General features: G+C 41.3%; 3 protein-coding genes and 1 long non-coding RNA gene across 5 annotated transcripts in view; 2 read left to right on the top strand and 2 right to left on the bottom strand.

Annotated features, from left to right (window-relative positions):
* Window positions 1-6,937: 6,937 nt before the first annotated feature.
* Window positions 6,938-10,385, top strand: LOC307019225 (uncharacterized protein; the record flags this gene model as incomplete). Its single annotated transcript, XM_079649928.1, has 9 exons — window positions 6,938-7,089; window positions 7,740-7,779; window positions 8,007-8,074; window positions 8,158-8,250; window positions 8,361-8,671; window positions 8,780-8,951; window positions 9,101-9,274; window positions 9,407-9,621; window positions 9,733-10,385. The coding sequence occupies 6 exons, from the start codon at window positions 6,938-6,940 to the stop codon at window positions 8,932-8,934; spliced, it is 819 nt and encodes a 272-aa protein (XP_079506054.1). The 3' UTR covers window positions 8,935-8,951; window positions 9,101-9,274; window positions 9,407-9,621; window positions 9,733-10,385.
* A 105-nt stretch (window positions 10,386-10,490) lies between these two features.
* On the bottom strand, window positions 10,491-13,648 carry LOC307024554 (uncharacterized protein). 2 transcript variants are annotated; one of them, XM_079658794.1, is made up of 3 exons: window positions 13,560-13,648; window positions 11,686-11,904; window positions 10,491-11,229 (listed from the first exon to the last, which is right to left on the bottom strand). In XM_079658794.1, exons 1-3 carry the CDS (start codon window positions 13,583-13,585, stop codon window positions 11,013-11,015), a joined length of 462 nt encoding a protein of 153 aa, XP_079514920.1. In that variant the 5' UTR covers window positions 13,586-13,648; the 3' UTR covers window positions 10,491-11,012. The 2 variants fall into 2 exon arrangements, with proteins under 2 accessions (XP_079514920.1, XP_079514919.1); XM_079658793.1 differs by lacking the exon at window positions 13,560-13,648 and adding an exon at window positions 12,272-13,014.
* Window positions 13,649-47,306: 33,658 nt separating this feature from the next.
* LOC307034949 overlaps window positions 47,307-60,948 on the bottom strand; it is a 26,691-nt gene continuing 13,049 nt past the window's right edge. Inside the window, exons 2-4 of the long non-coding RNA XR_013806999.1 lie at window positions 48,321-48,459; window positions 48,132-48,214; window positions 47,307-48,045 (exon numbers count right to left, since the gene is read on the bottom strand). This is a non-coding gene — a long non-coding RNA (uncharacterized lncRNA). The remainder of the gene's footprint in view (window positions 48,046-48,131; window positions 48,215-48,320; window positions 48,460-60,948) is intronic.
* The window catches only part of amotl2a (angiomotin like 2a), a 9,030-nt gene continuing 541 nt past the window's right edge, over window positions 52,460-60,948 (top strand). Inside the window, exons 1-11 of the mRNA XM_079683150.1 lie at window positions 52,460-52,630; window positions 53,315-54,086; window positions 54,603-54,750; window positions 55,229-55,373; window positions 55,790-55,882; window positions 57,431-57,726; window positions 58,135-58,325; window positions 58,431-58,532; window positions 58,613-58,773; window positions 59,086-59,244; window positions 59,645-60,948. The exon at window positions 59,645-60,948 is cut by the window's right edge and continues 541 nt beyond it. Coding sequence (XP_079539276.1) covers window positions 53,380-54,086; window positions 54,603-54,750; window positions 55,229-55,373; window positions 55,790-55,882; window positions 57,431-57,726; window positions 58,135-58,325; window positions 58,431-58,532; window positions 58,613-58,773; window positions 59,086-59,244; window positions 59,645-59,724 — 2,082 coding nt within the window. The 5' untranslated portion in view covers window positions 52,460-52,630; window positions 53,315-53,379 and the 3' untranslated portion in view covers window positions 59,725-60,948. The remainder of the gene's footprint in view (window positions 52,631-53,314; window positions 54,087-54,602; window positions 54,751-55,228; window positions 55,374-55,789; window positions 55,883-57,430; window positions 57,727-58,134; window positions 58,326-58,430; window positions 58,533-58,612; window positions 58,774-59,085; window positions 59,245-59,644) is intronic.

Raw genomic sequence — 60,948 nt, 5'->3', positions numbered from 1 at the left:
TTTACCACTTTGGTCCAAAGTAAAAAACCTCAATGATTCTCGAATGTTTTTCATGAATTAAAAAATGTAGGATCCCCAGAGAATGAATGTTTGAATGAAAAAATGAACTGATGTGTAAACTGATCTTATTTGGGAATCAGTCATCCAGATCAGTAATTTAGTTACCTTAGATTTGGCTCTTAAAATGTCATATAATTAATATTGATATCAAGAAATATTGCTAATAGTGAGATAACAACAGTTATCAAGATTATTCACACTCAGAAATGGATTGTCTTTAGCTGTCAAATTTCTAAAAGTAAAATGGAAAATTTCCGACACATGAAACGTGTGCTTTTCATATTATAGTGCTTAAATACATAAGCAAACCGATATTACACGGGAGTATTTATAAGCCCACTTTTCTTTTGTTTTTTTTGAAAAATATATATATTTGATTGACATTTGGCAGCAAGCAATTTCAGTGTTTTTTCAAGACATATAAGCCCACTTTTCAAATAAATTCAGTCAATTCAACGGCTGCGCCGTAAATGATGGCTGCACCTTCAGCAAATCTGAAAGACGCTGTTAATGAAATATGCTGGGTTTTAAACACACATTTGCAGTATAACATGAAATCAGAATTTGACTTATTTGGAAGACGTGACAGCACTCAGCACAGGATCTGAGTTGAGCTGTGTGATTGTTTTGAGTGTTTCAAATATTTTTAACTGTGCGCCATGTTAACATGCATTATGTTACGTGTGTGCAGATCTCTATCATCATGATACACTCTAAAATAAGCTATATCAAAAGTCTTTGTCATCCAGCTGTAAAACAAAACCTTCTTTAACCCAAACCATGATATTTGACTTAACCTAACCAAGTAGTTTTATTTTATCTCTTAATGTTAACATTGTGCATAAAGCTTTCATGGAATCTAGAAGAAAAAGAGTTTCCTCTTAAATAGTCATACATTTGTTGCATGGGAAGACCTTTTTTCGATCAGATAGGGTTGATTAACGGTTCCTCTTTATCTGCCGCATAGAGCCTGTGGATATGATCAGGCACGTAGGGGCCACCTCACAGGGCCCTATCAGGGGTCTGCAGGTCCCCCCTCCTCTGACGCACCCCCTCTGCACAGCCTGTGGTACTGAGGGAGAGTTTGTATGCAAATGGCTGAGCTTCCTGTCCTATATCTGCTGGGGCCAGGGTGGGATTTCCTCATTCCTGACGTCTGACCCCCCCTCTCTGTCTCTGCTCTCTGTAACTGCAGTCTACCATCTGGAGACAGAGGTTATCACAGCCAGCATGTGGCCCCTCATGTTTGTTCAGTTAGACCTGAATATTTGCCAAGCTCTCTGCTGACATACTGCCATTCCACTGGAATATGAACAGGTTCCATTCTTTTTTAGGATTCTACATCAAGATGCCCAGAAATAACAGATTAAAAAAAGATATATACTCAAATATGAAATATCATTTTTAATTCATTCTGTGGACACTCTGTTTTCTCAATTAATTAATGTTATCGTCACACTTTATATTAAGGTACACTTATTCACCATCACTAATTAATTAACATAATAATAATAACAATAACAATAATAATAATAATACATCTTATTTATATAGCGCTTTTCCTGGTGCTCAAAGCGCTTTAAAAGCAAGTAAAGAAGATAAATAACAACATGCATATTAGAGTCAAACTACTAGTTTATTTGTTATGAACAAGACTTCACTTGAACTCTTAAGCCCCACGGACCCGGTTCCGGGGCCGAAATTGCGTCATTTGCAGGAAACAACGTCTAAGGAACCTTAATATTTAATAAACTATGAATATGTTATATCCCTATAACAGGAAAAAACTCATTTAACTGATCTTTCTCATTTAAAAAAAAAAAAAAACACAATGCTAACAGTGAGCCTCTGAATTAGCCCAGAGCAAAACATGCTAACCTATTACTGCACCGAAAATCACTCCTAGCTCCCTTATTACTTATCCTAGCTGCACATCCAACACATCGTTTATGATCGTAAAGACACAGAATTTAACGGTGCCCACCTCAACACTGAAAGATACAAACTTGCGACGTTATCAACAAAAACGTACATCAAAACATTTGGCGCTAGGCAGCCTACAACGCTAACATGTCTTACCTTGGTTTTGTCTGGTCTAAACTGGTCTTCAATGGCATTACAACGATAAAAACGATGCTGTAGTTAATCCATAGGTTAATATCCAATGTGACTGTGTCCCCTTTGAAATGTTCTGATAATCTATAAGCATACATGCCAACCTTTCCAAATCCAAAAGAGGTAGGTTTGCGCGAGGCAAATGTGCTCGCCCAAATTAGGTAATCAGAAGAAATGGAACCAGTAATTACAAACCATGTATTTAACATATATTGCATACTTTTATGCATTTTTCAGAAAAAGTGGTAGTTTGGTACAGTGACATCAACAACATGCCTGGTCTGTAAAATGCCCGAAAAGTAAAAGAATGGGAGATAAATATCCCAAAGTCTCCACATTTTATTATATTTTAATGTGTTTCTGGTCCTCTTTCAGTTGAGACAGTGTAGATGAAGGATGTGCCAGGATGTAGAACTCTTGTGTGAACATTGGATAAAGCCAGATTCATATTCTTGTTTCATGTTTCATGATTTCGTGTTCACCAACACGATTTTTAATCTATTGATTCGTGTTCACAACACGATTTTCCCCTTTTTTTCGTGTTGCACAGCACGATTGTAAAAGTAATGTATTTCTACTGGTAATGTGTTTCGTGCCTGCAGCACGTCTTTTTCTCCGGTCGGGTCGTGGAAGACCGGAAGCTGTGTGGTTCATAAAAACATGTTCTTACCCAATATCAAGCCACAATTATTGCTTTTATTTTAAATCGTATAATTTCGGACTTTTGTTTCCGTCTGGAGGAAAATAAATGGGGCTCAGAGCCTCAGAACACTGAAATCTGTATTTTTAAAAATCTTTTTTTCCTTCTAATTTGTTATTCTTTTCAAATTAACACACTGTTATTTACTCACCAATAACACACAATTATCCTTGCTTTTATTTATTGGTTTAATTCCATAATCTCGGGCTTTGTTGGCGTCCTTCAGTAACTGAATTTCAAAATAAAAATAACCGGAAACAGACGTAGGCATTTCGAGCGATTACCCAAGATCCTCAGCTATGGTTTAAGCTCGTTGATTGGATGTTTTAGCCGCAATGCATGCTGTGATTTGGTGTTTATATGATATGAAATCTGGAAAACATTTTAAAAGAATAAAATAATACTTAATTCCGAGTGTTCTTGCTTTTCTCTTTGAAAGTCATCACATAACGGCATTGTAATACACGGTTCGGCTGCATTACATATTACAGATCTGCCGTAGTTCTTTATTTATAGAGCCCTGATGAGAAGACCTTTGGAAAAACTGGAAGAAATACCGCCGAAACTGAATACTTAACGTGAATCATAAATATATCAACAATTAAACAACATCTTCAATTTCTCTTCACACAATACGTCTCCTCGCAGTATCAACCTTAATTCGGCTCACTTTTATATTTGATCTAATTCGTAGATAGGTTATATTTACACCATAACGGTGCACAGCTGATATAAAAGGACTTTGATTTTCTTTGAATATAAGAATGTAAATACTGAGTCTGAAATAGTATAGCAATATGCTATAAAATTATGTGAAAACATGAATAAAACTACACATCTTCAGATGTTGTACATACATAAGTGTCCTACACTAATAATACAAAGTTATTATAGCTGTGTGTACCTTGTGTGCACCGCCTAGTGGTTAAAGCAAGTTATTGAATTATTGTTTTTATGTGTTGTATTTGATCAAAAAAATATTAAGAGTAGGCTACATACTTTCATAGGGGGAAAGTAGAAGGTCTGTGATAGAAATATAGAATATAAAAAATCAAGAAGATACTGCAAGTGATCTCGACAATAAAACAGTTTAGAGCAGGATGTACAAAGATATTAATAGGAGGAGGTGCAAAACAGAAAAACGAATTAACCTTTATTTAAACATTAAATAATACTTTAGATTAAGGTCCTCTTTTAAATAAGAAAAAAACTTTGGGGGTATCTACAGATAAATATTAAGCCTGACAAAGTACTTAACGTATAATATATTGCTTTCCTGCAATGTTAACTATGTTGAAGCACTTATTTTAACTAATATTATACATATGAATTATACTCTTATGTATGTAGATAGTATAAGAAATGTACAGAATATGACAGTTTAATGGTTGAGGTACAAACACATATTGATAGATGTCTTGTAATGTGCTGTTGAGGAACCTGTGACCCAAGATTTTCATTCATTGCATACACCGTAGTTGTGTATATGATATGTCAATAACCTTTGAAAATCTTGAAATCTTGAAAGGGATGTGCAAAATAGCCATTATACAGTCTTTAATTAACTATTAGTAGAGAATAACGAGTAATGAATACACCTTATTACTCGTTTCCATTCATGTCAATTGCAGATAAATGTTTAGTCTTCTCAAGCACCAACTATCAAATATCTCTCCTGATTGTTGGCACTTGGCAATCAGGTTAACCTCTGAATTGTGGAGTAGAATTACAAAGTAACAACGAGCTGTCACGTGGGTATATATTAATGCTGCGCATTATGGACACGACGCGATTTTCACCCATTTATTAATTATATCTTTTACATTTGATAACACCAATGTACGGTGGCCCTGAGAGGCCAGGGTGCTGCAAATAAAAGAACGCTGCAAATAAAAAGAAACAGAAACGCCGCGCAAATAAAAACGCCACGATGCAAATAAAAAACCCACAACGGAAGTGAATTACCGGGGACTATTATTGCTGATGCACATACGAAGGAAGTGAATTACCAGGGACTATTATTGCTGATGCACATGCGTTTTTTTATGCGAGAGAAGAAGAAGGCTGGGGGATCATATTCGATCACGTGCGCGGCTCCCTGTGGAAGTCCGACAAGCTTAGCGGTCAAATTCATTGCGAAAATGGTGAAGCGTTGTGTTTATGGTCTTTGGAAATCGGAGGGGGGGGGTGATATTTTACCCGTTTCCTAAACCCAAAACCCGAGAGGAGAGATGCCGCCAGTGGATAAAGAAATGCGGCAGGCCCCATGCAAAGCTGAATATGGCGAATATCAACAAACACAAATACGTTTGCTCCAAGGTAAATACGTGCTAACGTAGCTAGCTAGCTAGCTAGCAAAGATTACATACACAAATTAACTAACTCATTTAATTAACTAATTTCACTAACTAACGTTAGCTAAAGTCACACGACTACAGCTGTAAGCTGTGTGCTTCTCGGTCGTTTTGATTATGTATATCACTTGATGCATAATAATGTCTGAACAGCTGAGCTCCGTTATTAGTCTACCTGTGGTCAAAGTACAAACAAGAAAGCCAACAGGCAATCATTCATTTATATTTAGCTTTAATCTTTGTAGCATTTTGTTAATGGAAAGCCTACTGCCGACTTCCCTAATCCTGCTGCACAAGTGGGCACCCCGACCCCCACAAAGGAACAACAAGGTGGATGCAGAAAGCCACCAAGGAAACGGTAGTTAACTTTAGACAAACTACAACATTTAATGCCTCTTGTGATTGTATTGTTTTATTCCAAAATAATAATAATAATTCCGTCGAATTTGACATACAGCTCATGTGGTTTTTCACTCTTGCACTGCGACCTGTATGCAAGTGCCTCTATTGATGTTGTGCCTCCCTCTTTTCTAATGTTTATACTGTGGATATAACCCTCCATAGCGTATTGTAGCCCCTTTTGTCGGGACCTGGAGGATATTGCTGCGTTATTGCTCCAAAATGAGTCTGTTAAGGCGACTCCGACGTTACGGAGACCCTCCATTATGGCTTTGTTTAACGCATCTGGCTCTCAGCTTGTCGGACTAGCAACAGTAACCAAGGGGGGGCGTGGCTTTGCGAAAGGTCGAGCTGCTTGCAATGTTGTCCGGGGGGCGTACCCGATCGGAGCGCGTAGATTCGTCAAAAATAAAGGTTTAGAAAAATGAATCCCAAAAAATTCTAAATGAAGGATGCACATCATCATGCAATCCGCAAGCCATATCCGAAAGCTTAGGTCGATCTGACAAACAGTAAGAGAGATATGCGAGCCACAGACACACACACACACAGACACACCCACACACACGGACATTTCTTGCTTTATATATAGATAGATAGATAGATAGATAGATAGATAGATAGATAGATAGATAGATAGATAGATGTTCATGCAATTGAAGCGCAAAGCAACCTAATGATACTTTATTTGTTTTCTTGCAGGTCATAATGTATTGTCCTTTTTGTGGACAGCAGCAGGACTCTAAATCAGCCTTTTGCTGTTCATGTGGCAAGGACATCAAATTCCTGTGTGATGTTGATAAAACAGGCACAAGTGGAGGTAATTTTAATTTTTTTATTTTTTGAATTAGGCTTAGGCAATGTACACTCTATATCTTATGAGTATGGGTGAGAACACTGTATGTCTCTCTGTTCTTTGTCATTGACGATTGATTGGACTCTTATTTCAAGCAGAGGCTACAGGGAAAAGCACACTGGAGTTATTTCGGACTTTCCGGAGTGTAAAAGAGAAGGAGAGACGAGCAGGTTGGAAGAAAAAAAAACACCATCAAAAGACAACCTGAAGGTTGTGAAGGTAAACATTTTTGCTGAGATATACTAATAATTTGCCGACAGTCCATTCTGTCCTGTATTTATAGTGTCACTGAACTAGTTAACAGTCGCCTATTTCATTGTTTCTCTGTAGATTTCAGTAGGCCTTATGAGGCTGAAAGATGGTGTACTGAAGACTGTAAGAGGAACAGTACTTCCCCTTTTGATGCGACCAGAGTCGGATGCGGAAGAATTGCAGAGAGCTGCTGAGCAAAAAATGAAGACATTCGACAGAAATGTACATGGTGGTCCCTACGTACTGCTCTACCCTGACGGTACAAAGATAACTAATATACCAGGAACAGAAGTACCCTTCACTCTAAACGAGTACAAAGAGGTAGTGGGGAAGGCCTACCAACGTATCACACTGTACATTTGTACAGCTGAAGATTTCTTTACATCTTGTAAGTAATTGTGAAATTAATTACCAACCAAGAAGAGCTTTTTAAATTGATTTGTTTGTCAAGGAAAGCACTCTGTGTTCTGAGTAGTCTAAAATCCTCTTATACCTGTTCTTGTATTTCACAGCTCAGGAAATCAGCTCTGAATCCAACTCATCGGATTCAGAGGTGATCATCATGAGTCCAACTTCTGCAGAATTCAATGCAGCTGATACATTAGTGAGTACTACATTTGTTGTATCTTAGATCGCTTATATTGTAAATTCTATCTGGAAGTGAAAATGTTTCTAGATTTCACATAGACGGCATATTTTTACGATGAAACATGTCCCAAAATAGCATTTTAAATTGCGTTAAATGTTGCAGCGTCCTGGCCTACACATATTATACAAACTTAAGAAAACAACTTTATTTGGTGCAGATCCCTGCAAAATCACACAATAATAATTTGTATGTTTTTTACTGAAAGTAATAATGTAAGAAGGATCATTCCCCCTGTCGCAAATCACATACACTATCAATCAGAATAATAGAATTCAATATTTATGTTCAAATGTGTTAAGCTCTAGTTCTGTCAAATTTCAAGTGTCACACTGATATATTGTTTTTTACTTCCAGGTATGGGAACCTGCAGTCAGGCAGTGATTCAGCAGCTCCGGTAATTGTGGCTCCTAAACATTGTCTATTGTTCACATTTAGCCTTGTCTGGAAATATTGTCACACAATTAATGTCTTAAACTACATGAAATAATGTGTCACACTGACCCAGAGATCCACGTTTGTGTACATTAGAATAGTCTTTTCTTTCTAAATCAGCCCTCTGATAGCCATGATTTAAAATACTTCAACTTACCTGTCCTATCCCTGTTATGGTTTGTGATTCAGGTCTTATTTTCTGACTCACAAGAGGGCCCAGGAACATCAGGAGGTGTGCTGGAAACTGCGTGCTATAGGTATTATACTTTCCTTTCTACAATTCAAGTATGTTTTATATGAAAACATCAACAATGTAAACTTGTGTATGTCAATTTCTCAGCAAATATACTCAGCTGTATGCGCCCATTGTAATAGAGGATAAGGATGACTCAGACAGTGTTGAGTGCAGTCATGACATTCCAGAGGATACAAAGTAAGAGAAAAGTTACCCTTACTTCAACTGTGGTTGTTATCTTTCCTGATCAAAAATGTATGCTATGGTGTACCATTTAACATGGTCATAATTTATTTATCTGATGACAGGGTGGACCAGCAATCACTTTCTGAGATAACTGCAAACCTGGCCCTAGAGATTGACCATCGAGCTGTCAGCAGATTTAACATCTCTCTCTCAAACATCTGGGATGGAGCAGTCAGAGGATTCAAAAGGGCAACATTCTCAGAAAAGAAAGACATCCTGGTGAAATTCTCTGACGATGAAGGGAGGTTTGAGGAAGGTCTCGATACAGGTGGCCCCAAGAGAGAATTCCTCTCCCTTCTCATGAAAGAGCTGAACAAACGGCCCATATTTGATGGACCTGTGGAGAGCCGCTACCTGGTCTACAATTCAACAGGTTCTGTTTTGTGTATAATGTTTTAAAAGAACCCATATTTCAACCTTGCAGTGTTTTCAAATATGGAAACTGATTTAATATTTCTTTATTCTGCATTATCTTGGACAGCTATCAGAGAGGATGAGTATTATTTAGCAGGGAAGATGATTGCTGTGTGCATGGTGGACCTGGTCCTAATTTTCTGTCAGAGGATCTGGTCAGCTACATCTCAGGGCAGAGCAGTTTCAAGGCATCTGTCGGAGACATTACAGATGAGGAGATAGGGAAACTCCTACAAGAGGTATGAGAAGGGTGTGAAATTCTAGAATAGGTAAAGAGAGAGTTTTGTCCACTTAAACCATTCTTTCAAGATATACTTCTGGCATTACCATTTTTTATAATTACGTGTCATATTTGAAATGTGTGGGACTCTGTTATCTCTTCTTTTAGATTCAGAATTCACCCTCATTGGAGATCCTTTAGGACTTGATGATACGGAACAGTGCCATGTTGCAGACTGCTGGGTGCTTCAGACATGTCAGGTCATGTGAAGAAAAAAAAAATGATAGTAGAGGATTACCTGAAGTGGTACATAATCCACAGGAACAACACTACAATCGAAAGGTAGGTTTTTGTATTTCATTGTTATTGCTAAAATAATTATGAAAAACGTGTTGCTATTGTCCTATTTTCTTGCTTACTTACTTCTACATGATGCACATGTATCTTTGCATGCATCTTTTAATTGTATTTTAGATTCAAGGCTGGACTTGAAAGTTTGCAGTTTCTGACAGCTCTGCAGCAGCATCCGACGGTCCTGACCCCTGCTCTCTGTCATGCCGATGTGAAGCTGTCTGCTGCAGAGATGGAAAATCTGTTCCAGCCTGAATTTAGTCAACAGGGAAGCAACAGAAGGGCTCAGGAAGAGAAAGCTATGAGTTACTGGGCAGATTATCTTCTCGATTGTGAAGGTTAGTCAATTTGCTCTTGTCTGATTTTTATACACACAGATTGTAAAAAGTTCCGGTGTTGATGTAGATAGTATTTACTGTCAATTGATTCCAATGTTCTCTACTTTTTAGAAAATGACAGCTCAGTGACCTTGGAGGAGGTGTTAATGTTCGCTACAGGTGTGCCATGTGTGCCTCCTGCTGGTATGAGTCCTCTGCCACGCCTTCAGTTCCTATGTTCTACAACGTCAACATTCCCAATGGCAAATATCTGTGCCAACATTTTAAAGCTTCCTCTTTTGGACACTTATAGTGCCTTCAAAGCCAACATGAACTTTGGCATTAATAATTCCCCCGGCTTTGGGTGCCTTTAAACAATTAAATAACTTGTGGTAAAAGTTAATGTTGCCACACACAGTACACAGTCCGTTGTTTTAATGTTGCGGTCTGTCAGACCAAAATGTTGTGACGTAAGAGAGATGTGAGTATTTTTCATGGCAGATTTGTCCTATTTCATATCTAACATGTGAACAACACCATACATTTGTATTGTATTGTTATTATATTCTCGTTAGGTAGGTAAGGTAGACCGTGGTTAAATCAAGAGTTCAGAACATGTGTTAAGATGTTTTACAAATATTTACATAAACAGTAAATAAAGACTGCAAAAGGCACCTTGTCGTGCAAATGTGCCAATTTTGTTTTGCCCATTTTATCAACATGTTTTACATGGACTTTGTGAAAGAGTAAAGCTGAATGACTCTTCATTAAATGGTTTGAAAGTGTTTCATTTTAACGTAAGGACTTGTTTTTCTACATATAGCATATATGTTACACACTCGCTACAAAGATGACACAGCTGTAGCTGGTTCACAAGATTTTATTCTCAGATCCACTGTGAAAACAGAAATAACAGTAGCATATGTGACTGATGCAATGAATGAATGTTATTGTTGATTCATCAATTTGTTATAGGCTGTGTCTGAAATCACTCAATACTCCCTATATAGAATTCCCTATATAAGGAGTAGGGAGTAGTGAATGATTGTGATTTCGGACACGCCTTGGTCTTTAAAATGTCAGAAAGTGAAGCCTCACAGAGAACAAATGAATCCAGCAAATATTCACATTTTAGAGGCTGGAACCTGCTTATATTCAAAACAAAATTAAAATCAATTACCAAAATATTAGGTGTATAATTTTCTGAAAACATGTTTTACAAAATACATGAATATGCTGTAGGTTTATTTAAACAAAGAAAGGCTTCAGTCTAATGACTTATGCAAAGATACAAGCTGAATATTTCACTGGAGTTATCTACTCAGAATTGCAGCATTCTAAATAATATTCAACCTACATTGGAAACTTGTAAACACAAAAAAGGTTCTGGGGGGCTGGTGGGGCAATGTATTCTACACTCCAGACATGTTTTTCATGGAAATGTAATTCTGAACAGCAGCTGTCCAGTTCACTGGTGGAGCCAACCCACTCCGTCTTTGCAAGTCCACAAAATGCATCTCCAGATTCTCATCACCACACAAATTGTACTGGGATGATGCTTGCATGATGCCATCAAAGTGGTGTAGGGCTTCCCAGGACACTGGAAATCCACACTCCCTTCCGCCAAACCTAAGACCAGTCGTAAATTGAAACAAGTGATTACAAATGGATCATTTAACCCCCCAAACATGCTAGATAAGCATTATAACTAAAACTCCATTGAGTCAGTTCTTCGTTAATGAAATCCTAAACAAAGAGCTTTGACTTGAGAAGTTAATCTCAGGTTGACAGCAGCTCTTTCAGTCAAATATGGTCATTCTACTCACTTTCTAACACAAGGTACTTTTTGGAATTGAGTAAGATAAATCGACAGAATAGCTTTGGATATCTTCTGATTTAGGTTTTGTGTTGGAATCCATTTTTAGTCGTTTAAGACTTGAAATCATTTTTGAAATAATGAGTTTTCAGACTAAATGAATCACGTTATTTATCAAGTGACAAACTTGTCATATTGGGCTGATACACCAAATTATATGAAGTCAGATATATTTTAAAGTAATATTACCAAACAATTTGAATACAAACGTGTGAGGCAGGTGGTACATGGCATCAGGTTTACCTGATGGACACTGAGACAGGCGAACAGGTCGGATGGTGTGGTTGTTCCACAGCTGTCTGTACTCATCGAGGTCTTTTTGTAAGATGCCCAAAAACACATATCGCAGCAGACACTTGTGCTCATGGCTCCCATTGAAGAGGTGCCTCTCTCTAAGGTCACTGAAGAGCTCGATCCAGAACTGAGTCCTAATGGTGGAATTCAAAACTTTTGTATTTCATGAAAAAAAGACAACTTCAAGTAAAAAGTCACAATATTTTGCTAAATAGTCACAATATTTCTAGAGATGTTGTACATTTCTTGGTGCGCTCCTACATTATTTCATTTGGGAGCACATAAACTCCCTTGGGAAAATGTTAGTGTACAGCTCTAATGTAATTTCACAATTTTTTCCATCCAGATAGATTTAAAGTATTTGGGCACCTCTGTGTACGTGTGTGTACACACGCACGTGTATACACACACGTGTATACACACACACACACACACACGTGTATACACACACACACACACACACACACACACACACACACACACGACCTTAAAAGGCTATACCTTTGCTTTCTGAAGAAAGACCACCAACTCTCGATGCGCTGGTTTGCAATTGAGGTACCATACATGTGACTGAGGGCTCCTGCAAAATCATCTGTGTGTTGAGATCGTAATGTGCAGTTAATGGCTGCCATAGTGCCGTTTTCAGTTCCACAGTCAGTGCGAAGGCGGGCTGGAAGTAGTCCAAACTCCGATACACACTGCAAGTAGTAGGCTACTGCGCAATGATGCCCGGATCGTTGTTAGTGCTGCCACTCCTGAGCCACATAACTTTCCTTGAAAAGCCGTCGATGCAGCCACTGATGGCAATACCAAAGGGTTTAAGTTTATCATATCTATCAGCATGCCACACTTGGTTTGGTCCTGCTGTGACCTATCCCCTTCGGACAAACCTTCGCCTGGAACGGAGTTGAACACCAGATGGATCCAGTCTGGAAATCGTCTGTCTAACATCCTCCCTTTTTACTGTCAGGTGATACTTTTGTTGCAATGTCTGCCACATAGCTCTGTAACCCAACAGCCGACCCGAGCCTCTCAGTTCATGTGCAACAGTTTGGTGTACAGTGCCAATGGGAGTGTAGTCTGTCCTTCTTGTTAAGCCAGCGTTCTGTAGCCTCCTCTTTAAGGTCCTCAGACTAAGAAAAATGTTGTGTCTTTTTTCTAGAAAATCAAGTATCACTTCATAAGCATGTCCCTCCGTGAAGTACTTGTGGATGAGGCCTGCCTCGATTCCTTCATTAGATTCTGTGACTGAAGGGAAAAGACAACAGTGTCATTAGGAATTAAACTTAATAACAAAAAACCTATTAAGAAAAAAATGAAAATGTATCAGTAATGAGGAAAATACCTGAAATGTTTGATGCATAAGTGTATGTTTTTAGTATGTTCAATGCTTGAATAATTCCAGACATGAGGAGCAAAAAATAAGAGAAATAAACAGGCAAAGGACAAAATATTGGGATACTTACATAATTGGTAAGGATAAAAATACATATCAATCTAGAGGTAGCGAACAAAAAGGTACCCTTTTAATGCCTGTATTTGTGCATAAACGCATCAGAAGGCTCAACCCTCAGCACATGAAGGAGCACATAATTGGTCAACTTTGGTATTTCACCTGATTTTTTTACTTGTTGGCATTTTTTTTTTATCAGTAGTTCTAAATCATGTTGAAATTGCCATGACTGACAATAATATGTGTATAGCATATATTAAAATGGCAACAAATCATATACAAATAAGACATTATCACTGTACTGGTGAAATTCTTGACTTTTAAGGAGGAGCTTACCATCTTCGAGAAAGGGAGCCAAACATTCAATGTTGCTGCCACAGGAGCCGCAAAACCTCCCAAAACACCCAGTAGTCCCACAATATGGACAATACATTGCCTGTGGAAAAGGAGCAATGTGAATGTTATTCATTTGCAATGAAGTAACAGCTACTTGGTAAGCTATTGCAGCAGGTAATGTTACCTGCAAACAGCTGACACTAATTTAACAGCAGATATCAGCTGCAATCACTTAATATCTGAACCATGCATCTACAATGTCAAAATACATTAAAAGAAAAAAGAAAGATTTAAAGCCAGTACACTTCTCAAAGGAAGCACGTCTTGGACAGGATAGAGACCCTTCTCTATCTCTAAGCAGGATAAGAGACCCTCATTTATCTCTAGACAGGCACATTTAGATGACATGTTGATGGAGTCAAGATTGGAGAGACAGCAAGCGCATTTCGTGGCATCTGCGGGCAGTGGCAAGTACTTCCGGCATCTGCCACGGAGGCCGCTACTCCGTGGTATCTGTGGCAAGTATATGCCACAGATGTGGTATCTGTGGCAAGTATATGCCACAGATGCCACAACTTGCCGTGGCAAGTATATGCCACAACCATGCCACAACTTGCCGTGGCAAGTATATGCCACAACTTATGCCACAATTTGCCGTGGCAAGTATATGCCACAACTTGCCGTGGCAAGTAAATGCCACAAGTTAAGAGTTAAGAGAAGGTTTACGGTAGCTGCCACTCGCCTTCCGTGGCAAATGCTGATATTTAAACCCGTATTTATCGCGTAAAATGTCGCTGTTTTGGCATGACTTTATTGGACTGAACTGTACACAAGACTGATGATCTGTTACTGATGGTCCGATCATATTTTTCAAAAAGATTAAACATTATATGTTCTATAGATTTTACTTGGAGAACGTGGTTTGTTAAAATAAATAAACGTGCTATTTTTATGATAATACTCAAGATATATTATTAGTAAGTTGACATAAAGATCTAACATTGTTGACCAGAGGTGGGAAATAGGCCAACTTGTATACTCAAGTACTGTACTTGTGATTTAGAAATAGCCTACTTGTGCTTTAGTTGAGTATGTAAATGGTATATTACGTAGTAGTTTACTTACCCCACTACAATTCAGAGGTAAATTGTGTAATTGTAGCCTACTCCCCTACATTTATTTAATACGCTACCTTTAGTTACTTACTACAGATTCTGATTAATGATGATACATATAATCGAGTCTTAAATCAGACTTTATAGTTTCTCCTGGAGTAAATTCACAAGATACCCTACTACAGTATTAGTTAAGAGAAGTTTTACGGTAGCTGCCACTCGCCTTCCATGGCAAATGCTGATATTTAAACTCGTATTTATCGTGTAAAATGTCGCTGGACTATCACAGGACTGATGGGCGATCTCTATTTTTCAAAAAGATAATAAATTATCATTTATATTAAATTTTACTTGGAATAGCCTACTTGGTTTGCTAAAAATAAACAAACGTGCTATATCTATGATAGTAGGCTAAACATAGGCCTATATTGTAATAAAAAAAGAAATATTGGCAAGTGAGCGTTGCAACGCAAGCCCTTGGCAATTGTCGCTTCTTGAGGGGAGTTTCCACTGCTTGCTACGATAACCAGGTGTATTGTTACTAGTAAAGACAAATAATTAAAAAATAAATATCTGTATTGACACAGCAACGTGTACAATGGTGTTATTAGACTTGGCTACAGACTTAGGGCAGCTGTAACTGATTGCATTTGCCACTGCTAGTGAGATGCTAAGATTTATATTTTATAAATGAGGCAAAGGACAGTTATATTTGATTGTACACATGTATAAATGTGTTATTTTAAATCCAGGCATATGTACTTAATTTGTATTATTTTCGTTGTTAATAAACAGATTAATGTCATTGTATCTGTTTTGTTGTTTAATATTTTAATTCTGGTTGAACATTTTTATTTAAATGCTTCAGATTATTCTTATTAGATATTGATATCAGTGAATCTAAACAAACCATGTTATTCCGTTAAGACAATCATGACAGTATATTAAAAATCGAGACACAATGCATGCTTTTTTATCCACCCTTTTATTGCGTTTTGAAACTGGCGAACAATTTATATTGTTCGAGTTCTTGACAGAACGCTGAGTCATGCTCATCCGTCTCCCCTTGCCAGCTTTTCAGTGCTTGTAGGCTTTGCGCTTGGTTGTCCTTATCCTTATAGCACAAGTAGGCTATTTCTAAATCACAAGTACAGTAGGCTACTTGAGTATACAAGTTAGCCTATTTCCCACCTCTGGTCAACAATGATAGATCTTTATGTCAACTTACTAATAATATATCTTGAGTATTATCATAAAAATAGCAGGTTTATTTATTTTAACAAACCACGTCTCCAAGTAAAATCTATAGAACATATAATGTTTAATCTTTTTGAAAAATAGAGATCGGACCATCAGTAACAGCTCATCAGTCTTGTGTACAGATGAGTCCGATAAAGTCCTGCCAAAACAGCGACATTTTACGCGATAAATACGGGTTTAAATATGAGCATTTGCCACGGAAGGCGACTGGCAGCTACCATAAACCTTCTTGTTCTTTTATTTGCAGCACCCTGGCCTCTCAGGGCCACCGTAGTCTTCGGCCATCCTAAACTCCTAGAGGCCTACGTCTCTTTGCGGTTATTTTTATTTTGAAATTCAGTTCCTTACGGATGCCAAAAAAGCCAGAGATTATGGAATTAAACCAATAAATAAAAGCAAGGATAATTGTGTGTTATTGGTGAGTAAATAACAGTGTGTTATTTTGAAAAGAATAACAAATTAGAAGGAAAAAAAGATTTAAAAATACAGATTTCAGTATTCTGAGACTCTGAGCCCCATTTATTTTCCTCACAGACGGCAACAAAAGTCCGAAATTATACGATTTAAAATAAAAGTAATAATTGTGGCTTGATATTGAGTAAGAACATGTTTTTATGAACCACACAGCTTCCGGTCTTCCACGACCCGACTGGAGAAAAAGACTTGCTGCAGGCACGAAACACATTACCAGTAGAAATACATTGCTTTTAAAATCGTGCTGTGCAACGCGAAAAAAAGGAGAAAATTGTGTTGGTGAACACGAATCAATAGATTAAAAATCGTGTTGGTGAACACGAAATGCCATGAGACTGGGTTGTGCATTCACACCTAATAGTCCGTTTTCTGGTGCGCAGAAGGCTCGGTTTGCGTTCACACGCAAAACTCAAACGGACTATAAACTTTAAACACAAGTCATGTGCACGGAAATGCTGTTCAACCATTGGTCAGACATTAAGGGGGTAAAAACGCAAATCCCGGCAATTTCTACCGGAGCCTCCGCCATGGAGCATCGGCACTTTCGGCAGGTTATACTCATGCTGCTGTTAATCTGGAGATCAACAGAAACTAGCGGCCCGCGCATATGATTATATAATCAGACAACGTCCGTTAAAAAACATTATAACACATATAATGAGAGACGTTCTGCAGTAAGGAGGGGCGTTTCACCGATGACAGGTGTTCTTACTTTTATGTAGCTGACGGAGAATTTTTACTTTACCGACACTGTTCAACACTTCATTCTGCTTCACTCTTTAACTAAACAACCGCGGATGTCTTGAAAGAATCTTTTGCTAAATATTTTTGAAGATATCCGCGTCCTTGTGACACGTAAATACTACGCTTCCGTTTTGGTGCGGACTGCGTTCAGACCAGCAATGAACCGCTCCAGAGTTCGCAAGCAAGCGCTCCGAGACCACCTATTTTAGTGGACCAGAGTCCGGTTGTTTAGTTCACTTAAGAGGTCTCGGATTGTGTTCACACCGACCCAAAAGAACCGCACCAAGCGGCTAAACGCACCAGGGTTTGATTCAACCGGACTATACAAGGCAGGTGTGAACGCGCCCTTGTCAAAGGTTTTGCACAGAGTGAAAGATGTTTGTGTTTCGCGATATATCAGAAAATACTGCATTCAAAAAGTCATTTCCCTTCATTTTTATACTGATAAAGTGTGATATAAATAATGTACAGGTTTTCAGATTGCTGTAGTTCACTAAACAGAGACATTAACGACATGTTTGGTGTTGAAAATGTCAGAAAAAGTGAAAGAATGGGAGATAAATATCCCCAAATCTCAAAATTGTATTATATTTTGTATGTATTTGTGGTCCTCTTTTAGTTGAGACACTGTAGGATGCTTCCGGAAAAGACCAAACACTGGAAGTCTTTTAGTCGCCAACGTGTGTTTTCGAGACACTGATATTAACGGGGAAATCCTGCAGGACTCAAATGCCTTGTCTGGGGTAACGCTGCCTTTCCCGCAGCGTTACCCCCGGTCTGCACGTTGTTTCTCTTTCAGAAACACAGAGGACTGTTTGTATGATGCAATCACAGACACGCTGCAAACGGTGTCTGCCAAAAGTCGAGTCCAGTGTCTATGGAGGTGCAGGTACCAGGTCCTTATTCAGAATTCTTATCAGAATTCTCTGAGTTTTTATCAGCTTTGGTACTTAAAACAGATAAAGTAATTATCGTAGGTGACTTTAATATTCATGTTGACGATGATAAAAATAGCCTTACTGTTGCATTTAACTCTATATTAGATTCTGTTGGTTTCTGTCAGAGTGTAAATAAACCAACCCACTGCTATAATCACACTCTTGACCTTGTTCTGACTTATGGTAGCCTATTGAAATTGAGCAACTATTAGTCGAACCGCATAATCCTGCTTTTTTCGACCATTTCTTAGTAACTTTTGAAGTACTGTTACTAGACTACAAAGCATTAGCCAAAAGCTCCTGCAGCAGAAACCTATCTGTTAGTGCTATAGCCAAATTTAAGGAAGAGATTCCACCAATACTTAACTTGATAGCATGTCTGCATGTAGGGGAGGAAACTTATACAAAATGTACACCACCCCAAATTGATCATGTTGTTGATAGTGCTACAGATGCGCTGCGAATAAAATTAGACTCTGTTGCTCCTTTGAAAAAGAAGAAAATAAAACAACATAGATTAGCTCCATGGCATAATGCCGAAACCCGCAAAATAAAGCAAAAGTCGAGACAACTTGAAAGGATATGGCGTTCCACTAAACTTGAAGAATCTCGTTTAATTTGGCATATTACTCTCAATGAATATAAGAAAGCACTGCGTAAAGCGAGAGCAGCCTACTACTCTTCATTAATAGATGAGAATAAGAATAATGCAAGATTTCTTTTCAGCACTGTAGCCAGGCTGACAGAGAGCCACAGCTCGACTGAGCCTTCTATTCCCATAGCACTCAGTAGTAATGATTTTATGTGCTTTTTTAACGATAAAATTGTTACTCTTAGAAACAAAATCAATGACCTCTTGCCTTTGACCAGTATAGTGTTATCAACAGCTCCCGGAAACGTAAGTTCTAATATTACACTAGATAGTAAACTAGAATGCTTTTCAGCCATAAACCTTGAACAATCAAATTCAATGATTCTCTCTTCTAAACCATCAACGTGTATCTTAGACCCGATTCCAACTAAGCTGTTAAAAGAAGTTTTTCCATTAATTAGCACTTCTTTATTAAATATTATGAATATGTCTTTATTATCAGGCTATGTTCCACAATCATTCAAAGTAGCAGTGATAAAACCGCTTCTTAAAAAGCACAACCTCGATCCAGAGGTTTTAGCCAACTATAGACCTATTTCTAATCTTCCGTTCATCTCAAAAATTATTGAGAAAGCAGTCGCAAAACAGCTGTGTGATTACTTAAAAAACTATGATTTATTTGAAGATTTTCAGTCTGGCTTTAGAACACAAAATAGCACAGAGACAGCTCTGGTTAAAGTCACAAATGACATTCTAATAGCCTCTGACAAGGGACTTGTCTCTATTCTTGTCTTGCTCGATCTTAGTGCTGCATTTGATACTATCGACCATGATATCCTATTGCAAAGACTAGAGCACTTAGTTGGCATACAGGGAACTGCTTTAGGCTGGTTTAGGTCCTATCTATCTGAACGCTCTCAGTTTGTACGTGTCAACGATGAATCTTCCATGCAAACCAAAGTTAGCCATGGAGTGCCACAGGGCTCAGTGCTTGGACCTATTTTGTTCACCCTATATATGCTTCCGTTAGGCAATATTATAAGGAATCATTCTGTAAACTTTCATTGTTATGCGGATGATACTCAACTATATTTATCAATCAAGCCTGATGAAATTAATCATCTAAATAAAATTCAAGACTGCCTCAAGGACTTAAAAACGTGGATGACCTTACATTTTTTTATGTTAAACACGACCAAAACTGAAGTTATTGTACTTGGCCCGAAGAATCTACGAAACAAATTATCTAAAGATAAAATAACTATGGATGGCATTAATTTGGCCTCCAGTGAGACTGTAAGGAATCTTGGTGTTATATTTGATCAGGATTTATCCTTTAACACCCACATAAAATCAATTTCAAGGACCGCCTACTTCCATCTACGTAACATTGCAAAAATCAGGCATATCTTGCCTCAAAACGATGCAGAGAAACTAGTCCATGCATTTGTTACTTCAAGGCTGGATTATTGTAACTCCTTATTATCAGGGTGTACCAAGAAGTCAGTCAAGTCGCTTCAGCTGATTCAAAATGCTGCAGCTCGTGTACTAACCAGAGTTAGGAAAAGGGACCACATTACTCCTGTTCTGGCTGCCTTAAACTGGCTCCCTATAGAACACAGGATAGAATTAAAAATTATTCTTCTCGCCTACAAAGCCCTTAATGGGCAGGCGCCATCTTACCTTAAAGAACTCATTATACCCTATTGTCCTACTAGGGCATTGCGTTCCAAGAATGCAGGGTTGTTGGTTGTTCCTAGAGTCTCTAAAAGTACAATGGGAGCCAGAGCCTTTTCTTATCAAGCTCCACTTTTGTGGAATCAGCTTCCAGTTTGTGTTCGGACGGCAGACACCCTATCCGTTTTTAAGAGTGCGCTTAAGACCTTCCTTTTTGATAAAGCTTATAGTTAGGGCTGATTAGATTCAGCCCCTAGTTTTGCTGATATAGGCTTAGTTTGTCGGGGGACATCTTACTTCTTCCTTCTCTCTGTCTATACCTGTGTACTCTCATGTTCCGATTAACCCAGCTTCCCCAAATTTCTTTCTTTTTGGTGTCTATATACGCCGGGATCCGGAGTCATGGATGATCCTGCGGTCCTGTGTCATGGATTGCGAGTCCTGGATCTTGAGTCGTGGCTGTGGTCCTGGATCATAAGTCCTGGATGGATATACTCATGGATTCATCTTCCTATTATACACACATGCATTTCCAAACATTTGGACTACCTATGTTGCAAATGTATTATCTTTTCAATTTATACACGGCATCTATTGCACGTCTGTCCGTCCTGGGAGAGGGATCCCTCCTCTGTTGCTCTCCCTGAGGTTTCTCCCATTTTTCCCTTTAAACTGTGGGTTTTCTCTGGAAGTTTTTCCTTGTACGATGTGAGGGTCTAAGGACAGAGGGTGTCGTATTGTCATACTGATATTCTGTACAAACTGTGAAGTCCACTGAGACAAATGTAACATTTGTGATATTGGGCTATATAAATAAACATTGATTGATTGATTGATTGATTGATATGGAGTGTCATTTTTATTTGTTATAGTTTGGGAAGATTGAAAATCGGTAGGGAAAGCCAGCTAAGTCGGTAGGCGGTAGAAACATGTCAAAAGCGGTAGACTACCGTCCAAATCGGTAGGGTTGGCAGGTATGTATAAGCAATAAAACTGCAATTCCGTTTCCAAATATCAGAGCAGGCCATTCCTACGCTCTGTAGCAAGATTGAATACGCGAAGACGCCATCTTTTATTTTTAACATGAATGTGTGCGGTATGATTTCCCTTCGATTCTATTGGCTCTAACGGTCAGAAAGAGATGTCACATGTCAAAATCGAAGAAGGGGGGCCAGAGATGAGGAAAATCCACCCAAATGGCCCCAGAAGAGGTTTTTTTGACTAAATCTGTCTAAAAAGGTCAAATATCACTTGTTTTGCATCAATCTTGATACAGGGTACTTATTATATGTTGTACTTTGGATTCCTAAAGCTTTTAGTCTACTAACACATCATCCAAGGTTAGTTTTCACTATAAGTACAAAATATCTTTTGGACGGACACTATAATTTACAGTTTTTCACCATGTTCAATCTGAATTTTCTTTAAAATAAAACACATCTATATTGATTCTGACTTTTCTACATCCAACTCACAGGTTTATCATTACTTTGTGAAAAAAGATTATTAATTTAACCCTTTTAGAAGGGAATATATGGTCATTTGTTCTGAGAATGTCATTTTCGAGCCTGAAACCTGAAAAACAGGCTTGGGCCTTAAGAGGTTTTAAAATAGGGGACATTTGAGTTATTTTGACACAAATATCCCTTGTAGTCTTGTTACATAAGAATAGATCATATTTGTTAAGTGTTACTATGGGAGAATTATTATTCTTGTGGTACTACTGCCTTATTAGGCCCATATTGAGCAGAGCATATTAAAGGTCACCTATCATGCTTTATTTTTAGGCAATAGCATAGGTCTCAGGTATATACAAACAAAAAACATGTCTATGAAGTGTTTTGCTCAAAATACCAAACAGATCACCCATTCTAGCCATGCCTCATATCCCTCTATTTCACTTCCTGTTTCAAAAGTGCTGATTTGGGGTATAAAGCTTTTTTTTTTTAAATAAGAAAGAGGGGCGGAGCTTATGCCTGTTCATGCGGGAGATTCTACCGGCAGATACTGCCGTGATGAAACGCCATATCATGGATTATCAAGGATTCTTTCTGAAACAGTATGGAGCTCAAAGGCTTTCTGTCTTGCCGGTTATACCGCAAGGTGAGTTCCTTTTTATTTCCTGCTTCTTCACACACATGCTCTCCAGTACAGGTTAGCTCTGAGTGTTAGCGATGCTAATGTAAACACCGACCATATTACGTCCAAAACAGTCGGGCATTGTTTCTGATAGCAACGTTTCTGATAGTGCTGTGGGTCTGCATTGCCGATATGATGTCATATTGGACGCAAATCTGGATCAGCTCCGTTTTACCCCAGTTTTTAGAGATTTGGGTGCGGAGGAATAGAGAGAGGGTTTTATTTTCTGACGCTGCATGAGTTCCCTGACATACCGGGGACACATTTTATGTATGATAAAAGACATCAAACAGTGCATTTTGCATGATAGGTCCCCTTTCAGACCAAAACTCATTCACAACAACTTCCTTACTTGCAACAAATAAGCACTAATTAGAGAGTTATTGAGGAAAAACTCTCAACTAATGGCCTATCTGGTAGAATATGGTCATGTAGAATAAGGAATTAATAAGTGTTTTATAATGACCAATAAAGAGCCAACTACCATGGACTGCAAATATAAACTACATCATGTCCTTTTTGGAAAAAATGTATTTATTATTTAAATTGTGAATCAGTCCTCACCCTCTAACATGTGTAATGTTAAATGTGGACAAAAGAACTATGTGTCTGTGTGTTACCAGTGAAAATAAATACTCTGGAGGCGTCCCACAGTCTGTTGCAGTCCATCATGGATAGAGTTTAGAGTATATGCTCTGTGTTCAGCTGTGTGTCTGTCAGGAAACACTTTCTCCAAACACTGCAGTGAAAAAGGCAGAAATCGGCCCCAGAAATCCAAAGAAACATCCGTAATTTTAGAAAGGAATGTGACATTCCTTTGCAGCTGACTGAGCCTAGTCTTCAGAGTGCCTCCTATCAGGAAGTGCTGCACAATGGGAGCAAATTGCCAGAAACACAAAGTCAGACATTTGGGACAGAGGTGGGGGCAGAAAGAGGAAACTGTGTCAGGCGCTCTCAGACAATAACCTCTGCCCACAGAATCAACAATAAATAATGCTAAATGTATTCAATGGTCAAATGATGTGGGGATGGAGCCCTGTTTAGATTAAACTCATCCGTTCAAATGTTACTCATGCGTGTTAAAGACAATGTGTTATCCAAATGTAACCAAACTCTCTTTTCACCGGTGCATTAGAACAACAAAAAAGATCATAATTTTTACATTTTGTAGAGAATTTATGATTTTGCAAAAGGATTTACATTTTGAGTAGCTTAAAATATTCTATTCTGTGCTGTGTTCAGGGAAAAAACATAATGTGTGATTTTACACATAACAGAAAATGTAATAAAGAAACATAAAAAATAAGATAAAAGATTTTGCTGACATATTTGCTTAAAATCTATAATTCTTTGATTAACAACAATGTATATTAATGATCAAATCAATCAAATCATTGCTCCACATTATTTAAACTAAAATAAGTTCTAATTTGTATTTATTTGCACAAAATAAAAAAATTATAAATAAGTATATAAAGTATATAAGGTAGTGAGTAAAAAAAACACAAAAATTGCTAAATGGTTATTTTTTGGATTAACCAGTTGAGCCCCGAGCCTGTTTTCCAGGTCTCAGGCTCGAAAATGACATTCCCAGAACAAATGACCATAACTACACTTCTAAAAGGGGAAGATTAATGATCTTTTTTCTCAAAGCAATGATAAACCTGTGAGTTGGATGTAGAAAAGTCAGAATCAATATAGATTTATTTTATTTTAAAGTACATTTATTTTCCAGGGAACGTTGCGGAGACTCTAGCCATAGGCCAATAGTTGCGTAATTCCTGCTTGTCTCTGCACAGGACCACATCCCCAACTTGTAGGTTTCTGCGAAGTGATGTCCATTTCTGTCTGCGTTTCCACCGTTCCTCGGATAAATTGCCTAGGGGTGGTGGAACACCGGCCTTTTGGGTGAAAAGCATAGATGGAGAGAAGATCTGGGGGTTGTCCAGGATGATATACTCCGAAAGTAGAAAGATACCAGCATTCCTCCACGTTCTTCAGTTGTGGTGCCACTTCAGCGTGTCCATTTTGGATGAGCTTGCCCATGAATGCACAGTATTTTTCCCCCCATGTGTGGTTCCTTTTCAGTACTCTGTGCAGAGATGTTAACCTGCTGGCGACCTCCTCTCTATGGCTGGGAAGGTGCTGATGGAATTCCCTGAATGGGAGGGGGGCAACCCACCTATTATCTCTGCTCCTGTAGATGCTAGCATCCATCATGTCCAAGAAAATCGTATCCTCGATCGATGGAGCTGGTCTGTTGTCCTGTTCTGTTCTGTTGAACACTGTTTTTCCCCGTGTCTCCTCTGTAGCCTTTGCTGCTTGGTTGATGTTGCCGTGCGTTCCTTTGACATGCATGTAACCTGTGCAGGGTGAAAAGATGGAATGACGGCTGTCTTCCAGTAAGTTGGTTTTGAAGCTGTCGACCGTCGGCTTGTGGACATTTTCCAGGCACACTTCGCCTACTACCACCCAGCCAAGGTCCAAAAGTTCAGCGAATGGAGCGTTGTGTGGACCGTTGACTTGCTGTCTGACCTTATAAGCCCTCAAAATGTCTCTTCCAAGAAGCAGTAGAATTTCTGCTTTTGGATCTAGCTCTGGGAGGTGTTTGGCAATATGCTGGAGATGGGGTTGTTGGATTACAGCACTTGGTGTCGGAATCTCTGAACGATTATTTGGCATATCACTACACTCAATGAGTGATGGGCAGTGTTGGGTGTAACGCGTTACAAAAGTAACGGAGTTACAGTAATATATTACTTTTTGCTGTAACGAAGTAATGTAACGCATTACTAATGAAATTTGGGTAATATATTACCCGTTACAATGCTCAGTAACGCAGTTACAACACATTTTAACCCGAAATTAAATGGTGTTTTGTTTTTTAAGAATGTACTAACATAGCGAGACATTCCGACACCGGACAAATTATGCGGGTAGATTAGTAAACCTGGTGTTTACCCTTCAGGCTTCGCGTCGAGATCTTCGGGGAAGTTGAACGTTATGCAACCATTCAAAAAAGAGAACGTAGCCAAAAATACTAACAACAAATTGTGTCAGGTGCGCGTGACCTGCTCCGCTGCGCCTGCATCATTTCCAAAGTGCTTCCACAGCAGTGACACACATCTGATCTGTGGATAATCATTTATACGAAAATGGTTAAAGCAACCATCGCTAAACGCCAGCAATAGCCTACTACATCTACTGCAGACAGTAGCAAAAGGTCAGATGCGGACATCACGTTACCCTCCGTTGTGGACACTAGCTTACTCCCGCCTGACTCGCCGGCTCCGGAGCAGCAGTCTTCGTCGCCCCTCTGCGGCCCGCAGGTGCCAGGTATATCTAAACAACTACCCGCCTGTACAGTGGGGTAAGGCGGTCATTTTGCAGCTCGTGGTATAAAAATAGACAATGGCTAGAATATTCATGTGAAAATAGTAGCCTACCATATTATAACATGCCTGGAGAAATGTTGGGTCAAAAATAATGCATACAATAGCACAGATGCCTTCACCACGAATGGCTACAAAAATATCTCATATCCCAAGCTTATTATAAACGAGCTGATGTTGCAGCTGAAATGTTCTCCTGGTCACAAAGTCAACCTCACATGATGATGTGATACCAGTTTTAAAGCACAGTAAATATTCTCTTCCCAGCGTATATGATGGGACCAAGGTGATGAGGCTACATGGTTTTAATAATAATTGCCTTTCAATGTTTGCCATTTCAAACCATGAGCATGGTTTAAATAATATTTGCCTTGATTTACAATATGTTAACCTTCATTATAGTCATTGACAGCGGTCTGTACTGCTGTATTAACAACGTGTCACATGTTAAGAATTTACAATCAGAATCGAGTATTCAACTAAGCCGTGTAATACAAGTTGTTAGTAGCCTTAAGGGCCTACACAGTTGTTATGCTACACCACATTGCCCTTCACTGGATGCATAATGAGCTGCACTAAACTACATTTTAGCATTTAAAATACCTAGCTATTCTTTTGCGGTTATTTTGGTGAAAGTAACTAAAAAGTAACTAAAGTAGTGTAACTCATTACATTTCAGAGACAGTAATATTGTAATGTAACTTATTACTTTCAAAAGAGAGTAATAAGTAATATGTAATATATTACATTTTGGAAGTAACTTGCCCAACACTGGTGATGGGAGTGTAATGACCACTTTTCCATCTAGTGATTCGACTTGGAATCCTTCTTGTTTTTTTGAACTGTACTTCAGCATCTCTCCTACCTGACTCCAGCTTTAGTTTTAGTTGTTGTGATGCATAAACTGCTCTAACCTTGGCTGCTTCTGCTTTAGCACTAACACGTGGTGCACTGCTTGATGAAGAGGTTGAAGATCTTCCTCCAGAGGTTGGTGATTTTCCACTCTTTCTGGAAGCCATTTTGATCCTTTGTAAAAACTGATCTCTACTGTCTTTTCACTATAATGTTCTTATCCAGATGTAAGAGACGCAGACTTAACACAAAGTTAAACTCCACTCAAAAGGAAGAAAAAGAGTTGTCGTCGTAGTTGGAAAACTTGACTGGTAACTCCTTCACCATGACATGGAATGAAAACTGTAACAATAAATACAGAATGCAAAACGATCTTAGTCTTGTGTTGTCTATTCAAACACCCTTAGTTGCATTTTAAATGTATACAATATAACATTACATTTTTCTTAATTTCTTAAACATCTTTCCATCAAATAAGCATTGATATAGGAACTACAACATGTTAACAATTAAATGTAATTACTTACGACATTGATTCCCAGAAAAGGAAAGTGATCATATGTATTGAATGTTTCTGAATATATGTGCCCCACCTGCTCTCTGCCCCCCCCCCCCCATCAGCGATGGGAGACATCTTTATCTGGCCGGGAAGCAATGGCTTTACCCTGCCATCTGCTTCAGGGGGTGGGCTGCATTGATGGAGAGGGGGTGGGGGGTCATCCTGGATCCATCAATGATGGTGTAGATTAAAATGTCAGCGGCCCACATGATAAACTGTTTGCATACACTGCAGCTGATGTGATGGTGAAGGTTCTTTCTCTCAAATAAACATCTTTGGCTGCGGGAGAGAAGTGAAATGGAAAGATTACACATAAATGGGCACAGATTTCTTTTTCTACAGAAGCATTTCAAGCCTCTTTGTTTTGGATTGTTGACTGTACGCTTGATCTGATTGGTGTTTCGCACACACTGCATTCTTGTGGAAGAAGTCCATATGGTTTTGGGGGGGGGGCCGCAGGGGCTGACAGGTGCATCTACCTCTGCGCTGGAGGCAGGAGATCGTCCTCGTCGGGCTTTATTTCCACTAAACATCTGCCTGAAGCACTGCAATGTTTCACTGAAGACCCTCAGGCTCTCTGAGCCAGGGAATCCCCCTCATACGACTTCTGGACAAATACAATATGGAGCACATACTGGATCAAACAAATACAATTCTCTTTCAGACCCCAAAAAGGAATATATATTTGCTAAAGATGGAGCCCTGCAGTGGAATTTTTTTTTTTTTTTTTACTAATCTTTCTTTATAATATCTATAAAGTATTGCTCTCCTTTGTTATCGCAACAAGCTGAAGGGATCCCTTGGTAAAGTTCTTCCTGGATATGAACTGTTATGCCTCTCCTTGTTGCCTAAACCTCCTTTAGATCAGATGTTTTTTGAATAAACATTAGGCACATTCAGAAGAATGCTGGTGTTGTCTGTTGACACAGGGCTGCTGTTGTGAGCCAAACACAAGGTGCCTGTTTCCCTGAAATGGCTCAATTGAGTTAAACACCTTCCAAAGGTTTCAGTCACTGATGGTGAGGAATGTTTGAGTGTTTACACTGCTCAGATTTCATTAAAGCAGCAATAGGTATCAAATGGATACTTAGGGGGTTGGGATCCTTGTGAATCTTCATTTGGCTTGTACGTTTTGGTTTAATTTGAATCTACATACATTACATTACATTTATTGTACCATTAAACACATACATATACAACATATCTAGTCTCCTGCATCATCAGTATTGCACACCCGGCAATTCAGAGCCTAGACTCTGAGTGCAATAAATAATCACCATTAAGCCGAATATATTGAACTGTGGTTCATCTCAACTGAGTGGGTCTTTGTTCATTGTGTGTATGTGACAGCTCTAAAGCTGCCTTTGTGTTTGAAGCAGCAGACATCCCTCACCTTTCTTTGATGGTGACTTTCAAGAGCCTTTGGCAACAGCTCAGAGAGCTCACAAAGACAAGAAGCAGCCATAATCACATGTAGATTTCTTCCCTGGTTATCAGGAATTGTTCATTTTATAAGACTACAGTTACCTTCTCTTGTTCATCATTTACACATTTGACAAACTATAGAGTACACCTCAAGGTGAGACCGTATGAGAAGTCATTAGAAACCTTGTCACTCATTTAAAGTGTTTTTAAATTTGCTTTCTTCAGATTTTCAGAACAGAAACCTCAAGTGCTACAGTGATACAAAAGAATACATTCTGTTTGGCGATTTGACATGCGCTAACATGTATTTGAGAGTGGCTGTTAGCAGAGAACTTAAACAGATTTGTTTAGGCAAATGAGCCAGCAGGATGTTGGTGTAGCTGAGAGATGCCTATCAGCCCAGCAGCTGCTCTCTGACCCCGGAGAGCTGAAGCCCACCTATGCTCAGCACTGGACAATATAAGCCGCGTTCACACCGCAGTACTTTTCCCACTTTAGTACCGATATAGTTCCGAAATGTCACATTCACAAAAAAAAGAGCCGGAACTAAAATTAGTTAATCAGAACCTTTTTTACCCCCTTTTCCGTCCCTGCTAGAGAGCAGGTACTTTCGCGGGACAAAAAGGTTCCTATGTCTGATTGGCTGGGCGGATTGCAAACCACGCCCCGGAAAACTGCAAAAAAGTGTTGTGAAGCCGCCATTTTATTATCCTCACATTAGCATTATTAGCATTAGCATTAGCCCAGCGCACAAACATAGAGAGACTAACTTATGGCAACACAAAAGAAAGCATGGGAGCGGTGGAGATGAGGAGGTGTCGGCTTTCTGGCGATTTACTCGGAAGGCTTCAGTAGAAGCTGCTGGGAGTCCCAGCAGCTTCTACTGAAGTCAGTCCCCAACTCCGGGGACTTCCGGCCGGGGACTTCGGGTGGCAGTATACGCCGTGAAGTTGTTTGCCAGTAAACCCAAAGCAGAAGAAGAAGAAGTGACGTCAGCGGCTTCATTTGCCTAATCCTCCCTCAAGGACTTATTCCGGTGTGAACGCGATCTGTACTTAGTTCATGAGAACTAAAGAGTTCTTATGAGCTAAGTTCTCATGAACCTTTGCGGGAAAAGTACTGCGGTGCGGTGTGAATGCGCCTAAAGATTGAACAATACTCTTTTTTTCTTAACTGTTATCTACCAGTTATGGATGACAATTAAAGGTTGAGTTATAGAAATACATTTCGAACATCCATATATCTGCTTACGGCTTTATATTGTTGTAATATAAACTATTCCTTAAATGATTTGACACTGCTCGTATATACCAAACAGGGGAAGTTACGTTTTACTGTTACCAAAGATGAAGACAAAATAACTTCTCCTATTCTGTATGTCAAAAGTAATGTTTCTATTCAATAAAACTACAAAAAAGTATATGCTATTGTTACAGTCACAGTTCTATACATATGGTTAATGTTGTGAACTGAAGAATTCAGAAAGAAAAGCTTTTGGTAGTAGGTTTTGGAAACGAGTATTTACTTAGGTTTAGTAAAAGATCACAGTTGTGTTTCTAAGTGTGTTATGTCAAGTTAACTTATGTCCGCAGGTTCAAACGAGTCAACTTTGTTTTTGTTTAACACATTTATCCACACCGTCCTCCTGATGAAGTTGGTAGGGGAATTTTCCATTGTGGGACATGAGAACATCTGAGGAGCATAATCTGGGAAGGGCTGCACTTTCGAGTGTCTTCCTAGATTTAATAATTTTGTAGGTTGTGTTGAACCAAACAGTTAAAAACACAGCAAGACATGAATCCCAAACTGTTAACACATTGTTGTACATAACCATCAACCAAATAATATACACCAAAATTAACTTTCAGTGAATCAAAACGATATCAATTCAGCTCGAATGGGAACAGAGTTGAACCGCTGAAGCGTTGAGCCAACAGGCGATCACAAAAATATGTGTTCTTCTCTTATCTGCAAACAGCATGGCCTGCAGGCGCAGTCCTCTTCAGAGTTCCACTGCTTCACCGGGACTTATTTACTTTTCTGAGAGGAATGTCTTGTGCCACCAGGTGTGAGGGATCGTTTCTTGGGCGACTTGTGTGAATGGTGTTCACATCCAGTTGTTCCCAGCAGGTCTATTGAAAATGTACTGCTACAGAGTCTCGTTTTGTTCCGTTTGAGGTTTGATAACCTACAGAAATGTGTTTACTGCTCACAGTTTAAAAACAGAGAAAGAAATTCACAAAATCACATTACATTGCATTTAGCTGACGCTTTTATCCAAAGCGACTTACAATAAGTGCATTCGACCAGGAAGATACAACCTTGAAGAAAACAGAATCATAGTACATCAGGTTTCATAGAGCCAAACATTTCAAGTGCTACTCAACTGGCTTTAGATAAGCCAGCCCTTTATTAGTATATAAGTGCTTTGTTAGCAGTTCTTTGTTAGTAATTCTATCGCTCGAAGTGGAGTCGAAAGAGATGAGTTTTCAGTCTGCGCCGGAAGATGTGCAAGCTATCTGCTGTCCTGATTTCAATGGGGAGCTCATTCCACCAGGAGCCAGGATAGCAAACCCATGTGTTTTTGCTGATGGGAACTTGGGTCCCCCTCGCAGTGCGGGTGCAGCGAGCTGTTTGGCTGATGCAGAGCGAAGTGCACGCGCTGGGGTGTACAGTTTAACCATGTCCTGGATGTAGGAAGGGCCAGATCCATTCGCAGAATGGTACGCAAGTACCAATGTCACAAACACACATTAGGCTGAATGTTGAATTTCCTTTTTCCATAAGTTATTCATGTCTATTGTCTACAAAGAAAAGTTGTGCTTATGATTTAGGACAGCAGTGTTATTCAATAGAATACACTCCCCCAACCCTATTAAAAAGAAAACGTCAGGCTGCCGGTTGCCCTCCTGGCGTCCCATGAAGCAGCAGACTGGAGGCTCGGCCAGACCCCATGCACATGGTAATGTGAGGAATGCAGCCATTTCCTCCTTTGCAGGAAAACAAAAGGAGCTGCTGAAGCGCCTAGCTTGTCCTACCTCACATAACAAGGCTGCCGCTCCCAGATCACAGCCTGCTTTGTATCCACTCACTCAGCCCAGGACTCACCATTAACAGGTCCAAATGGCAGATCTTAAATTTCACTTCTGTGGACAAATGTGTTTTCAAAGTCTAAGGAGAAAAGTCTGACCAATTTGGGGCAACTTCAGTTTTCAGTTAAATCTTTGACTTTCTTGTATCAACCAACTGTTAAGAAAAACCACCAGGGATCATACCTGATTCCCATGACAATCTGTCACCATAACAAACAACTCTCAGCAGAGAGAAAGCACAAGATGAAACAACCATATCTAGAACATTTGCCACTCTAACAACAAAAGATAAGGTAATGCTAATGCTAATAATTTAGCCTGTGTTGATAAATAATTAAATATCCAATGAAAGCAGACTCACTTCCTTAATTAAGAGCTGTGGTTAAAAGGATATATATTACAAGAATATAGAGTTTTGGAAATATACTTATATGCTATCTTGCTTAGAGTTAAATGAGAGATGCCTGTTTGCCAAACATAGGGATGCAGCCGTATACCTAGCTTAGCTTAAATACAAACAATGTTCAGAATTTAATATAGCTTATATTCAAAGTGTTATACTTAGTTTTTGTAGGTAACAAACAACAAATATATAATGTGTTCATTATATCAGAATCCAGTCTTGACTTTGAGTTTACCTTTGACCCTTGTACCCTTGGTTTAGGTGAAGGCAGGTGCTCAGGCACAGTCTTATTGATACAATGGCCTCGTAAGAACTCAGATGCTCAATTCCGTTGCTTGGTAATCTTCTTTATTGTTAAGAAAACCAAAGCTATCAATAATGACTCCTAGGCTCTACTAGGATTCTCCATATAATCAATAGGTTCAACTAGGTAATGTAAAATGAATCTCTGGTAAACAGGCATAGAGATAACGACATCACATGACGAACCGGCACCAGACAAAGAAAAAGAAGAAGGACTAAATATACACATTAGGCAATGGGGCACAGGTGGACACAATCAGGGGTGGGAACAACAATCACTCTAGCAGGTGCCACACGGACAGGAAGTGCCGACACCTGGAGAGAGAGAGTAGAGTAATTAACATCAAAAGACAGATATACAAAACACTAAAACACAACAGCTAACAGGATAATATCGCTAAAACCTTACAGTACCCCCCCTTTTACGGACGACTCCAGACGTCCCTGAAGCCTGAGACCGTAGTCTGTCAAAATCCGTGATAAAGGACTTGTCGACAATAAAGCTGCCCGGGATCCAGCATCTTTCCTCTGGTCCAAACCCTACCCAGTCAACCAGGAACTGTCTCCCTCTACCCCGCTTTCTTTCTGACAGTATTTTTTTCACTGTATAGATGATACCTCAGTCGATGACCCGGGGGGGTGGAGGTGGTGTGGGGGGGGGGGAACCAGTCTGCTCTCTACAACTGGTTTCAGCTTGCTGACATGGAACGTGGGGTGGACCTTGAGGGACTTTGGGAGACATAGGCGAACAGCAACAGGGTTAATAACTTTTTTTTTTTAATGGGAAATGGACCAACGAACCGGGGAGCCAGTTTACTGGAGGCGACTTGAAGAGGAAGATCCTTGGTGGACAACCACATTCGTTGACCGACCTTGTATTTAGGAGATGGACGTCGTTTTCGGTGAGCCAAACTTTTCATGCAGGTCGCACTTCTCTGCAACATCTGGCGAACTCCCTTCCATACACGGCGACAGCGGCGAACGAAAGCATGTGCTGATGGTACAATAACTTCCTGCTCGAGCTCCGGGAACAATGGAGGCTGTTATCCATGGACACATTGGAAAGGAGAGATTCCGGTGGCTGATGTGGGTAAGGTATTGTGTGCATACTCAACCCAAATCAGATGTTTGCTCCAGGTGGTAGGTTTCTGGGACACCAGACATCTCAAACAGGTCTCCATTTCTTGATTCATCCTCTCCGCTTGGCCGTTTGACTGGGGATGGTATCCGGACGTCAGGCTCACAGTGGCTTGGATCAGGCGACAAAACTCCCTCCAGAAACGTGAAACGAATTGTGGGCCTCGGTCTGAAACAACATCGCTTGGGAAACCATGGATACGAAAAACATGGGACAACATGGCCTGAGCTATTTCTCTGGCAGTAGGCAATTTGGACATGGGGATGAGATGTACTATCTTGGAAAAACGATCAATGACTGCGAGTACTGTGGTGCAACCTGCCGAAGGTGGAAATCCTGTCACAAAGTCCAACGCAATGTGCGACCATGGTCTGTTGGGAATGGGCAGAGGTTGGAGAAGACCTGCCGCAGCTTGACGAGAAGTCTTGTTCCTAGCACACACAGGACATGCTGACACATATTCTGCCACATCCTTCCTCATAGCAGGCCACCAGAATCTGTGTTTCACCATAAAGAGGGTCCTCTTGGTTCCAGGATGGCAGGAAAGAACAGATGTATGGGCCCAATGAATCACCTGAGAACGAAGTGTCCCTGGAACAAACAGGCGATTCTGAGGACACCCCTTATGGACAGGATTCCCGCTGTTTGCCGGTTTGACCATGGCTTCAATGGGCCAGGTCACACTCCCTATCACTCGGTCTGGCCGAAGAATGGGGTCTGGACTCTTGGGGACTGGCTCAGGATCATACATTCTGGAGAGTGCATCCGGCTTTCCATTCTGCGAACCAGGTCGATATGACAGAGTGAACCTAAATCTATTAAAGAACAAAGCCCACCTGGCCTGTCTAGAGTTCAGGCGTTTGACCTTCCTGACGTATTGCAGGTTTTTGTGATCCGTCCAGACCAGGAAATCCTGCTCCGCTCCCTCCAACCAGTGCCGCCACTCCTCCAAAGCCATCTTCACCGCCAACAGTTCCCGATTTCCCACGTCGTAATTCCTCTCAGCAGAAGATAGCTTACGGGAGAGATATGCACACGGATGAAGTTTATTGTCCCCCGCTGATTTCTGTGACAGTATAGCTTCAACGCCGTCGTTGGAGGCGTCCACTTCCACCACAAACTGTCGGTGGCGATCAGGTACAGTGAGGATGGGAGCTGTGGTGAACCTCCTCTTCAGTTCCAGGAAAGATTTATCTGCCTGTGGATTCCACACAAACTGAGCATGGGGAGAGGTAAGGGCATGGAGAGGAGAGGCAATAGCACTGAAATTGCATATGAAACGTCTGTAAAAGTTAGCAAACCCCAAGAATTGCTGAACTTTCTTTCTAGTGTATGGCATTGGCCAATTAGCCACGTCACTGACCTTAGCTGGGTCCATTTCCACCTTGTTAGGGGAAATCACATAAAAAATCCAAACATGCCACAGTGTTCACATGAAACTCACATTTTTCGGCTTTCACAAACAAATTGTTAGCCAGGAGTCTCTGCAGAACAAGGTGAACATGGTTAACATGAGTATTCTCATCTGGAGAAAAGATGAGAATATCATCGAGATACACAAAACAGAAAACATTCAGGAAATCTCTTAACACATCATTAATGAGGGCTTGGAAAACAGCAGGTGCATTACAAAGTCCAAAAGGCATAACCAAATATTCGTAATGTCCTGTAGGCGTATTGAAACCTGTTTTCCACTCATCCCCCTCCCGGATGCGCACAAGGTGATAAGCATTCCTTAAGTCGAGCTTGGTGAATATCTTGGCTCCCTGTAACAGTTCGAATGCCGTAGAGATGAGTGGAAGGGGATATCTGTTCTTAACTGTGATCTGATTTAGCGGACTGTAGTCAATACAGGGCCTCAATGTCCCGTCCTTTTTCCCCACGAAAAAGAAACCTGCCGCTGCTGGGGATGAAGACGTCCAAATCAAACCAGCTTTAAGTGAATATTCGATATATTCCTTCATGGCCTCCCTTTCTGGCCCAGAAAGTGAGTACAACCGTCCTTGGGAATAGTAGAGCCCGACAGAAGGTCTATGGGACAATCGTACGGTCTATGGGGTGGCAAAGAAGTAGCTCGTGTTTTATTAAACACCTCCTTGATGTCTAAATAACACGCCGGAACTTTAGCCAAATAAGGAAAGTCAGAAGGCTTACAAAAAATGTCACTGTTATTGCCTGATTCCTGCTTAAAGTTACTTGATCTGTGCAAATTACTCAACCCTGTTTTACTGGTTAAACAGGAACGAGAGCACTCATCCCCCCACCCTTTAACCCTTCCTGTCTGCCAGTCAACGTGAGGGTTGTGTTTAACAAGCCAAGGGTACCCCAAAATGAGAGGATGTTGAGCAGAGTTAAATAAATGAAAACTTATTTGCTCACGATGTTCCTGATCTATGACTAATACCATGCGCTCAGTGCGATGAGTAATAGTACATAAAAGGCGGCCGTCTAAAGCACTAGCCTCTAAGAGCTGATCTAAAAGAACAACCTTTAAGTTTAAACTTTTAGCCAACTCCCAGTCTAACAAGCTCTCATCAGCCCCAGAATCGACTAATGCATCCTGAGTCATAGTATTATCACCAAGTTTGATTTGTACCTGCATTAATCTTCTGACCGGAGAGTCGAAGGAAGTCACTCGGCTCACCAGCGTCTTCCTTCCCACTGATGAGCCTGATCTTTTGCCGAACAGGCTGCCAAACATGACCCTGCTGACCGCAGTAGAAGCAACGCCGCTCCCGTAGACGGCGCTGACGTTCCTCCGGAGTGAGTCTGGCTCTACCGAGCTGCATCTGTTCCTCCGCGGCGATAGGGGGCGCTGGTCACTCTGAAGATGAAGACTGGGAATTCCTCTGCCAAACGTAGTATTCCCTTGGTAATTCCTGTCTGAAAGGTGGAGTGGATTCTGTATTCCTTCCTTTTTCCCGCTCTCTTTCAGCTAGACGTTGATCAACCCGGATAGCCATGGCGATGAGTGAGTCCACATCTTCAGGCTGTAATGGAGCCAATTGATCCTTTATGGGATCCGCTAATCCATGCAGGAAAGCATCAAAGAGAGCCGCTGAGTTCCACCCACTCTCCGCTGCCAAAGTACGGAAATCGATTGCGTAATCCGCCACTCTCCTCTGCCGCTGCTTAATGTTCACCAGGGCTCTCGCTGACTCTCTCCCGGGTGATATCAGATCAAAAATCTTGCTCATGGTATCCGAGAACAATCTTAATGACTGACAAACAGGCGAGGACAAGGACCACTCCGCTGTTGCCCAGGCTTCCGCTCTCCCCGTCAGATGAGAAACAATAAAAGCTACCTTAGCTTGATCGGTGGGAAATGCTGCGGGCTGGTGTTTGAAGTGGAGATCGCACTGCACTAGGAAAGGACGACAGTTTCCAGATTCTCCAGAGAATTTCTCTGGTGAAGCGAGGCGGATCGTAGGCGAATGCACGGGTACTTGAACGGGTACTCAAGTGTGCATTTCAATAGGCAGGAAGACTCTGCTGTCGCCCATCAGCAGAAAATAGTTAACTAATTACAGGGGCGTGCCCCCAAAGCTGTGAGAACTGAGCAATCAGGTATCCATCTTAAGTTGCATTTTCCTGGAGCGTCAGCTTCAGCGTCAGCTTGACGAAGACTGACAAAGACATTAAGAGTCCTGTGTGAGTCACGTGGGAGGCAAAGAGGAGGCAAATCCTACTCTGATTGCGCCAAGTATCGCTGGTGTTATTTAGTTTTATTTAGTTTTATTCAATTCTCTTGGGTTCTCTAGCCCCTCATGCTTTAATCATGTGTATTTTCTGCATTCCTGTTCATGTGTCTTCTCGCAATTATCACTGGCCCCGTGTTTCTCCTAGATCTCACCGGCCTGCTCTCGTCTATCCCACATGCTCCACTGAGATCCAACATCTCGTTTCAGGGGGCCTGTGGAACTGCCAGTCAGCTGTTCCTAAGGCTGACTTCATCTCTGGCTACGCTTCCCTGCAGTCTCTGGATTTCCTTGCTCTCACGGAGACCTGGATCACTCCATCCAACACATCCACCCCAGCAGCTCTCTCCACAGCATATTCCTTCTCCCATACACCCAGACCCTCTGGCAGAGGAGGTGGCACTGGTCTCCTGCTCTCTCCCAAATGGAGCTTTTCCCTCTTCAAGCTACCTAATTTCACTCCTTCCACCTTTGAATTCCATGCCGTCACAGTAACCCATCCTATACAATTAACCATTGTTGTTCTCTACCGTCCACCAGGCGCCTTGGGGGACTTCTTGGAGGAGTTAGATAATCTCCTCTCACACATCCCTGAAACTGGCCCTCCCGCTGTACTTCTCGGCGATTTCAACCTCCAGACAGGGAAGACATCTGAACTAACATCTCTGTTAACCACCTTTGCTTTCTCACTGTCTCCATCCCCACCAACTCATAAAGCTGGCAATGTCCTTGATCTCATATTCTCAAGGAACTGCTCTACTTCTAACCTCTCTGTAAACCCTCTCCACACCTCCGATCACTTCTTCATTTCATTCTCTCTACCCCTTTCCAAACATAACAACCTCATCTCTTCTAACTCTGCTCCTGTCCGCCGTAACCTCCGTTCCCTCTCCCCCTCTACCTTTACCTCATCGGTGCTTTCAGCCCTCCCTTCCTCTGACTCGTTCCAACTCCTGCCTCCAAACGCTGCTGCAAAAACTCTCCTCTCGACTCTCTCATCCTCTCTGGACTTTCTCTGTCCTCTCACATCGCGGCCGGCTCGTCAGTCCCCTCCTGCTCCCTGGCTAAATGATGCACTGCGTGCTAATAGAACCATCCTTCGGGCAGCAGAGCGGAAATGGTGGAAATCCAAACACCATGACGACCTCCTAACCTATCAGGCTCTCCTCTCCTCTTTCTCTGCTTCCATCTCTCAGGCAAAAAGCACTTTCTTTCAAGATAAGATCCAATCTTCCTATTCCAATCCCAAAAAACTATTTTCTATCTTCTCCACCCTCTTGGACCCCCCCAAAGCACCTCCCCCCTCCTCCCTTCTGTCAAGCGACTTTGTTAACCATTTTGAAAAAAAGGTTGATGATATTCGCTCTTCTTTTTCTGACTCACCTTTACTCACCGCTGGGTCACCAGACCCTCCCTTCACCCACACACTGACCTCCTTCTCCCCTCTCTCTCCAAGTGAGGTTCTTACCCTCGTCACCTCTGCCCGTCCTACCACCTGTTCTCTGGACCCTATCCCCTCAAACCTCCTTCAGACTATCGCTCCTGATATTCTACCATTTCTCACCCATTTCATCAACACTTCTCTAACTTCTGGTCACTTTCCAAACAGTCTCAAGGAGGCAAGAGTAAACCCTCTCCTAAAGAAACCCACTCTCAACCCGTCTGATGTTATTAACTACAGACCCGTCTCTCTCCTCCCGTTCCTGTCTAAAACACTTGAACGCGCTGTCTTTAAACAACTCTCCTCTTATCTCCATCAGAACAACCTTCTGGATCCGCACCAGTCTGGTTTCAAGGCAGGTCACTCAACAGAAACTGCTCTCCTTGCTGTCTCTGACAAACTGCACACTGCTAAAGCAGCCTCCCTCTCCTCTGTCATCATCCTTCTGGACCTGTCTGCTGCATTCGACACGGTGAACCATCGGATCCTCCTTCGCACTGTCCAAGAACTTGGAGTTTCAGGCACTGCACTTTCCCTCCTCACCTCATACCTCAACGACCGCACCTACAGGGTTACTTGGAGAGGGTCCGAGTCCGACCCTTGTCAATTAACTACAGGGGTCCCTCAGGGCTCGGTTCTTGGTCCCCTCCTCTTCTCCCTGTACACAAACTCGCTCGGGTCTGTCATTAGCCCGCATGGTTTTTCATACCACTGCTACGCTGACGACACCCAACTAATTCTGTCCTTTCCCCGCTCAGAGACCCAGGTCGTCGCACGCATCTCTGCTTGCCTAGCAGACATCTCTCGGTGGATGTCTGCTCATCACCTCAAGCTCAACCTTGACAAGACTGAACTGCTCTTCCTTCCGGGAAAAGATTGTCCCACTCTTGACCTAACAATCAACATCGGCACCTCTGTTGTTTCCCCGACTCAGACTGCAAGGAATCTGGGTGTGGTCCTAGATAACAAACTGTCCTTCACTGCAAACATCGCTGCTACAACCCGCTGCTGCAGATACACGCTTTACAACATCAGGAGGATACGTCCCCAGCTGACCCAGACATCAGCGCAGATTCTGGTCCAGGCTCTCGTCATCTCACGCCTAGACTACTGCAACTCCCTCCTGGCTGGTCTACCTGCATGTGCCATCCGACCTCTGCAGCTCATCCAGAATGCAGCGGCTCGTCTGGTCTTCAACCTTCCCAAATTCTCCCACACCACACCGCTCCTCCGCTCCCTTCACTGGCTTCCAGTAACTGCTAGAATCCACTTCAAGACACTGGTACTTGCGTACCATGCTGCGAATGGATCTGGCCCTTCCTACATCCAGGACATGGTTAAACCGTACACCCCAGCACGTGCACTCCGCTCTGCATCAGCCAAACAGCTCGCTGCACCCGCACTGCGAGGGGGACCCAAGTTCCCGTCAGCAAAAACACGTGGGTTTGCTATCCTGGCTCCAAAATGGTGGAATGAGCTCCCCATTGAAATCAGGACAGCAGATAGCTTACACATCTTCCGACGCAAACTGAAAACTCATCTCTTTAGACTCCACTTCGAGCGATAAAATTACTAACAAAGCACTTATATACTAATAAAGGGCTGGCTTTCTAAATGCCAGTTGAGTAGCACTTGAAATGTTTGGCTCTATGAAACCTGATGTACTTATATGATTCTGTTTTCTTAAAGGTTGTATCTTCCTGGTCGAATGCACTTATTGTAAGTCGCTTTGGATAAAAGCGTCAGCTAAATGCAATGTAATGTAATGTAATGGAATATCGACAGACCCGACCCCGCTGGACCGGAAAGCTCTAGCGCAGGAACACCAGGATTTGCCATGAGGTGAGTGAGTTCTTCCCGCATCTTCTCAGCCAGTAGGTTTATTTCCGTGGACACAGTAGCTTGAAAGTTTTCCTGACGAACATTTAAGCCCTGGACCCCTTGGTTAATTGCTGACAGCTGTTCCTCGTGTTGGTGAAGGAGTTTACCCTGCACCTGCAGGGCCGTTCTTAGCGTTGTGGAATCGGCTGAGTCCATCTTGTTTGGTCGGCTCGTTCTGATACGATGGCCTCGTAAGAACTCAGATGCTCAATTCCGTTGCTTGGTAATCTTCTTTATTGTTAAGAAAACCAAAGCTATCAATAATGACTCCTAGGCTCTACTAGGATTCTCCATATAATCACTAGGTTCAACTAGGTAATGTTACATGAATCTCTGGTAAACAGGCATAGAGATAACGACATCCCAAGACGAACCGACACCAGACAAAGGGAGAGAAGGACTAAATATACACATTAGGCAATGGGGCACAGGTGGACACAATCAGGGGTGGGAACAACAATCACTCTAGCAGGTGCCACACGGACAGGAAGTGCCGACACCTGGAGAGAGAGACTAGAGTAATTAACACCAAAAGACACCAAAGACAGATATACAAAACACTAAAACACAACAGCTAACAGGATACTATCGCTAAAACCTTACACTTATAGGCTACAGTCTATGGGTTTAGGGTCCGTGTACGTTTTGTTAGTTTGATTTTTCGTTTAAACCAAAAGCCAAAAAACGAAAATACCAGCCTTTTTTCGTTTTTGATTTAAAACGAAAAAACGGAAAACCAAAGCCGTTTTTCCGTTTTTGTTGTCTGAACCCAAAGACGGATAACGAGAAAACATAATAAAAAAAAGTCTGTACGTTTTGTTAGTTTGATTTTTCGTTTGAATCAAAAAAACGAAAATACCAGCCTTTTTTCGTTTTAAATCAAAAACGAAAAAACGGGAAACCAAAGCCGTTTCCCCATTTTTGTTGTCTGAATAAAAAATGGATAACAAGAAGACCTAATAAAAAAACGGTCTGGTTTTGGTTTTTATAACAACTTCATTCAATTTTCCGTTTTGTATTGAAGATTGAAGAAAAGCAGTCCGGTGGACCGGAAGTCAAAGAACATATTTCAAAAATAAAAGACACGAGGATATAATGGCAATGCTGTAAAAATTCAACCCTGTAACGGTACGTCTACACTACAGGCATCAAAAAATGCTTTCAACGCTTCGCCCATTCACTTGAATGGGGTGACGTAGAAGATTTTTAATCTTCGCCGAACTGCATTGTGGGGAGCATGGCATGGCTTTGCAAGCATCACGAGCATCTATCGGCATCAAAAGTTGAACAATGTTCAACTTTTGAGGCTCGATGCTTGGCATCAGCCAATCAAATTCCGTTTATGCAAATCCCGCCAGTGCAAGCTCAGCCAATCCAACCGCGTGCAAGCTGGGAGAGCCAGACCGCAGTTCATTTCCTCATATTCCAAACGAGATATTACGGTAGCAAATCAGCCGGTTCTTTACGACCGGAACTATTTACCGGGATACAAACCGGAGGAACCAGGCATGGAGGGAGGTGGCAGAGACAGTGGGTGAAACTGATAGTTTTTTCGCCTGTTTGGAGAGTTTATATCCAGTTTACTTCGTTTTAACATTGCTATTGCTTTGTATGTCGGGGGCGGGAGATTCATGTGATTGGTTGCTCGCAAAAAATCGCCAAGCTTCAGACACGCCCAGCTTCAAGATTTTTTCATGCCTGTAGTGTAGATGGGCCGTAACCCAGAAGTCTGACGAGGACAGAGGCGCGGGAAGGTATTTTGAGTGGGGGTGCTGAGGTGCTGGACTCCAGTGAACACTATTACGGGCACTATAGAGCACGCACAAAAAAACTCCCCACACGCAAACACACAGTAAACCCGCGACTGTTACAATGAAGGCTCGATAATCAGCTCACGGCATATAGGCAGGGGTAAAGTGCTATTTTTTACGAGTGGGGAGCGGACCTCACCTCCTTTAGGGGAGTCCGGGGGGATGCTCCCCCGGGAAGATTTTTTTTAAATATTGAAGTTAAAAGCATCAATCTGGTGCCCTTTGAGAGCAACATTAAGAGATCGATGGATACATCTCTCAACACCCAGATGAAACACAACTGTAAGCAGATGTTCTTTTTCTTTATGGATATTTTACAAATCACTCCCCTTTCAAACTGTATTCTTGTTTTACTGCCATATAGTATTTCATAATTGTTTTTCCTTTATTCTCTTATTTTTTTTATAACTATAATGATCATATGAAGGTGTGCCGCGGAAATAACATTTTGAATAATTTTTGACCAAACCGTTTGAGACCCACTGAGATAACTTAGACTAAAGTTAACTATCTAAACACTCAGAGAGTCCTTTAGCTCACCTGAGCCTCTCAGTCTGAGAGGAGAGCTCTCCTCCAGCTTGTTGTGGAACAAACAGCTCCGTATGTCCGTTAGTGCAGCTAGCTAACCAGATGCTAACAACACGGTCCCTGCTGCTGGCACCGGTCCCTCTCTCTCTCCCCCTCTCTCACACACACTAAATGCGCTATTTCCGCACACACACAGAGCCGCGAGCTTGAATGACACAAGCACACTTTTATTTCCATCCAACTCTCTGATTGGTCTGGTGTCTTGCCTCTGTTGCATTCACTGAACACGGGAAATTACAGTTCTGCCGTCTTTTCTAGTGTCTTGATGAGGTTCACGTAAAGCACGGTTAATGTATTATATTATTGAGGTAGAATTGTCCGGGGCTACAGAAAAAACATTCGGGGCAGGCCAAAATATCATTTTACCAACAATGTGGAATTTATTGGCTACATATTACACAGATTATGCACAGCGGGAGCAGCAATAACCGTCAAATAATAATTCAGACAGGGGAGCTCCGCACCCCCTGCCTGCCGCTAGGGGGTGCTGCAGCGCCCTCAGCACCCCCCTTCCCGCGCCCATGGACGAGGATAAGTGTATTTCTGCATTCACATGCAGATATGCGTTTAGAGATTAATACAAGTATGCAGTCCAGCTTGTTGGTGTGTGACAACGTCATTTTTGTTGCATACCTGCAAGATTTAACTGTGACAAATGTCAGCGATGTGAACAGAACTGTCATCCTACTTTCACCTGCACCCAACAGCAAGTGGGAGAACAATATATCAGTCGACGCCTAAAACAGTTCATACAGTAATGGAACAGTTGAGCATGATTTTGTCCAACTAGTCTACATTATGAATTTGATGTTTGTCTAAACTGCTAAGAAGCTGACAGCTGAGTTACAACAGAAAGACATGCAGGCCATAATCACTAGACGCTCAAAAGAGGAATGTGTGTGGGAGGCTTACATGAACTGAATTGAATCACTGTCCATTAGTTGATTAATAAACAAGACATTCAAGTCAAAGCTGTAGGCATTTTCATTTGTAGCACGCTGTAAATATGGACTATGAATCAATGAACACATGCAATGTGGAAACACACAAATAGGTTTATTCTCAATACTCATAACAGTATCAGACAAAATGACTTTACTAAGAGTGAAGATGACATGAACATAGTTACTGTATGGTACTGAAGACAACATACAGCTTGCATTTACCTCTTCCTCTAACTCTTTCTCCAAAAGTGGCCTCCATTGTTGTGCACAACAATGTGTTCAAGCTCAGGTTTCTAACTGATCTAATTGGTTACATGGCTTTTAACATGTGCATTCTGGGGGCAGGAGTTTGATAATTGAGTGTGGTATTTCAATGGCAGTGTTTAGCAAACAACACACAGGCTGTCGGTTTTGAATAACGTGTATAATGTACATAAGAGTGTGTAGTTGTTTGGTAAATCCAGTGTCCAGCTTCTCGCTGCGTGACAACATCATATTTGTTGCGATACCTACAAGATTTGCCTCTGACAAATGTCAGCGATGTGAACAGAAATGTCGCCCTACTTCCACCTGCACCCAGCAGCAAGCGGCAGAAATGTTTCAAGTTGTACTTACAATTAGGAGGGTGAGTAATTAAGTTTTTATTTCTGTAATGTTTAACTTATTGTTTTTCTTCAACAAGTTTGACTACATTGAAAGACAGAGGAGGGAAAGTATGTGCATTCTTAATGCACATACTTTGTATTTTAGTGTCAGGGTGTTATGCTACAGGTCCATGAAGACAGGCCCCACAGTGAGTTTAGGATGGAGTGTTACTGTCTTAGTTACCGTCTGGTTCAACATGTTCCTGGGGATTTGGCTCATTTTAGACATGTTAGACACAGCCAGTAGTAAAACATCAACTTTAATATAACTAGCACAAGGTAGCTTCTCCTCAGAAATGGACTGACTGGTCTGTGTGTGCTGCACAGAGGTCACAGTTGTGTTTTGTTCCTGTTCTGTTGTTAAAGAGTTATTTCCCTTCGTTTAAAAACGCAGACCATAGTCTCCCCATGTTCATCTGAATGTTAATTTCAAATCACCTTTGACAGGGTGTCCGCGGGGTCTTAAAAAGTATTAAACGGCATTTTCCAAGGTATTACATTTTGTAGCTTGTTTTCATAAAGTATATAAATGGTCCAAAGAGGTTGTATTCTACAGTCTGCCTGAATGTAATCATTGCGTAGGTGTGTAGTGTGATTCTGTGTAGTTTATTTATGGCATCCCATTGGATTTGACGTCATCTGAAGGACATCGCGCGCTCACTGCTTGATAGCGTGCGAAGCTCCGTTTACGCCGGTTGTTAAACAACATCGTTATGGGGAAATGCAAGTTTGCGTCCAAATGGTTGGAAGATAAGGAGGAAGGACAATCAATACTGTATATAGTAAATGTGAGGTAAAGTGTGTCGCCAATTAGAACTCCAAGTGGCGATGAGGTCTTAAAATGTATGGAAAGGGTCTTAAAAAAGGTCTTAAAAGGTTTTACATTTGACTTCAGGATTCCTGCATATACCCGGTTTGAACACCACCTTACTAAGTGACAACACAAGCAAATATTGACAGAGAAGATTTCGGTCAGAAACAATATAGTAATGCTATAGTTGGAAAATAAAGTGAAGTCAGAGTCATAAATAAGTTACATGAAGTAATGATGACCTATATTATGCTGAATAAATATTAACACGTTGCAGGATGAAAATCATTTATGTGGAGAGGGAATGTGTGTGATGTGTTGCGTCTAAACTAACACTTTTGTTAACCCCCCAGTGGTATTGATTCTGATACTGTGGAGGAGGTGGAGGAGCTGGTGCTGGCAGCAGAGGAGCTGCCAGTAATCACACAGGCCCTGCGACTGAACAGGTGTCCACCGTCAAGTCCACATTTAAGTGCCTTATATGCCGAGGTTAGTAACTTGCATACTAATTCTGCACAAACTAGCCATATTCGAAAGATTTTCTAATTTAAGTAATTGCATTATACTCTTCAAACTGGTCAGTCCCGTTAGTGGGTTCATCATTACAAACACACTGAACTGACAATCTTTGTCCAAAGCCACAAGGATTATTTTAGATTCTAGTGCAGATACCTGGGATTCAGAAAATAACAAATATATACATGCTGCATTACAGGGAGATGTGTATAAATTACATGTAGTTATTTTCTGTTTGATTTAATCTTGCAGCCTTAAAACAATGGCATCTTGACTTGAAACTTGTACTCAATATAAGTGTGATGTGGCTGCAATGATGCTGCAACTAGCAGATACACACATGGATGTTAGAGTCCTACAATATGGAACAAGGGGTTTAAAAACACATACGGAGATACACCGATATACAAGAGAACCTTATCGGAAAATCTGAGTTTAAGGGGTTATCCCATTAAAATGGAAATCACTGCTGACTTTAGTCAGATATTGTTATCACATACTAAAATAATCAAAATTACGAAGAAATAATGTAAATAAAATGTACATGCCTGCATTTTTGAAAAATAACTATCTAACATTTAATGCTGATATTCCCAGCGACTAAAGTATATGGGAAAACATATATATTACACACTGTAACATTAACAGGTAATATGAGTCAGATGAAAACTGCTTGAGACTACCATCACAATATTTTTTTGAAATTGGTCTAATAAAAAAACATGTATTCTTGCAGATGTCATGGAAAATCCCGTGGTGGCACCGTGCTGCCGTAGCCTGGTTGGGTGCCGGACGTGCATAACAGAATGGACAGAGAACTCGCCTCACTGCCCTAACTGTAGGGATGAGTCTTTCCCAGGGAGACTTTTTGAAATGACAGGGATGGAAGAAGTCATTGATATCTTAAGGGATATTATTACGGATTAGAGCTTTGTCTTTGTTTTTGGTTCAGTTTGTTCATCTTGTGTGGTTAGGGGGGGTTGTGGAGTTGTGTGTGCTATTGTGTTAAATTAATAAAGCCATTAAAAAAAGTTATTCGTACTGAATGTTGTTAAATGTTACTGAACATAAAAAACCTTTTTGTCTTGATCAGATTTTGAGTCGGTTACAAATATGATCATTACTTTATTTATCTGTATCTCATGACTCTGAACAACTGCAGTGATTTAAGAAACACCAGACATAATTCTCAACATACATGTTTATTGAAATTAATCGTAATATATCAACAGACATTTGAGGCACCTGTGAATGTAGGTAGAGACACACAGAGGTCTGTTGTCTCTTGGATCATGTCACTGTCTCTGTATATGTGTTGAATCAGCATATCTTCCTCTTTAGGTGACCTCAAGAGACTTTAAGATGATAGTGTGTTATTTTTTAAGTGGGGCTGTATGAGGTTCTTATCCAGTCAGTGTATAACCTCCAGTAGACAGCGGTTGGCATGACCCCAGTTTGTAGGAGAGACAGGAGTACCAGCACAGCAGCAAAACCTATTTTATCCATCCAAAAATGAAGGCCCACTTGAAAAAAACGATTTCAGTTTAAGCGTTAAATAACGTACACTTAAACTGATATCGCTTTTTTGGGTGGATAAAATAAATGTTGCTTCTGCCCACTTCCTCAGCAGTACATGGCTCTGCTGTGCCGGGGCTCCTGTATGTTTCTCTACACGACTACTGTAGGTAGTACACCGATTATGGATATATATACCACATACCACCCCACTTCAAAAGACCAGAACTATCCCCTGAAGGGCAGCTGTTGATGTTCACAACAACAAAAACACATGCAGATGGTTGTAGCCTGTAGAAGCCAGTGGTTGATCTGGCCGGGGTGGGCAGCGGTATGAATTCTAGCTGTCATGGTGATGTTCATATGACAAGCGACTGCCAGCTTGAACTTTACAGAGAGCAGAGTCCACTAGTAGCACCTCACAGGTGATACCTATGGTGCAGAAGCAGCGGTGAAGCCTTGTAGATCTCTGGCACCTTGAGGGCAGACAGATCCAGCAGCTCTCCACTGATGTCTTTGGATAGTGTGCTTCTCCTATTTGAAGCAAATTCACAGACATCAAGACAAGCTATTCTGTGTGCATAGCTTACTTTCACATAACTACTTATCTCTCACCTTACCTTCTCTGACATTGTTCTCTACTTTGGATTTGTGGACATCCCAGCCATGTTCTCTACCGGGCCTGGTTTTACACACTGTGGGTCTAAGCAAGATATAGAAATGATGAGATGATGAGTGTATGAGACATGATGAGTGTGTAGTTTTAGTATTCAAATTACTATAGAATTGCCATAGTTCTTGGTTTGTACCACTGCTGCTCTGCTCTGTACAGCTGAGTACTGGGGACCCACTGGGATTCATGTGACTGGAGCAGGAGATTAACAAACGTCACACCTGCAGCCATGATGCTCCAGCTCAACGGGGGTCGGTCGAGTCTTTCAGCCCCACCTGTAAGAAGAGAAACAAAATAAATATGTATTCAGTTTGCTTTGTATTATTTATTTTAGAGTAAGATGTTGGTTTAATAACATTGTGTTATTTTAAGGAGTAAATACAAAGTCATATCTTTGTTCCTAGATGTTTTTTATACTTACAACTTCTTATACAGACTGATATGAATTGATTCACTTTCATACTATGAACGAAGAAAAATAACTCTTTAACAACAGAACAGGAACAAAACACAACTGTGACCTCTGTGCAGCACAGACAGACCAGTCAGTCCATTTCTGAGGAGAAACTACCTTGTGCTAGTTATTAAAGTTGATGTTTTACTACTGGCTGTGTCTAACATGTCTAAAATGAGCCAAATCCCCAGGAACATGTTGAACCAGACGGTAACTAAGACAGTAACAACACTTCATCCTGCACTCACTGTGGGGCCTGTCTTCATGGACCTGTAGCATAACACCCTGACACATACACAATACAAAGTATGTTCATTAAGAATGCACATACTGTACTGTCTTTCAATGTAGTCAAACTTGTTGAAGAAAAACAATAAGCTGGACACTGGATTCCAGGATTTAACTTTTACAGCATATCCTCGTGTCTTTTATTTTGAAATATGTTCTTTAACTTCCGGTCCACCGGACTGCTTTTCTTCATTCTTCAATACAAAACGGAAAATTGAATGAAGTTGTAAATCAAAAAACTAAATCAGACCGTTTTTTGTATTAGTTCTTGTTGTTATCCGTTTTTTGATTCACACAACAACAACTGGGAAACGGCTTTGGTTTCCCGTTTTTGATTTCAAACGAAAAAAGGCTGGTATTTTCATTTTTTGGTTAAAACAAAAAATCTAACTAACAAAACGTACACTTAACTTTTTTTAATTATGTTTTCTCGTTATCCGTCTTTGGGTTCAGACAACAAAAACGGAAAAACGGCTTTGGTTTTCCGTTTTTTCGTTTTAAATCAAAAACGAAAAAAGGCTGGTATTTCCGTTTTTTAGCTTTTGGTTTAAACGAAAAATCAAACTGACAAAAAGTACACGGACCGTTTAGCCATGGCCTGCAGAAAGCGCCAAAAGATAAAAACACCGTTGTCCTGTGGCCAGCTCGTCAACAGTCTCTCTCCGTTCCTTGAATGTATCTCACAGAAATCTTCAAACCTTGTTGTGTCGCCAGTTAGATATTTTTAAGTGAATGACTGTAAAGCCAAACATCGTACTCATCTTTCTCATTGCCATAACACAAACAAATCTAAACCAGGAGACCCAATTTTAGGTTTTTAAGATTAAATTGGATGTTACCATCTAACAATTCCTAATGTTTGTACAAATCTACAAAACTGTTCCGAAATAAAATATATTACACTCCTTAACTCCAAAACTTGAGATAATTAATGACTTATTTTAGTTTCAAAGTAATCCAGTGATGGTTAGCAGGAGCTGATAGATTTCATACTTTCATCAGTGCCAGTTTGACTTAAAATACAGTTAAGCTGACATGACACACTTCACCTCCACGAGGTTCATCAAACTGAGCTTGATGACATAAAGCAGGGCAGCATCGTTATCAATGCGTCCCATTGTTGCTGAAATCAGTTTTTAGTTTCAGAGTAGAGATTAGTGGTGTGTGGTTCCTTTACAGTTTCATGAGCTTTATGTCGTCATGAGGAAACAACTTGTACGCAACAAAGAAGAGGTGTTGTTCTAGTTGTTATGACGTAAGCCTGGCAAGGGCTGTACCGAAATGTTCATAGACGTCCAGTCTTGAGGGGGCGTTCACCCAAATGTGACAGGTCTGACCAAAATGTTCAGATTATTCAGAAACCAAATGAATATGATGCAAATGAATTCTTGATCTTGGGGAATTCTATTCGGGGTCCATTTTGGTTGCCTTACAATCTTATGGTGAAGACAAAACTCCAGGAAGTGTCTGGTCCTGGTCAAGGAAGGACGTACACCCCTCAAAAAGCACAACTTGTGTTTCCACGCTTTGTTTTTACACAAATGAAACAAACAAGACACAGCGTGTAACACGTGCTGATACAAATGTTTGTTTCCACACTTATTGTTAAATTCAAAAGCTGGATCCTTATATATATATTTTTTGTTTGACAGCTATTGGAAGGTATTGCGCTCTTTATTCAACTTTGGGGAACAAACTGAATAAGCAATTCTTCTGAACATGTCAAAGCAAGCTGCTGCACAGTACATAACATCTTGAATAGCCTACATGGTTCATAATGCGAGAACGCAATGTGATCCAAACCTCTTGCTTATGTTGGATACAATAATACAGCTTTATTTATATAGCACTTTAAACCTCCAGACCAATGTGCTGTCCAGGCAAATAAACAAAACAAAACATACAAAACGTAGCACAGCTCAGCTCACACCATAAAACAAGTACAAGTGAAAACAATAGACAATTGATGAATGAATCCAGATGAATCCTGAAATGGCAGAACCCTGTAGAATCGTATCAGTTGTAAAGGAAATCAGCATTTTTCAGAAACAGTTGGACTTTAACTGCCATGCAAATGAGCAGGTGGACGTTTGATTGTTTGAAAAAGACACCTGCTCTTTTTTTCCTGCTGACTGCACGGCCTTAACAAGACCAGACTTGCTAACACCCAACAACCTCCGCCACCATTGGGATGATCCTTTTCACGGCTGCCATCAATGACATTACTATCCAACACTACAACCCCCACTGCCAGCTGATCATCTACATATGTGTGTGAGTGTGTAGCTGTGCTAGTGGTGGAGGGGTGAACAGCAGATGGCAGGGCTGCCCCCATCATGTCTGCTTTTTGGGGGAGAACAATGCATCTCTCTCAGCTCTTATCAAAGGAGGGGAAGGGGATTTCAGTCCACAGACAGCTGCCAGGCAGCGTGCCTCGCATCCCACCTCCTCCCTCCGTGTCCACACACAGACACACTCTGCAATTAACTGGCACGGGCCATGGCTTAAATATTTACCAGGCACATGCAAACAAATAGATGTTCAAAAATAATGATAAACCCATGCCTCAGTTTAGTTGTTAGAATACCTTTGACTGTGTTTCTATCATGTAAACAAGGTCGCATCCACCAGTTCAGCTTTAACCAACACAATACAAATGAGTTCTTGGTTCAATACCACATTTTAAAAATACTTTTAGGAACAAATATCAGTTTATTGTTCCATGAGCCAATCTAGAGAATACTAATCAAATTTTTGAAAGTCATCTTTTTGAGCATTTACCAAGCAAAAAGGTCAGGGTTTCTTTGTGTTCGGATCCTGCAACGTGAGCATATTTGCTGTTTAAGCCGAAAGACATCGAGCTTTGCCACGTTTCACAAGACAAGGAGTTTGAATACATCCTCTGAGGCTTCTGGGAATTTAACCTGAGGATTTCCTGACATATTATAGACTGAAGTATGTATAAATGTATAAATAGATAATGGTAACTGCTTTTAGAAAAAAGAGAAACATACAATAACATTAAATAAAAGAAAAAGAAACAATAAGACAAGACAAAACGGCGAAAATAGATAGCCCATAAAATATGTATTAAGAAAGCATGGCTAATTCCGACTTTGTTCCTATGGATAGGCCAATCATTTGATATAAACATGACATTAACAACAATTCTGGCTTAAATCTTTTTTTTTTTTAGCCTGAATTATTAACATCCTCCCTCATGTTTCCTTGAGCATTTCAATAAAACCTTCATGACTGAAGGTGCATTTTATGATTCTGCAGACCCTCAGTAACATTCCTCACTGTAAGGACTTTAGTAGGAGCAGCGGGGACTTGCATTCCTCGAACTACCTCACAACAAAAACAATAACAGGCTATTTTCCATTATACAGACAGCCGCCCCCCCCCCCCCCCCTGCTCTCCTCTCCCTGCTCTCTCCCCTCTGCTCCTCCTCCCGCTCTCCTCCCCTGTGCTCTGCTTTTGATCCCACAGGGACTCGGAGCCTTTGCATTCCTCTCATTCCGGCCCGGAACAATCGGCCTCAGTTATTCACCGTGCCGCGCAGCTCGGAGCGCAGTCTGGCCCCGGCGCGCACACATCGCGCATGGAGGAGAGGAACCTGTGGACTTTGTTGAATTTATGAGCAGAAAACTGAAAGACTACAGCACCCTAAACTGATTCCTGCGGGATGAGACTATCGCTCGGTAAGTTTGACATGGTTTACTCGAGTTTTATCCAACGCTTGCTTTGTGTTTGGAGTTCACAACAGAAGTCCCTTTAGCACGGATTGTGTGCATGGCGCATTTTTGACTGTTGAATTGCTTTTCAGTTCCGGTGAACATCTCGTTTATTTATTTTACCCTTAAGAAGCAGCACCTTTTCCGGAATGGGCCCAGTTATTAAAACAAAAACACATTTTAAGTTGGTTTCAAAGAGTTTGAGTTTCCGGTTGATTCCGAGCCGAGGTTATGTCAGTAAAGTGTAGTGTCACACTCCTTTCTGTCTGGCTGCTGAACAAAGTTATGCTTTTAAGTGTGTGGGCATCAATAAAAGTGGATCTGCACTGAGATCAGTGACATGGGTATTTCCAGCAGCAGACCCTGCTCTCACTGCTAACAGCAAGTCATTGAGCAATAAAAGAGTTGGCAGTAATTTGGGAAAAAATGTAGGCTTCTGCGTGTGGAATACTTAACCTGCTACAATTAGTCGATGACCGATAAACGGCAACTATTTGGATAATCGATTAATTACGTCGTTCATGAAAAAATGGCAGAAAAGGCTTTTTCATGCCTTTCAAATATGCAGATGTCCTGCATGTTAGCTTGGACTGTAAAAAAAATAATTTTGTGACGTGTTTAATGAGATCAATATTATAATTTCCCCTTCAGATTTGTGATTTGAGACCGTCACCTCCAACTCCAGACAGTTTTCTGCTAATTTCCCACGGACTGAGATGAGAACTGCTGAAAGCTCCTGTGGAACGGTCCTGCACCGACTGATCCAGGAGCAGCTGCGCTACGGGAATCTGACGGACACGCGCACGCTCCTGGCCATCCAGCAGCAGGCCCTGCGGGGGGGCAGCAGCAGCGGCGGGGGGGGCCACGGCAGTCCCCGCTCCTCTCTGGAAAGCCTGACACAGGAGGAGACCCAGTACATCCAGATGTCCACGCGACAGGATCCTCAGGGCCAGGAGCACCAGGGGGACCTCCTGCATTCTGAGAGCCAGGGGTGCCATCTGTACCAGCTGCACGGAGAGGAGCTGCCCACATATGAGGAGGCCAAGGCACACTCCCAGTACCTGACCTCCCAGAAGGGGCAGGCCGAGCAGGACTTGAACATAATGGGGGGTCACAGTGAGGCTCAGTGGGACCTGAAGAGGGAGCACGCTCGCTCCCTCAGTGAGAGGCTCATGCAGCTCTCTCTGGAGAGGAGTGCTCCTCAGCAGAGCCTGGGGTCTGCCCACAGCTATCCACAGCTGTATAATATTACAAACACTGTGGCAGCTGACAGGCCAGGGGCCCAAAAGTATGCAGATCAGCGTGGGCCCCCCCCGGACTACCCTCTGTTTGCTAGGATTCCTGGATACATGCTCAGCCACTCACAGGAGCACGGACAGTTCTACAGAGAGCCACCTCCACCCTTCTACTCTCAGCATCACAGGTAATTACACAAGATGGACAACCATCATGGGCGGTTCTGAGGGGGGCCAACAGGGGCCAGTGCCCCTTTAGCACTGAGCTTGGACCCCCCTATGGCCCCCCTAGTTATCAGGAATGTTGTTGTTTTTTTTACTAAAACTACTGTTACTGAATCAAATTATGTTACTGAAAAAAAATACTAACAAATGTTAAGAAATACACCAACAAAAAAGTTTGGCTGCATAAATAATTAAATCATGTATTATCCCCAAATGCGTTTAGGCACATTTGAAAAAAAGAAATTTCAAAAACGGTCTTTTCTCAAATCTATCATTCAGCTTTCTTTCAGTTGACAAAACAAGACGTTTAAAAATATAATCTTACACGTCTAGAAACTCCATATTCTGTCATTATACAGACCACACATTTAATCAATAGATAAGGAAAATAATCCTTGCAGATAGTAATGCTTTCTCTATGTATTTCCTGTGCCTTGTGCTATTCAGCATCGTGGTAATACATCTCTCTCTCCTGGCAGCTTTGTGTCTGCTCAGTCACAGGTGGCTCACAGCCCCCCCGCAGCCCCCGGCCAGAACTTGTCTCAGACCCAGATGTTGATGCAAGAGAACGAGCGGCTCAGGAAGGAGCTGGAGGTCTATAGTGAGAAGGCCTCCCGGCTGCAGAAGGTGAGGGGGAGAGGCAGTGAATGAACGGAGCTCACACCAAGCTGCTGAAATAGTAAAAACAAGGAAAGCACATGTACTGACGTGACAGGGGGATGAGCTATCCCGCAGTTAGGGGAGTCATCATATTAATGTAAGTTTTTGTGAGTTACTAAAGTAAGTTGTTGAGAGTTTTCCCCTCAGGATTGCCTAAAACACTTTGCCTTTCAAACTTGCTGGCAATTTGCCCTGAAAGGAGATAAAAACCTTGACACCTCGGACTCACAAGTTTTAACTCAGGAATGTTGATTCACACTTTACAGTTTTGCATATAGTTAGAAAACCATTTGCCTGAAAGCAGTAAAAAAAAAAGAATAAAGGGTGGCATTTATACTGGTGATGACTAATTGTTATTATTGATGTGAGCAACTAAAACATGAACCACAATCCAGACCACGAATGTCTCCCAGAGACTGATAATTTTTTTCCATGTTCTTCCCAGTTGGAGTTGGAGATTCAAAGGATATCAGAAGCATACGAGACCCTAATGAAAGGCTCTGCCAAGCGGGAGGCTCTGGAGAAAACATTGAGGAATAAACTGGAGGCTGAGATTAAGAGGATGCACGACTTTAACAGAGACCTGAGAGGTACGTGTTGTCCATCGTTGGAAATGCTCAGCTTTAAATAGAGGACTGTGTATGGGCAATAATCTGCTGATAAGATAACAACCAAAGACATATGTATATGTAGAAACAGACAGTCAGATTGATGGTGTTTTTGAGAATGTATACAGTATCCCAAAACATACTATTGTGAATTTAAAACATGGCGTATTACAGCATAAACTACAAAAAATACAGAAATTATGTTTGATCTCATGTTGTGGGATGTTTTAGCGAAGTTGCAGTTCATTTTATTGTGTGGGGTTGTTGTGATTGCGTATGTGTAAGTGCCAGTGCAATGATTTTAAGAGGGACAAATAGACAGATACATACAGAGACTGGATGAAAAAAGTCATCAATATTTGTGTATACCCATCATCTTTTTTTGTTTTTCTGTACAGACCAGCTTGATTCCGCTATCAAACAACGGTCAGCTAAGGAGGCCGAGTGTTCAGACCAGAGGCATCATGTCTTTGTTAAACTGCTTGAGCAAAGTGAGTTCTTCATGTGTTACTCAGAATCAGTCTTATCACTTCATGGCTCATGAGAGGAAATAGTAGGAAGACATGAGGATGTTTTTTAAAATGGAGATTGGACATTTCCCAGTGCCCTGTGAACTGACGATGGCAGCTACATAGAAGAGGAGGGATTGGTTTCCTCCTTCAGTGAGGCGGTGTTATGAAGGCCTGTGTCGGGACACTAATGGCTTTATTTCTAATGTTAAGAGACACTCTTGACACTTAGACGGCAGCTATTTTTTACAGCCATAATAAATATGGCCTGAATTCCAGAGATTTTTTTAGATATTCAGTCTGTCTCGACAAAATGCCTCCCCTCCCCCGATGCTCAGTTTTGCATCACTGCTGACTCCCCTCCTCAAAGGGAACTAATGAGTCCGGGACTCTAGGGTCGTCCAGGCCCAACTCAAGATGACCTCTGGCCAGCCCGCTCTCCTTGTTTGGTAATTTCTTTACCTAATTATTGAATATGTTCTGCTCTGTGCAGGGATGTGCTGGCCAGTACAGCTAACTGATCTCAGTTTACTCATCTTTTTTAACCTACTAGGATTAACATTTCCCTTCTCTGTGTATTGAAACAGCCACATGATTTCCCTGAGTCATAAGATTGAGATCTAATGATCTGCCTTTCCTGGAAACACTTATCTTGGAACAACAGGAGCATACTTGCATTAAAATTACAATAGTGGGATGTGTTGTGTATATATTTTTTGCAAAATGGACCGCTTCTTGTTTACTTCACGTCCCTAGAAGCATTCCAGAGCTGTTCCCAGTACAAGGCTATGCCTGTGTGCGTAAGTGGATAAAAGGAAGTCTGCATTCCCTCCACAGGCATGCACTCATGTTGTGTAATCAAACTCCCTTTTTAAAGTGACACAAAAGATACACCGGCTTTCCCTTCTGAAGGATTTCCTTAAAATATGGACTAGCTTTTGATAAGCATATTAGATCATTTAAATGTTTGAGTGTAAGTTTGCAGTACAGTAAAGTAGTTGTGAGTTATTTCCATTTTAGAAAACTAAGTGACAAATGCTCTGTTGTTGAACCACATACCCCAATGGTGAATTTCTTTTGTTGGGTCGCATTCCATTCAAAATGTAACTCCCTGAGCTTATGTAGTGCATTGACTGACCCATCAATAGCCACTGAATAGTTTTGTATAGTGAAATCATTAGCATTAATTTGACCTCTTCTTTGTGGCTGCTATAGAGAGCTGCAGCCTTTGTGTTCTCATTTAGCCACTTGTTAGCAACCTTTGCATGTGAAAGCAGGGGTACTGACATTAATGTTGTGAACATCTAATGAGAATCGTTTAAGTTTGTGTTTACAGTCATCTTCCCAAAGGCCTATTTGAAAATAAAAAACCTTGACTTTGTGACCAGGGAACACAAAAGTCCAAAAGGGCTTACTCACTCCCAGGTTTCCGGACTCATTCCCACAGCACACTTAACACAGTATCTTCCAGTCATGTCGTAGTTACTACTACCACCATTCACCTCTTCTTCCTCTCTTCCTGTACCTCAGATGAAGAGCAGCAGCGGGAGCGGGAGGAGCTGGAAAAGCAGGTACAGCACCTGCGTGTCTCCGGGGAGGAGTGCCAGCAGAGGGGGGAGCTGCTGGAGCAGGCTCTGCTCTCCACACAGGCCCGCAACCGGCAGCTGGTGGAGGAGCTGCAGAGGAAGAGAGCATATGTGGAGAAGGTGGAGCGGCTGCAGGGGGCGCTGTCCCAGCTGCAGGCCGCCTGCGAGAAGAGAGAGACGCTGGAGCTGCGGCTGCGCACGCGGCTGGAGCAGGAGCTGAAGAGCCTGAGGGCCCACCAGGTGAGGGGCCGGTTCAAAACTTAGGAAGAAATACTTTTTCTCTAAAATTAGAGGAAAAAAAATGTATACCCTCTCATATGTCTTTATAATAAATGTGAAGATAGAGCTGGGTGTTGATTGGCTTAGCTTAGCATACATTCCCTAAAGCTTGGGAAACAGCTAGCCTGGGTTTGTTCAAAAGTAACACAATTGAAAAACCTACCAGTGACTCCAATGGTAATTTAATTGTTTTTAGGCTTGCAGTTTCCTGATACTTGTTATTTATTTTTAAGCTAAGCTAACTGGCTCTTGCTCTCATATTAAGCCTACAGATTCAAGAGCTATAGAAGTCTAATTTCCAAAAGGTCAAATTTTCATTTAAATAAAAAATATATGTTTCCTAATGTGAGCGGTTGTCTATCATGTCAGTCTCATAGACAGGCCGCTGACCCCATGTCTTCAGAGCCCAGCTCCTCCATGCTGCAGCAGCAGCTGAGGGAGCGGGAGGAGCGGGTCCTGGCCCTGGAGGCAGACCTCACCAGGTGGGAGCAGAAGTACCTGGAGGAGAGCACCATGAGGCAGTTTGCCATGGATGCAGCTGCCACTGCTGCTGCACAAAGGTACGATAAAACATAGAGAAATGTAGCAACGCGAACACTTTTGGATTATTCAAATTGTATTGAAGTTTAGGGATGTTTTTTAACTGTCTCCTATTTTAAATGCAGAGATACAAACCTCATCAAACATTCTCCACGACAGTCACCAAACAGCAGTTTTAATGAAGACCTGCCTTCATCTAGTCACAGACATCAGGAGATGGAGAACAGGTAAACATCATTCCCCTTATTTGTTAGATAGTAGCTTGCTTCTCTGGTTTGTGGTCTAATGGTGTCTTGCATATGTTTAGGATCCGTGCACTTCATGCTCAGCTCCTGGAGAAGGACGCTGTGATCAAAGTCATTCAGCAGCGCTCCAGGTGGGAGCAGGGCCAGCTGGAGAGACAGGGACTACGTCTCACCAGGTCGGTCCCCTCCATCAACAATTTGACCAGTAGCACGGAGAGTAAAGGTGATTAAAAGATGTTTCCCGCCACGCTTCATACAACACCAAGGAATTTAGAATCTTTAATGACACATGCTATATCAAGCGACAACTGGCTGACGCCAGACAGAATGTGCACTTCCTAAAAACAAGTATTGACAAGCCTTTCATGCCCCTCAATGTACAGCTTGTTTTTAAACTGGAATGCATATCACCTCTCACTCCAGATTGGCCCGATCCAGAATAGTCATGGGAAGAGCTCAGAGGGCAGATGTTCAGGAGTGTGTAAATGTTGATGCATGTAATTAAGCAGCCTCCTTCCTTTGTCTGCATTTGTAGGAAAGAGCCTCTCAGATGACCAGACAGGTGCTGCTGCGCTGAGACTCCAGCCCTGCATGGGGGGGCCGGCCAGGGCCCCCAGCAGGGACTGCAGCACCCAGAGTGAAGAGGCCTCTCTGGAGCCGGAGCCCATTGAAGTAATCTCAGCAGCTTCCTCTGGTGGGTTTACTGCTTTGTTCACTCCTGCTCTGTGCAGCTGAACAGGCTGCCCTTGATCTTTTTGACCGTTATATAAAGTGTAACAGACCCTGGGTCAGTAATATGTATTAGGACAATTATGGGTTAAAAAAACAGTGCCTAGGTAGGGGGTAATATTCTATATTAATGAAGCCTTCTAAATAATTGAATCTCGTAAATTCAGATTGTTTAGAACAATATTACCCTCCTCCCCCTGCTGGGTTATTACATTTTTTTTTACCTAGAATGGCCATAATATATACAGTTTACAGACAGACTAATAACTTCAGAATTAAACATGTTGTGTGTTGCAAATAACCAGCATTGCAGTTACCTGAGCATACCAAACAGCTTTTCTAACCTGCTTATTTTATCTTCACAGTAGAGACCACAGAGAAGCTACTCAAGACATGTGAGAGGATCAGCAGCTCCGATGCAGAGGTGGTTGAAATCCTCATTTGAGGACCACTATAGATGATATGAACAGTGCCAGCCAGTGATGACAGAGACCTCAAGCCTGAGGTTTTAAAGACCTTCCTTTACATCTGAACCCACATAAAGGAAGGCTGATGGTCTGATAATGATCTGAAGAGTTCACCAGCAGCATGTGCTGCAGTTTGGAGAGGAGAGCTTTCCTCCAGCTGCACAGTTCACAAACTGACATTTGCCTGAAGAGAAATAATTCTCCAAGCTACCTGGACAGTATTGTGCACTGTGATAGGAACCTGGCTGCTGATGCGAATATTCAGTTTTTGTGCGTTTTCATTTTTGTAGTAATGTATTGTATTTATGTTTGTTAATGCTGCTCATATTGTGATGTGACGTTTCTTGCCCTGCTCCCCTTAAGTTATATACATTTCTCTGGATAATTTATTTAGTTTATTTTTGAATGTCCAGTAGCGAGCCTGCCCTCTTAAAGTAATGGATATATTAATATTACAAGCATCCTCTATTTCTTCATGCCATTTTTGGGGATTATTCTGTTTAACATAACCTAAATTAACAGTTAAAAATAAATGTGTGGCCTGCTCACACCTCAGAAGAAGATTTAGAAACTTTGAATACGAAGCCTGCAGGACGTCTGCTCACTACTCTCTTAAAAAAGCCTGTGAGGATTGACAGTGTTTCACGGGGTCTAATTTTCCAGATCCTGGGTTAATGTTCAGGGGCCTCAGATGGCGACTGCCCACCATTTTGCTTCCCTCCGCTGATATGCTGGAGCTAATCTACTCACATTCCCTAGCTGACGGAATGCTCCCTTTAAAGAAAAAGTCTATCTAAAGTCTGACCCCTCACCCTTGTTAAAATGGCAAACATTCTCCACATGATTCTCTTTCTGGGGCTGGTTATTTATTCTGAGTGCTGGTAGCTGGATCTACCATGAGCATAGAAATGTTCAACTATAATTGGCCTGTATCTGCTACTCTATTTGTTGTCTCCATCCCTGTGTTATATTCAGCTGTGTTGTCTCCAGCGCAAGTATCTCACATTTCTGAGTGTACAGGACTATATCCCTAACTTGGAATCTTCTATTTATTTCTCCCTGCGTGGTGTAGGATCACTGAACACTGCTAATAATAAATTAATAATAATACATTTAATTTATATAGCGCTTCTCATCTGCCAAGACAAATTTCGAAGCGCTGAATGTAGACTCCTGTTTCCAGCACTGTGTTCCTTCAATTC

This window comes from Notothenia rossii (genome assembly GCF_949606895.1).
Source record: "Notothenia rossii genome assembly, chromosome: 1".
Lineage (NCBI taxonomy): Eukaryota > Metazoa > Chordata > Actinopteri > Perciformes > Nototheniidae > Notothenia > Notothenia rossii.
The sequence above is the reverse complement of the archived record's forward strand: the minus strand, read 5'-3'. Positions and strand labels throughout refer to the sequence as shown.

Excerpts from the sequence above, each read along its gene's own strand:
- LOC307024554 (XM_079658793.1), bottom strand. The coding sequence starts at position 12,402 with ATGGCAGCCATTAACTGCACATTACGATCTCAACACACAGATGATTTT. Across the intron at positions 11,905-12,271 it reads TCTTTCTTCAGAAAGCAAAG|GACTCAGTTCTGGATCGAGC; the intron begins GTATAGCCTTTT and ends TTCCACCATTAG. Across the intron at positions 11,230-11,685 it reads ATGTACCACCTGCCTCACAC|GTTTGGCGGAAGGGAGTGTG; the intron begins GTTTGTATTCAA and ends GACTGGTCTTAG.